Source organism: Ictalurus furcatus, chromosome 20 (assembly GCF_023375685.1).
Source record: "Ictalurus furcatus strain D&B chromosome 20, Billie_1.0, whole genome shotgun sequence".
Classification (NCBI taxonomy): domain Eukaryota; kingdom Metazoa; phylum Chordata; class Actinopteri; order Siluriformes; family Ictaluridae; genus Ictalurus; species Ictalurus furcatus.
The window spans coordinates 15242615-15314703 of NC_071274.1; the positions used below are offsets into that span (position 1 = coordinate 15242615).

At 38.7% G+C, this 72089-nt stretch overlaps 2 protein-coding genes across 2 annotated transcripts; one reads left to right on the forward strand and one right to left on the reverse strand.

Moving 5' to 3' along the window:
- Positions 1–789: 789 nt before the first annotated feature.
- On the reverse strand, positions 790–16106 carry cdc34b (cell division cycle 34 homolog (S. cerevisiae) b). Its single transcript, XM_053651583.1, has 6 exons — positions 16031–16106; positions 15306–15493; positions 8645–8731; positions 6310–6407; positions 4992–5126; positions 790–2510 (listed from the first exon to the last, which is right to left on the reverse strand). The coding sequence occupies exons 1-6, from the start codon at positions 16089–16091 to the stop codon at positions 2297–2299; spliced, it is 783 nt and encodes a 260-aa protein (XP_053507558.1). The 5' UTR covers positions 16092–16106; the 3' UTR covers positions 790–2296.
- A 10157-nt stretch (positions 16107–26263) lies between these two features.
- On the forward strand, positions 26264–39714 carry abhd17aa (abhydrolase domain containing 17A, depalmitoylase a). Its single transcript, XM_053651764.1, has 5 exons — positions 26264–26587; positions 33866–34260; positions 34948–35142; positions 36220–36399; positions 38761–39714. The coding sequence occupies exons 2-5, from the start codon at positions 33902–33904 to the stop codon at positions 38984–38986; spliced, it is 960 nt and encodes a 319-aa protein (XP_053507739.1). The 5' UTR covers positions 26264–26587; positions 33866–33901; the 3' UTR covers positions 38987–39714.
- Positions 39715–72089: the final 32375 nt, after the last annotated feature.

Consider the following 72089-nt stretch of genomic DNA (forward strand, 5'->3'; position numbering starts at 1 on the left):
TAATAAAGACAATTTTCACAGCCTTCTTTGGTCATATTTACCAAGGGTGGCAATATTAGTGGAGGGCACTGTTCATTTATAATGCTGAGTTGCTTTATATGTGGGATTCTTTTATACCTTTCATATTATGACATATCTGTAACTTACATAGATTTAGTCATTTCTACACATCTTTATTTTTCACTGTGTAAAATCAAGGATTTCTCAATTTTCTTGCCAAAAGCTTGATATGAACTATATTTGGAGCAGTGGTGGCTTAGGCTCTGGGTTACTGATCAGAAGGTTGGGGGTTCAAGCCCCAGCACTGCCAAGCTGCCACTGTTGGGCCCGTGAGCAAGTCCCTTAACTCTCTCTGCTCCAGGTGTGCTGTATCATGGCTGACCCTGTGCTCTGACCCCAGCTTCCTGAAAGGCTGGGGTATGCAAAGAAAAGAATTTCACTGTGCTTTAATGTATATGTGATCAATAAAGATTCATTATCATTATCTTCACAAGTACATCATTGAATGCATGTACATCATATGCATTTTTCTTGTGTGCGTGTTGGCTCATGTGTTGTACTTTTTAAGATCACTAAAAATGTATTCTTATATTAAAAAAAACAGTAGCTAGCTTGTAGTCAGCATGTTGTTCGATCTTCAATACAATATGTCTAGTTTGCATTCTAACAAGCAATTGTGATTAAATGGCATGATAGATGATAGAAATGGTGATATGATGATATTGAAGAATGTCCCAAATGAGAGGCTGAGGTTTCTTAAAAGAGCCACTGCAAAAACTAAAAACGCAGTTATTCTAATAAAGATTTTTATTTTTCAGTTTTAAATAGGCCAACAAACCATAAAAATACATACAGGTCAGTAAAATGATCAGCCACATACTCACATGTGCACATCAGCATCAACGTTTAAGATTGTAAACCGCCTTCAAAAACAGAATTGATAGACTGATTAAATTGCTGTTCACAGGAAGGTTGGTGGTGCTGTGGGATTTTTTTATTATTATTTTTTTCCTATTTGTTTTATCCTGAGAGTCAATTAAAACAAGCTCACATTGAATTAATTCAACTGGTCAATGCTGATGTAGTTAAAAGCCCTCTCCAGTCTATAAATGCGCAAAGACATGAAATTAAATTAATGCAGACAGGGCTATCATTTTACTGAACGGAAAATTCAAAAATCAAAACACATGACCATTCATAAGTCCAGGAGAAAAATCAACCCAATAACCCCAAATGAAGGAATTTACATTGTGGCCATGAAAAAAAAATACATTCTCTATGAATAAAAACCTAGTTGTAGATTAAATGTAATTTGTGAGGGTGTGGTACAATATTGGCATCACAAAAACAAATATTTCAACTTGACAGGAAAAAAAAGGAAAAAAAAAAGACCCTCCCACCATTTTAACGTCATGATTCGCATCCTGGTTGAGAGGATGCACACTATCACAGGACATAAGGAAATGTGTGATTACAATTTGAGGTTAAAACGCCACCATCTTAAAATAATGCATGGTATCTGACATAGTGGTAGTAGGGGTTTAGGCCTCTGCAGGGCACACGTCAAGTGTTTGTCCCTCAAACCAAAAGGTTAATCATTCCCTTAACATCGATCTTTCTACAAGCATTCAAACCAGGTGTAGATCATCAATCCACAGCAATACACAGTTCAGTGTTTTTCCTGCTCAAGCACATCAGCGCACAAAATCAGAGGTTTTAGATCAGGAAAACACTCATGTAACACAAACGTCAGGATAAAAGACAATTCAGCTCCTACATCTTGCCTCGGGAGCATGTAAGTATGCAAAATGCATTTTATTGCTGAACTGGTTGCACTTGCAGATGATCCTTGATTAGAGAACTTTCAGGAAAACAAAATGGCGGATGAAGGGAGCAGCACTGTGTAATAAAAATGCCACAACGCCAACATGCACAGTACAGCAAAAAAAAAATTTAAATCCTTTTCACCCCTTCATGGTTGTTCTATTATTTAGCTGTTTGACAAAGCAGAAATGTTTGGATTTCTATAATGCAAGAAAATGAGAGAGAGAAAAAAAACACACAAGGTTAAGATAAATGAAATGAGGGAGCAAATGTAAAACTCAATTCAACAGAGACCAGGAGAAATTTTCATTTTGCTTTCATTTTCCAACTAGAAAAAAAAGAAGACCAAGAAAAGAACCTAAAACATCTTTTATAGCATTTGCAAAAGAAAAGTAAATACAAGGTGCATGCGACAGCTTTTCAACGTTTCAGGGTAAAGGTGATGAAAAGGATAACGGTGGTGATGGCGGCGTCACGATTCCTCGTTTCCTGAGTCATCTTCATCGTAGCAACAGTCCTCATCGTTATTGTCCTCCAAGTCCTCATCGTCATAGTAATCATCGTAAAACAAGTCAGAGCCCTCGTCTGTAGCAGGGGCACGCGTGCGCACACAGTACTCAGCCAGCGTAGTGGGGACTTTAACTCCGTCTCGCTCAGCTTCTGCTTTAGTAGCCAGAACCTGTTTCCTGTAACACACACACACACACACACACACACACACACACACACACACACAGAAGATTCAAAAACCTCAAAGAAAACTCTAGTATCTCTTTCTAATATATTCATCTTCCACCTCCATTTTCAGTGCCTTCTTAAATAAGCATGTTCCCATGGGGTGTGCGAGTGTTTTGGAAAACATTCCGGCTATGACGTGCTATGCCACTGTAGTCGATCTCACCGCACATTATTTAAAGCTACAGTGCATAGCTGTACAAAAAAAATAAATAAATTGATTATGATTATTGACTCAGGGATCATCATCCCCAAGCTGAAAGTAGTCCAGCTACACGATTACTGCCAGGAGTCGCAGCCAATCAGGAAAGAGAATCAAAGCAGGGTGAACAATAGATTATTTCTCGCTGAAGAATTTGTTCTGTAATTTTGTTGACCTGTGAATCATAGCATGCTGATTTATTCTAAGGCAGTATTTGTATTGTTAGGCAGTGGTGGCTAACAGGGTGCTTGTGTATTTTCACATTTCAAACTTGGTTAAACTGGCCCAGGAGCCTACTGTTCTACTGATGGTTTTGTTTGGGTGATGAAAACAACAGCGGATATCTTCTGCGTCACAAATACTTGGGGAACATCCCAAATGACATTCTACACTACTAAATAGCATGGCAAAACACCTTTACTGTCGGTAGTGTGTTATTATTTAGCATATATAAAATGAGGTTTGGGCCCTAACCCTGAATTCTCATTGGATTTAAATTACTTCGTAGTCAACTGATCTCTGATCCACAAGCTGAAGAAGGACGCAGCACCACATTCCAAAAATTCCAAAATCCTACATCCTGCAGCTTGTATTCTGTATTCCAGCAGAAGTATATGAACACTTTGCAATGCACTGTAGAATATGCGGCCTTAAAGGCTTCAAGCGTTCAAGTTTCGCAGTCAGAAATGAATGTTTATCGGAGCAGTCTCTGTAACCCAGACATTCCTGCCTAGAACGCCACTGTAGCCAAATATTTTAAATGAAGTCTACAAATGTATTTGTTGAAATATATAGTGCAGGGTTTTCCCATCTCCATCCTGGTGGGCTGTAGTGATATGTGATAGTGAAACACAGTTGGTGATTTCCCTAGCTCAGTGGTCCTTAAAGTGCACCTATTATGGTTTTTCCAAATATCACCTTTCATGTAGTGTGTTATAGAGCTGTTTGTGAATGTAAAAACATCTGTAAAGTTTCAAAAATCAAAGCGCATAACAAATGGTGTTATTGACTCCCAAAAGAAGGAACCGATTCTGAACAGCTGAAACGAGTCGTCAGTATTTTTTAATTACAAGCACATTAAAGTGTTTTTTGACCTTGGATGCATGTAAATCTATTGTACGAGACCTTTAAAATAAAATTAGGCACGTTTGAAAACCATAATAGGTGCGCTTTAACCTTTTTGTGAGTGTGGCCCACTTAAAAAAAAAAAAAAAAAAAAAAAAAAAAAAAAAAAAAAAAAAAAAAAAAAAAAAGACAATGTTTTGCGATCCCCAGGGAGTCACAACCCCCAGGTTAAGAACCATTGCCCTAGTTAATTACCTGCTTTAATAGCTGTGTTGGGGGGGGGGTGGTAATGTACCAAATGAGAAACTGCCAGTGAGGTGTTCCGTATGCTGACTAACCACAAGAGGGCAGCCTTATTCAAATGCATTGTAGCAGATTTCTGACTGAAACTTGAAATCTCTACAAGATGCCATACACACACCTAAAAAGCTAGTAATATGACTTTGCCTTAGCATGAGACAGATATATATAATTTTTTTTTTAATGTATGAATATGAAGTTTTAAATCCAAAAAGAAAAGTTCAGTGGTGCAAAAATACAACAGTGATGTTGGGGGGAAGAAAAAAAAGTGGTCTAGTCATCCTTCACCACATTCCCAACAAGCAGGCGAGGGTGTATGTGCTGTATGCCAAGAGATCGCTACAGTCCTGCACGCTTGACCCCTACACTGTCAGAGGCATTTTGCTGGCAAGGTTCATGCCCACTTGTCCCCTTAGAGGGGAGGGCTGCAGCAAATCAGTACAAAGTTCATCTGACTGATCACCTTTATCCTATGCCAAACCTTTATAGACTGCTGGGAGTGGTCCTTTCCAGGATAAAGGACAAGCTCTCACTGAATGGTTTCATGCAGATGATAAATGTAAATCATATTCTATGGCCTTTAAGTCACCAGATCTCAACCTAACTGAACACCCATGGGAGATTTTCACCACCATTATCAAAACACCATTTCAGGGAATATCTTTTTGGAAGAATGTTCATCCCACCAGTTCAGTTCAAGAGATTTAGACAGTGTACAGAATCTACGCCATTCTGGCACGTGATGGTTTTCCTTTCATTTGTTACCTGGTGGTATATCAAATCAGAGATGTGTCAATGGCAAAAAACAAATAATAAAAAAAAAATATTTAAGAGAATGGTGGAAATGCTGAGATCAGCATCTTACCGAATGATCTCTGCGTACTCTCTGTCCTTTCCTTTGCTATCTCTCCATTTGCGGTACATCACAGAGGCGTCCACGTTAGCAGGAGAGAAAGTGTTGGGCTCGTTCAACAAGGATATGACACTCAGCAGGATGGTTCTGAAACACACACACACACCATGGTTACCAGAAGGCTTTACAGAATTTTAAAATAGATCTACCCATAACAAGTGTTCAGGATACCACAATCCTAGGCCTAATCCTACTTTTGTTGGACGATATATTGGCCTGGAAATAATTGCGATAAACAATTCATCATTTGAATGAACGTCATTTTAATACCATTTTATGCCACTGATATCTGAAATACAAGAATTATTCTTTCTAGATTTTTCTTCTTCAGTAAACATTGTTAGTGCATTATTATCTCGTGTCAAATTTTAAACAAACAGTGCTTGCTACTCGAAATTCGAACCCACAGTTTTTGCATTCTTAAATACGATGAACATTCGAAGTTGGAACTTTCATTTTTACAGCCCTAGAGCAGACGAGAGGACAGAAGCAGGGCGAATGGCTAAAATGTTGGTGACATTCATTCTTATGTAAACAAACATGCATGTAAACACAATGGGCGATATCGAGGTCAGCAAAAAATGTTCCAGGTCATAGAGCCATATATCGTACGATAAATCGATAATGTAATTATCGTGACAGGCCCACACAATCCTACTGCCCATGTAGCAGAAAACTGAGCGAGTAAAGATGTCTGTGTGATTTGACAGAAGGTAAGGGTTTCTACAAAACAAGAGAAACTAAAATCTGACCCAAAATCTCTGAGAAAAATAAATATGGAGACAATCACGACTTGGCAGTGATTGAAACATGAGCTTCATTGAGGACGGACTGCTGATTTGTCACATATATTAGAAAAACCATTCTGTGTTCAGTGACAGCTGCTCTTGAAAAACATGCACACACATGCTTGGGTGCGCGAACTCACACACACGCACCACTAACTTCCAGGAAGATACGAGGCTTTCCTTTAAAGCTACAGGCATGTGAAACTCGATATTAGAGGTAGTGGCAGACCACAAACATCAAAGAAAAACAAATCTAGGACAGGAAAGGACTGTTAGTCACTTCCTATCACATGACTAAAATACACAAGTACACCATTCTACACCTACACTAACTGCAAAAAGAAAATCCAGGCATAGAGAAATAAGCTTTTAGCTGAAAAAGTGGCATTAAAAAAATAAAAGCTACTATATGACTGACACACACACACACACACACACACACAAAGTAAGGCATGATGAGAGGCGTGTGTGTTTGTGCTCACCTGACGTTCTGTGTTGGGTTCCACCTCTCCGAGGGCAGCTCTCCGCTCTGCGGATCATCTACTGGAGGGTGGAGGATAGAGATACACACGTCCCCGTTCTGAAAGACACACACACACCATTCATTTAAAGGCTGACCATTATGTCCTTCAAGGTATCGCCAAAAGCATACGCAACAAGGCTGCACAATATTTTGTAAATACGATACGCTGCTACTTCTGCTGGGGTCCCCCTCCTAGATTGTCCGTAAACTCGACATACTCGATGGATAGCAAACATTGCATCACTGAGCGTAACTAAACAAAACAAAACAACAATCTATGCTTGACTAAGCAGCACTAGTGTTCTTCTGCAAGGTTTATATTAACGCACTCGTTCTAAGACATTTAATACATGCCTTTATTTTTGTATGGAGATATTTAACATTTTTGGAAAGAGTTGCTACCTTTACATGCACATCAATATTCTGATATTTTAATCGGAATTTGCTGATATTGTAATTAGTACAGAGTCACGTAAACTCTGCAATCTTATTGGCCGATTCAGATTAAGACAATATTCTGATTCACCAAATTCAGATTCCCAGCCCTGGAATATGTCTTTTTAATTAGAAAGTTGTTACATGTAAACACCTTATTCAGAAAATCCACTGAAAGGAGATATATGCGCACGCTCAGTTCGCAAGGAATTGTGGTTGCTAACAGATGCATAGTTGTAGGCCAGGTATTTAGGAATGGCAACTCGGGCATACTTACAACAACCACGTACACAGGAATATTCCGATGCCTATGTACGCATATGTATATCCTATTCGGAATATGGCTGCAACCCGAATATAGACCTTAAACGGAATTTGATGTGCGTGTAAACGTAGTCACTGTCAGTGCATTGTAACAGTCAGAGCTAAAACAGTAACTTTCAGATTTCTAACACAGGAAAAGTCTTCAGGATGGATGGATCTGCAGTTCCTCTGTAACATTCCAATCTGCAGCTTCTGTGTTATTAACTTGAAAAGATAAATTTAACAACGATTAAAACATAAGTGATAACAGGAACTTACTTGTTCCACAAAAATAAAATGTAACTATAAATTAATAAAAACAATTTTAAAAAATTATTATGCCTTGTTTTTTACTAAATAACGTAATCGCTGATGAATTGTATACGCCTTCAAAATGTACAGTCTCCCACTACCACCAATACAGCTCAACAATTTTGATGACATCATTCTGCACTTCAGCTTAATCAGATTTTCTGTCCAATCAAATGGAATCACTCTGGAATCTGAAGTGTCCCGCCCACAATGTTATAAAAATCACCTTGCCGAAGTTGCTGTTGTTGAGTGAGAGAAATCATAGCAGGAGTGGGTAGTAAATGTCAGACAGTTTAAAACACATGCATTCACTCAGTTTCCCAACTGCAAGTTGGTTAAGAAGGAAATGGCTTGAATTAATTCATTTTCAATTTTGTCAAGTACGGCTTAGCCCAGGCTGTGAGGCAACCTAAACGCTAAAGGCTATTTAAAAAGGGGGAGGAGCCACTACATATGCCCCGCAGTGGCTTCCTGTTTCAGTGGAAATTGCATCAGCACACCAAATATCACTGCACATTTCAAGGGACGTCAAGATGCGTTCTACAACAGTAAATTATTGATCTGTCTAATTTAAAAAAAACAAAACTCAAATACTTAATGAAGCAACTCATTGTGGTGCTGTGTTCACTGGAAGCCTTACTGGCTATACTGGCTTTTGTGAACATTCCTGCCTTGATTTATTGTTATGGCTTGAAACCTTGTGTACTGTCCTCTTTCGAGTTGCTCCAAGGCTGGTTTACTTGAGAATTGCCAGGAGAGTGTTGCTGAAGGTTTTGAAAGACTTTGAATGCGTGTGTGTGTGCGCGCGAGAGTGTGCGCCTTGGGCTCTCTTTGTTCAGAACTTTGTTTTGGTTAAACCCATTCTCAGGAGTGAAGGATGGCTTCAGCAGAAATGTACAAACATGCTTTTTTTTTTCTCTGGAAGGCTCATGCACATATTTCAGAGCTTTAGAAATGTTACCATGTTAGCTCACTGCTGTTTGTCTGGTTCATACACTCAGTGCAACGTACCAGTGAACTTCCCTTACCTCATCATTTACAACAGGAAGAGAATTGTCATGTAAACCCAAATAAACAAATGTAGGTTAACACTCAACTGAGCAATCATTTTGTACTATTAAACATGGTGTGTCTGCAAATTGTCCAACCTGGTTATTAATAGGCTGAGAAAAGGGTGAGAACATTTAACTAGTAAGATTTTCCAACACCGATCACATGACAAAATAACAAAGGCATACTCTTACCTCATAAATGTTAGGGTGCCACATTTTTGTGAGGAATCTGAAGGCTGGAGGGGAGTAGGGGTAGTCGATGGGGAACTTGATACGTGCCTAGGGTTAAAAATAAAATAAATAAAATTAAAAATTAGTTCACCAAGCATACTGTAAAGAAAATAAACACACGAAGCAAATGAACAGGCTCAAATTCCCTGCATAGGTCCTCAGCCTCAGACCTAATTAAGTCTGATTTTATGCTTAACACAACAAACAACTTGACTGTACTATGAAGTACAGGACGATTTTGAATCCATTAAAGCCCCATAGTAATCGCACTTGGCCTACCAAAAGAAAGGTCTCCTCAGTCTCCCTCACTAAGCAGGACAATAAGGAGACGCTGGGACTGAGGGCTGCTGATAATTGGATTGGAGATGCATTACGACTCAAGGATACAGCACAGATATGCCAATGGGGAACATACCAAGCAAAAACAAAAATGAGTCAAACATCAGGCACTGCACATTTTATCCACTAAAACAACCAGGATACTGATTACACAAGACGTGTGCCCTCTGAGCACTGAACAAAAATGCAGCCAAGATCAAGTATCTGCCACTGAAACACAACACGAATGTCGTTTCCATGCCAGGGACACACGAGTAGTCCGGGATCAGACAACACCTTGTAAAATATTGAAAATGTTTGCATGGTACCAAAAGGTGAGCGTTACGTAAAACGGCCAGCTGGAATTAAAATCTGAATGAGACTGTGCGCTGCAGAATTTACTGATCAGCTCGATTAGCACCCTAATGAGAAACATTAGCCTTGTGATCAGTCACTGGTAGACATTAGGTAGTCACCAATTATTTATACTTTGCACTACATATCTTGTGTCCACAAGACTGACATTAACCTACTCAAAAAGGCAGTGATTTCAGTTCTGTGAGGCTTAAAAATTACGTGTGCGGTATTTTCCAAAGGATTGTAAAGATCTGAAATTTAACTTATTTTCAGACATTTCTTGAAACATGCCAACGCAATTACATTACTGTCCTTTAACCAAGTGCTCAGGGTGTGCAGAAACAGCCGAGAGAATGTCACAAGCGTGCAAAGCTGTCAAAGCTCAAAGAAAAAGGTGTCATAAACAGCTTTGACATTTCCAATATTCTTATAAAAATTCAAATCGTAAAGATAAATTAAACCTTTCTATGAGCCGTAGCTCTATGCATGCTCAGAAGTGGGTGAAATATCTAAATTTTCCATTTCTAAATTTTTAAATGATAATATACTGTGGCGCTCAACATTCCCAAGCTAATAATGAAGTTATGGCCAACAGCGTACTGTACATCACAGAATAATTTAACATTACCACAATATCAGTGCAATTCACAGAATATCATCTGCATAAAAGGACCATATTTACTGACCAATATTTGGGCATTCTTTCCATGATTGCATGATTCTGTTGAAAAACAAATTAATAATAATTCAAACTGACCTTTCACAATTAATTATTGTGTCCTGTAAAACCGACTATTTTTCAAATGCAAGAAATAGTATGTAAAAATAAAAAAACAAAAAGTCCAGGCAGCTCCACTGCTGCACATTTTCACTACTTCTGAACAAATATGAGCATCTTTCCTAACCACACTGTTTATAATAATATAGTTATAAAAATACAAATGATTGCCTGTTATTTTGTGGCTTTAGACACCAGTAAATATATAAGAACCGAGTGACTATTTATGATCTTTTACTGGCCTTCAGTGCAAACATGGAGCACAGACTACACATTTATTACCCCCCCCCCCAAACAACACAAATACAGTTACAAAATATATTTATTTCTGTAGCACTTCGTGTTGATTACTGCCTGACCAAGCACAGCAGACGAGTGACGGATGATCTTTCGAGAATCAGTAGCACATACGTGGAAAACAGAAACAGGTGTGCTTGTAGCTCCTCGTGGTTTAATATGTACACAGAAATTAAAGACACAAGCCAGATTTAAATCATGGGTTTTATGTGTGATGCAACAAGAGAACACTGCAGCTTGCATACAAAATGGTGACGACCGAGTTTTTGGCCACCCCGCTGCATTACGTAACGTTGCCCACAAGTTGTTTATAACTGGGACAACTTATTTTCCAGACTAGAATTAGCTAGCTGTTACTAAGACAAGTGAGTTATACTACACAGCGATTTTATGGCTGCAAGTCTCCTATTGCAGCACTATGAAGTCACCAGTAAGCTTTCCTGCTACAGGTTGCCATAGTAACATTTATCAGTGGGTGTCGCAACTACTATTCCACCTTTGACGACAAACCAATTTTCTTGCTGCTAATATTAAAAATTCTAAAGAGAGCACGTTTGTAGAACAATAAATAAATAAATAAAATATTCAGTGTGTGTATATTTTATACATACACACATACATACACACATACACACACATATATATACACATACATACATACATACATACATACACACACACACACACACACATATATATGCATCACATTCGACGAGATGAAGGCAAAGCAGCGTGTGATCTATGCCATCTATCTGCGGGGAAAGGGCAAGTACCAATTAGCTTAGCCTCCATGCTTCCTGGGTGAAGTGTCCGTCTTGGCACTGCTCATTCCCGGGCACCAGAGCCGCACGAGTCGGCCTCAGATCCACACGCCTCCTGCTAGCAAGAACGGGAGGTTACAGATCACGTGCGCTCTACTGTTTTCACTCCCATTGGAAGTCGCTGCACCAAGTCACTCCAAATTTGCATAAAGTTAAACTTTTCTCAACTTTGTCGCATCACTGGACACGCCCACATCTAGTCGCCAAAGGTCGCTGTCGCTCATGTAGCTGACAGTCACCAGCTCTCATTGCCACTTTGTCGCTGCACGTGTAAATGTAGTTTTAGTGTTAAGCTAGCCAGGTCATTTTTTTAACTATTACTGAGATGCTCTTGCTCATTCCTTTTCAGAGTATATAGCCAATCATACCCAACAATTAGGAACCGCCCACACAATTGTGTTGTTGCTGGGGAGGGGGGGTTGGGGAGAAGCCATAACTGATTGCACCTGCATTTATCAAACTGAATATTAACCGGTAAATTTGTGAAATCATTCACAGGAGCATTTCCACAAAAAGTGTGGTAAAAATCCAGTTCGTTTGTATCCTATCAGAGCTCTAGAGTGTGTGCAAATTTACATATAGGGAGATTTATGTGAACCAAATAACTGGCCCAAGTTACTTTAGTGTAAATCCCTTACATATTTCAATTGCTAAACAACATCAATTGTTTGCCATCAGTTGTTTGATGGCTCAGCAACAAGGCTCATACACTACATAAACTTCTACCTGGAGAGCACATTGGATCCCCAAATCCCACGTTCTCGTGAAAATAGACATGAAAGCAGTCTACCATGTGACAGTCAGTTGTTTTTTTGGAAACAAGAAAAAGAGAAAGATGCTGAGGAAATATTGGTTGGGGAGATGCAAGCAATCTTTACAGTCTGTTTTGCAAAGAGAACTAAAGCGAACAGCCATTTCGATATGATGTCAAACTTTCTTACAGAAGCAATATTATTGTGCTCACTGTCCAACACAAATGGATGGATGAACAATCTGGACTGATTGCTCTGCTGCACAGGAGAGCAGATGAATTCGATTTCCTCTGGGAGTCTCATTGGCTGATTCTCATTGCTGTATTTTTAACCAGTCGCAGAGAGTCTCACAGCAAGTGAGACATCATGACAACATTAAACATGCTTGAAAGCACACCATGTGGCCAAAAGTATGTGGACACCTGATCATCACATCCACATGTGCTTTTTGAACAAACAATTCCAGATTTAGTCCACTTTGAGGCCGTAATAACCTTCTACTCTTTTGGGAAGGCTTTCTACTAGATTTTGGAGCATGGCTGTGGGGATTTGTGCTCAATTCTGCCAAAAGAGCATTAGTGAGGTCAGGCACTGATGTCGGGTGAGGAGGACTAGAGTGCAGTCAGCTTTCCAGTTCATCCCAAAAGGTGTTCAGTGGGGTTGAGGTCAGGGCTCTGTGCAGGCCACATCAAGCTTGGCAAATCATGTCTTCATGGATCTTGTTTCATGCACAGAGGTATTGTCATGCACATACCTATTGTCAGGTACATGTTTGAGCCCTTTAGCTCCAGTGAAGTGAAATTGTAAAGCTACATCATATAAAGATATCCTATACATTTGCATGCTTCAAATTTTTGTTGCAACAGTTTGGGGAAGACCCACATACAAGTGTGATGGTCAGGTGTGCACAAACCTTAAATATCTTACCCATTATGGGGGGGGGTCACAATGAATTGTGAAATCTCATGCTTGTCAAACAGATTTGGCTTATTTTTGGCTTATTAATAAATGCTGAGACGTGCATAATGTAATATAATGTAGAGTACATGAAATGTGCATAAAGGTTTTTTTATTGTGGAAATGGATTTTTCTGTCTTCAGCCACATCTTTTAGCTTTTCTTGTGCTCCAGGTCAGAATACTGTCAACAAAGCTTGTTCATTTTTAAATACTGAAGAAGAAAAAAATCTAAATAATGCATGTTTAAGTACTACTAATTCACCAACACTGTATCAAAATGGAACAAAATCAGCAAATACAAATCAAATAGTGAGACCCTGGTAGTCAGTCTGCTTTCTATATTTTATTCGCAATAAAAGGATGCAGAAATACTCCAAAACAGACTATTACAAAGATCATTTTGAATACCCTTCATCGGTGTAAATTTGGTTTAATAATTTGGCGTATGTTACAAATGCGTCTCCACTGGTCGTAGTAGTGAATCTACAGTTTGCTGGAGAAGCATAAACAGTCGCACATGCCTATAGACCGGAAATGCGATACGCGTGAGCATGAAGTCATCGTTTCACAAATTCTCGGTGTTGTACGTTCACATGGAGAGATGACAACAGTGTTGTTTTCAAAAACTTGCGCAGTGAAACCCGCTTTCAAAAGTTTGCGGTTTCAGTCCCCAAAACGCTGTTGTCGTGTAAACGAACAGCCAAAACCGCATAATTTTTTTTCCGTTTTTAGTTGAGAGCATTGTCGTGTAAATGGCTGCTGAGATAATTGCACCGTTTAACAGTACATGAGCAGTCACTGCGGGAGGTAGTGCATGGAGAGTAGCCACCATGGGGGGGGGGGGGGGGGGGGGTTGGGGGTTGCGGGGGAGCCCCAAAATCAGGGCTAAAATCATGTAGCATGGACAAGGTCATCTAATCTTTTTTTTGTTGTTGTTGTTGTTTTCAGCTCTGCGTGAGCTTTGCCCTGTCTGGGAGTTTTATGGGCATTACTGAATGTAACTCACTGTGCCGTAAACACGTTTGGTAATTTACAGCTACTCTGTGACACACAACTTTACTTGTTATCTTGTCTTGTTAAACGATCAAATGATTTGATTACGCAGAACTTGATAACGGATCTTGTCAGTTTGATTCCTTCTCTGTTCTTTGGTTGAAGCATGGCCTGTGGTGAACAGTTGTGAAGCTGCACTGCACACCAGGAGCCCTGCAGGTTCTCACACACGCACACAGAGAGGTGGGGGGGGAGCAGCTCACACTCCCAGCTCTGGCACTGCTCAAGTCTGAACACAGCCGCAGAAGGTAATGACGCCAGAGTATCGGCCAAACCCACAGAGCTTCAGCAGTGTAAACAAAGACAATAGATCGCCGTGTGTCAATGTGTCCCAGTTTAAAAACTGCATCAGAAGACATATTACTCACTTCTCTTGAAACTAACCCATTGCATCGAACTGTGTTTTGACATCCGTTAGCCAGACAATGAAACGTACTCGGTAGGATCCTTATTGTGTGACAGATCAGGAACTGAAACTTGGGTCATTTCCTATTTGTGCAAAGTTAATCTGAAGCATTACTTCTTACACAGTGCTTGACTACGATAAAACAAATAAAACCTGCGTTATCATCAACTTTCTGTTCAATACCTATACAGTAACACAGTGTTAATACTGAAATGACTTGATAAGGCAGATCTTCCTCAGAAACGAACACTCTGCTCTTCTTTAATCCTCACATTATCAAAACGTGCCAAAAATATAGGGACAGCATGAGCAGACATTTTGACTAAAATACTTGTAGACTTTTCTGGTGTGACAAAGCTCGTTCATGTGTTGCCTACTTTAGAAGGGATTAAAAAAAAGTGATTGAAAAGCAATAATAATTTTATCTTCATTGTTACAAATGAAACTGTAAATGTTAAATTTCTTAGGTGTAAGACATTTAGTAACACACAATGTTCCAGACTGAAACTAGGATCAAACTGAGCTCGAGTCGCGCTGTTCACAAAAGCGGAACAAAAGAAGGAAATCCATTATACTACCCTTCTGACTGAAATATATTACTATCTCCCAAAATATACATCATACAGCTTCTCTCTAACCAGGAAAACGAGCCTCGCTTTTAGATAAGCTGGTGAATGTTCTTCAGAAATGTCAATTCCGGTATATAAACTATAAGAGCGCGCTGGAGCTAAATAAACACAAAGCTAGCATTAGCGAACTAGCAATGATGGCTTCATGAAGATAAATTTAGAGCTCGGACATTGCTATATATAGCCAGAGAAACGCGCACCGACTGAAACATTACAACACACACATAATATAGAAATATTCAACTAATCTTACCTTAAAGTAACCCCCTTCATAGAGTGTATTTGGTGGTCCAAAAATGGCCACTTCCCAGTTATAGAGGTCTGCCTCGTCCACCAGGGTGATCTTAAAGCCCTCCACTGGCTCCTCTTGGAGGCTTTTCATTTCGAGCATTAACGCTTTCTGTGAGCTTGCTACGTGAGAAGTGCTGTTCTGAGCCATTTCTGAGAGGGGGAGGAAAAAGTCACGAATTGAACGGATTTACAGACAACGCCTGGGTAGTGTTTCCTCTCGGGCTAACCCAAACTAAGCTAAGCTAGCAGGTTATGCTAGCTGGCTTTGTGTGGTAGCTCGCGAGCTCTGCCAGCTACACAAAAACGCCTATTGTTTGTTGGAGTTGCCGAACGAGTCGCTCAGTGTGACACATACAAGTTAATTCCCTACTCAAAAACGACCCTCCTTCCACAAAACGAACTAACCGAATACGTTTATTTAACCGTCTAACATTATAAATGGTTTACTTTGTAAATATCACGCCATCCAAATGTAGACTAGCACACTTATTTTCCTAGCCACAAAGCTAAACTATCCAAATGGCAACGACTTATCTTTCGAAACGCGCTACTCTATCATGTCTTTGTCTATTTTTGTACAAAAGTTGTCAAATTCTTCTTTTAAAACACAATAATAACTCTACGCGGTGTTTAAAGCGACTTGCTCAACAGAGAAAATGGAGTAAACAACTGAGATAGTTGACTGACTGTTTGTCGCAGCTGGTGGAATCTCCAGTATGGCTCTGATGTTTCCATCAGTTCCACTCATCAATAAGTTCGCAATGCATTGTGGGTGTTGGAGTTTACAAGGGCAGCCCCTTAACGCTACCTTTAACTTCACAGTTAAGGATTATCAAATGTTTTCTGCCTTGAACCGACCTCCTTATGATCGCAGCTCAATTATACAAATGTTCAAATGCTATTTTGTATATAATAATAATTCAACAAAAACTCCCAGAGCTATAACAACGAAAAAACAACAACGTCCGGGGCAGTTAAAATGTGGAGTCGTTGGGCATTTATGAACATCATTACTGCGCAGTTATTGCGCAAAGCAGTTATGTTACATATGTATATAATCATATGAGCTGTCTGTGTAAGCTAACCACCACAAATGAGCATTTTGGAACTGAAATAAAGTATTTCAGGAGACCTTCAAACTGAGAATTTTGATTTTGTATATTTTTAAAAAGCTGATTTTTTTTTTAAAAACCAGTTTAAAAATACAATGTGGTTTAATGTGTTTCCACTCTAGTTAGTGTATACGGTTTATAAAGGAATAAACGTGTGTCGCAATGCCACTGTCTGTATCAGATTAGTGCTCCAGATATTCCTATTTGTATCTGTATACGGATTTAAACAATAGAGGAAATAAAATAAACCTGAGGTAGAAATGTCAGCATGCACCGCTGAACCCCCAGACCCCCCAACAAACAAACAAACAAACAAAAACAATAGAAACCATGAAATAATTATTTATGGTTTCCACTATACATACCATTACAAAGAATCAGCTGTTAACCATTAAAACCATTACATTTATTAGTCCTTGATGGTGTCCATTAGACATAACATGCTACAAATAGAATTCAACAAATTACCAGTAGAGACCCACAGCGATCATCACAGTTTCCATTAAAACCAATACAATTCCCATTATAACCCTTAAAACCATTACAAATTCTATGATGGTTTCTATTGTTTTTTTCAGCAGGGTGGTCTGTGAATTAATTTGCTCAACAGTTCCTCAACCTCAGATACATCACTTGCGTTTATAATTAGTTTCAACTGGATGTGCACAGGCTTGCATTATTTTCCTCAACTTTTTCCAACAAATTGATCTGGTTCTATTTTTCCGAAATATAAACAAACTAGTAGCCTTATTATTTCCACCATAGTGCAGCCTCCTGCTCATATGACCAGATGCCCTGCGAACCTTTCTGGCAAAAAAATAATAATACTTCATTAAAAATAAATTTAAGAAATAAAAAATTATAGTGTGCCTCCTATTTGTGTTTGTATTTGTATCTGTTTAGAACCCTTTCTCCCTTCATTCTGAGTAATGTATTTGGTTCCATCCCGCATAATGCAAATCGACATGTACTGTATATCATGATAAAATAAACTGACACATTTATCAGAAAATAAGACTTTCAGGGATATACGACACACTTAACACTCTTAGCACACTGTTTACCCATCTACCAGTTTGCAAATGAATGTGGAACAGTGTTATAGTTTAAGAGAAGACATGTTATAGATGCAAGGGGACACGGAGGCTTAGTGGTTAGCATGTTTGCCTCACACGTTGGGTGTGTGCACGGAGTTTGCATGTTCTCCTTGTGTTATGGGGGTTTCCTCCGGTTATTCTGTTTTCCTCCTCCAGACCAAAAACACGTTTCCAAATTGTCGTAGTGTATGAACGGGTGTGTGAATGTGTATGATTGTGCCCTGTGATGGGTTGTCACCCCTTCCAGGGTGTTCGCCGCCTTGTGCCCTGAGTCCCCTGGGATAGGCTCCAGACTCCCTGTGTAAGATAAGAGGTACAGTGAGGGAAAAAAGTATTTGATCCCCTGCTGATTTTGTATGTTTGCCCACTGACAAAGAAATGATCAGTCTATAATTATAATGGTAGTTGTATTTGAACAGTGAGAGACAGAATAACAACAAAAAAATCCAGAAAAACGCATGTCAAAAATTTTATAAATTAATTTGCATTTTAATGAGGGAAAAAAGTATTTGACCCCCTCTCAATCAGAAAGATTTCTGGCTCCCAGGTGTCTTTTATACAGGTAACGAGCTGAGATTAGGAGCACACTCTTAAAGGGAGTGCTCCTAATATCAGTTTGTTACCTGTATAAAAGACACCTGTCCACAGAAGCAATCAATCAGTCATATTCCAAACTCTCCACCATGGCCAAGACCAAAGAGCTCTCCAAGGATGTCAGGGACAAGATTGTAGACCTACACAAGTCTGGAATGGGCTACAAGACCATTGCCAAGCAGCTTGGTGAGAAGGGGACAACAGTTGGTGCGATTATTCGCAAATGGAAGAAGCACAAAAGAACTGTCAATCTCCCTCGGCCTGGGGCTCCATGCAAGATCTCACCTCGTGGAGTTGCATTGATCATGAGAACAGTGAGGAATCAGCCCAGAACTACATGGGAGGATCTTGTCAATGATCTCAAGGCAGCTGGGACCATAGTCACCAAGAAAACAATTGGTAACACACTACGCCGTGAAGGACTGAAATCCTGCAGCGCGCGCAAGGTCCGCTGCTCAAGAAAGCACATATACATGCCCGTCTGAAGTTTGCCAATGAACATCTGAATGATTCTGAGGACAACTGGGTGAAAGCGTTGAGGTCAGATGAGACCAAAATGGAGCTCTCTGGCATCAACTCAACTCGCCGTGTTTGGAGGAGGAGGAATGCTGCCTATGACCCCTGGAACACCATCCCCACCGTCAAACATGGAGGTGGAAACATTATGCTTTGGGGTTTTTTTTCTGCTAAGGGGACAGGACAACTTCACCGCATCAAAGGGACGATGGACGGGGCCATGTACCGTCAAATCTTGGGTGAAAACCTCCTTCCCTCAGACGGGGCATTGAAAATGGGTCGTGGATGGATATTCCAGCATGACAATGACCCAAAACACATGGCCAAGGCAACAAAGGAGTGGCTCAAGAAGAAGCACATTAAGGTCCTGGAGTGACCTAGGCAGTCTCCAGACCTTAATCCCACAGAAAATCTGTGGAGAGAGCTGAAGGTTCGAGTTGCCAAATGTCAGCCTCGAAACCTTAATGATTTGGAGAAGATCTGCAAAGAGGAGTGGGACAAAATCCCTCCTGAGATGTGTGCAAACCTGGTGGCCAACTACAAGAAACGTCTGACCTCTGTGATTGCCAACAAGGGTTTTTAAACCAAGTACTAAGTCATGTTTTGCAGAGGGGTCAAATACTTATTTCCCTCATTAAAATGCAAATCAATTTATAACATTTTTGATGTGCGTTTTTCTGGATTTTTTTGTTGTTATTCTGTCTCTCACTGTTCAAATAAATCTACCATTAAAGTTATAGACTGATCATTTCTTTGTCAGTGGGTAAACATACAAAATCAGCAGGGGATCAAATACTTTTTTCCCCTCACTGTACCAAAAATTGGTGGATGAATGTTATGGATGCAATTTATATAAAAATCTGACATGACAAAAAAATTTTCTACCTGTAGTGTCTTAAATTTAAGTCTTTTACCTTAAACATCTAAACATTAACCTATCCATTTTTATGGGTAAAAGTACCAACCTATCATTATGACATTATGGTAATTATGGCATGTGGCCATATCATTAGCCTTCATTACTTGCTGTGCATGAGCAAACCACAGTTGTGTAAGGCAAAAAAAGCGAAAATTGTTATGAATGTGTCTCTGGGAAATTACAACAGTGTAGCCAGAAAAAAAACTTTAAGGGTGCCTATAGAGAAATACAATTCCAGAAGTGCAACTTTACGTTTTCACTGAAACCTAAGAGAGATTTCACTTAATCCATAATAAAACAGGTGATAAACTGTTAACATAGTTGTTCTACTGCTTGTTTTGATCAGATGTAATATTGTACATATGGTGGATCATTCGTACATTAATCTTCTGTAATTGCTGTACCCTGGTTGTAATGGTGGATGATCCAGAGCCTCAGGAACTCAAGAACACTGGGTGTGATGCAGGAATACACCCTGTCTGGAACACTAATCCATCACACACATTCACAGGAACAATTTACTATTAGACTCATGGAATCATGGACAGGCCTTGTGTTTTAGCTTAGCAGGATAGCTTGGTACTACTGGCTTTGTGCTGTTTTCCTGTGCTTATAATGTTGAATTTACAAAGGTATGCTAGGCACCATTCAATGATTCACAAACACAACACTGTAGGATCACCATATAGCACAATATGGTGCCAATTCTAACAAGCTAACAGACAATGTTAACATGCTAACCTGCTGATGTTAACTTGCAACTTAAAAAGCGAGTTCTTGTTTACAGGTTTTTCTCTTTCACCTGTTACTCAACTGTTTTATTGAGATTAATCCATAGAGGAGAAGGACCCATTTTACAAAATGTTCCTATGGAAGTAGCTCACAATAGTATTCTTCTACAGAAGGGGGTAAAATTCCAAAATCTTACATCCTATAGCTTTACTATTGTCTGAGGCTGTGCTTCATCCAGTTGTGTTGTGTAAATTAAAGGTACTGCTTGCAATCTTTAAGTATTTAATATAAATGGAAATTGAGAAAAAAATAAACCTTAGAACAACTGTGATTTGCAATGTCATCATCCAATGAATGTGGAGAATCTGGATTGATTCTTCATTTAATAATTTTGTTAATGTTTTTTCCCAACTCAGAAATTAGCCAGAACACAGCTGCTCAATTTCTTAAAAGGCAACAATAACAAAAAAATTAAAGCTGCAAGCAGCATTTTTGAAGGCTAAGCACCCAAACTCGGTGAGCCACACATTCACAGACGCGGTACAATTGTTGTCTAAGCAATCACAGGAAAACAGAGCCATAACTTGAGGTAAAGGGATGCGAGAGTTATTTGTAGTTTCACTCATGATGTGTATGTTTTGACCATGGACAGTGGTGGAGTTCTGTAAGTGTAGAAGGAACGGCCTAGATGAACAAATGGGCAGCAGGGTGGCATTGCTTTTGCAGCTGCCATTACTGCTGTGATCTTTGGTGTTGTCTGTTGCTACTTTGATCTGTGGTTGTGATTGCTACTGCTCTGATCTGAATTTGTTTCTTTTGGATTTAAAAAAGATCTAAGCTATTTATGTTTTCTCATCAGTCTAAGCCTTTTCCCCACTTTGTGCAAGTTTAAACAGGTCTCAATATGATGTGAGGGGGAGGAGTAAAAATGACAGTTAGATGGAAGCATTTTGAGCATGTTATTGTAACTTTTGACGAGTCAGTGGTGCTGTCAAGAAATTTGTTGCATAGCCTCAGGGCATGGTCGTGAAAATGCCTCCCAAGATTTGTGTCAGTGTGCTAGGTCATTACCAACGTATTTGCCAGCATGTTACAGGAGAATGGTTTGAATATCAAAATTCCTTTGATAGCTTTTGTTCAGACATTCAAAATCTTTGGACAAAATTTGGAGGAATAACAAAAATGGCAGTTAGATGTAAGCATTTTTTAACATGTTGTTACTTTTGACCAGTAGGTGGCGCTAGGATAAAATTTGTGGCATAGCCCCAAGTCATGGTCCTGAGAATGTCTACCAAGTTTTGTTGATACATAGATGCATTGCTGAGATACAACCTCACATCCTGTTTTTTTGCATTTGCCAGTGCGGTACAGGAGAACAGTTTTGAATATCAAAATTCCTTTGATAAGTTTGTTCAGACAGGTTTCAATATTAAGTCAGCCAAATTCGGTGAAGATTGGACAAAAGTTGGAGGATGTGTAGTAAAAATGGCAGTTCGACGTAAGCATTTTAGGCATGTTATTGTAACTTTTGACCAGTAGGTGGTGCTGTCACGAAATTTGTTGCATAGAGTCTATGCCATCTACGCCATAGACTCAGGTCATGGTCCTGAAGAGGCCACCAAGTTTTGTGTCAGTGTGCAAAGTCTTTGCTGAGATATATCCTCAATTCCTCTTTTTATTTTTTTTAAATGGCTTCGCTGGCAGGTTCATTGGCCCATTACTGACAAGCCGTTTGGAATATTCAAAATTATTTTGATATCTTTTGTGAGGCTTACTCTGATAATGACGTGCCAAATTTGGTGATGATTGAACACATTTTGTAGGAGGAGTAGCAAAAAACAGGTTTTAACAAAATCAAAGATGGACGACAGGAAGTACACTTGAATTTCAGCTCTTGGTGTGTGTTCATTTCAGTATGCTCCAGGGAATTATAAGAAAAATTAATAAGGAAACAAATTAAAGTTATTAAGGAAACAAATTAAAAATTAATAAGGAAACAAATTAAAGTTATATATATAAAGTTTATGAAAGTTGAAAATAATATTAATAGTAATAAAACAAAAATAACAATAGGGTGCCTATGCACCTTTGGTGCTTGGCCCCCTAATAAGCAGAATCCGTAGAAAAACAATAGGTGCCTTGCACCTTCGGTGCTTGGCCAATAATAAGAACAGGTAGAACAACAATAGGGTGCCTGTGCACTTTCCGTGCACTTTCTATGCACCCCTAAAAAACTAACAAAATATATATTTCAATACCAGCTGTACATCTATCCCTGCTAGGTCAAGTTTGATTTGTATCCACTAATCCTCTTCTTCAGAGCAGTTGCCTACATTTGGTGGATGTCATCATTTAGAAAACTACTCAGATTCAAGTTGGTCGTTGGTGATTTTCTCTTCTACAGATTTCTAAATTTTTTATGTCATGTCCTCTTCACATTCTGGTAGATGACAAGAAAATATCTGCTACAATAAAGGGGGGGACTGGTCTCTGTGGATACCTCAGTTTTGGTAAATAAAGGCAAAACAAATCATTTGGACCACAATCATCCACACATTCAGGATAAGGCTGCGTCTCTACTTGCCTGTCAGAAAGCTCTCCTTCTTGTGCTAGCATTTAGGTGTTCTAGTCTGGGCATGCTTTGGGTTTGATGGAGGGATCACAGTAGACAGGGGCTGGAGGAATTTTGCTCTTTGGTATCCAAATTGGCTGCAATTTGGGCAAACATTAGTTGGGTAATTGCCGTTCTTTCACCTCATGTTGCATTAATACACATAATAAATTGCCTTATACCACAGTGTTTATGAATTCTCAAATCTGTTTGGTCAGAAAGTGTTGATTAATGTTCTATAACAACACAGCCACAAGATTTGAATGAATGAATGAATGTAACTACAAACTAATAGAAAATGTATGGGCCTTATCACACCAGCTGTTAGAATTCGAAGACTCAAATGATAAGATTTCTTGATAGTCAATATTTTTCAAGCTCAATGCAGATCTCGGAATAGACACTAACTGAAGGTTAGGATCAAACCACAGACCTTTGGAGCTGTGAGGCACTGACTCTACCTGCTGCTACCTGCTGCTCCATAATTAAGAAAGCCCAGCAGTGCCTCTACTTTCTGTGAAGGCTGAAAAAAAGCCCATCTCCCACCCACCCCCCTATCCTCCTCACATTCTACAGAGAGACTATCGAGAGTATCCTGAGCAGCTGCATCATTGCCTGGTATGGAAATTGCATCGTCTCGGATTGCAACACCCTGCAGCGGATAGTGAGGACAGCTGAGAAGATCATCGTGGTCTCTCTTCCCGCCATCGTAGACATTTACACAACAAGCTGCATCTGCAAAGCCACCTGCGTTGTGGATGACCCCACACACCCCTCACACAAACTCTTCACCCTCCTGCCGTCAGGCAAATGGTACTGAAGCATTCAGGCCCTCACAGGCAGACTGTGTCACAACTTCTTCCCCCAAGCCATCAGACTCCTCAACACTCAGAGCCTTGACTGACAACACACACACACACACACACACACACACACACATACTCAACTGAACACCTTCCCACTTCTCTTGCACTTTTTGCACATTTTTGTGTTGACTATCTGCCTTTTTGCTGCAACTCTATTTTATAAAATTATTTAAGTATTTAAATTCATGTCACTACTACACTCTTTACCTGGTTGCTACCACAATAAATGCTTATCTGCTGAATACTACGTCATAGTATTTTATGTTTACATTCACAGCATTTTTATTATATTGTTATTCTTTTGAACTGTTATATCCGACACTTCCACACTAAAACTGTGTACTGGTCGGCGCTATGCTGTCTCTTACTGTGCCTGTTGTCGTGTTTTAGTAGTTACTGTACTGTCTTGTGCTGTTTACACAAATGTAGAAATGTGTTAACTTTTGTAGTCCTGTGTTTTATGCCGTACCCTGGCCCTGGAGGAATATTGTTTAGTTTTACTATGTACTGTACCAGCTGTATATGTGTGAAATGACAAGAAAGTCACTTGACTTGACTATAGTGTCTGAACAGTTTTAGTCAATGAAAAATCTAAATATTTTAGTCTATGTAACTTCAATATGACCTTAGTCATATTACCATTCCTTTAGGAGAGCATACGATAACGTTTCTCTAGCATTTTTAATCATGTTGCTCCAGCTTTGTATAACCTTGCTAAATGTAAATAAGCATGCCTACTTGAGTGACTCTAATGAGTAGGGATGTCACGAGAACAGATACTTCGGTACCAAGTCGGTACCGACATTCTTAAAATGTGACGGTACTTGTTTTTCTGCACTAGAATTGGATTCTAGTGCAGGTACCGAGGTTGCAATTCTTGCGGACCTGATGGGGCAGCAAATACGCGCAAGTGTTTTAGTCGGTCCACAAGTGGTGAAGAAGAAGAAGAATGCCTACAAGCACACAGGTGAGAAAAACTACAGAAGTTTAGCTCTGCCCCGACTGAGAGGAAAGCTAGTATCGGTTTCCGGTGTGCAACGATGCTATCGTTCATTTCAAACAAAGTGAGGAAACACCTGGAATTTGGAGAAGCACCTGAAAGACGGTCCTATATTATGTTTGGTTGAGGAAGCTGGCACTGTGGCCGTGAAACCAGCTAACGTTATGCTCCATGTAATGTTAGCGATAGCCTGTTATTTGTTAACGACGCTAACTCATTGCAGTGTTATAAACTACCTCCGAATGGGCCACCATGCATCGCCATTCAGCCTGTGTCCTGTCAGCTAAATGTAGCCTCATGTCACTAATAATTATTCAAATGTTCATGCTTTTAATAAATCATTTTGGCCTGCCACCATATCAGTGAATTTAAACTAATGCTTGCATTCAGAGTATACGGTGTGTGTGTGCGTGCGTTTAGGAATGCACCTCCACTCATTGACTACGTTTACATGGACAGCATTAATCTAATTATTAACCTTACTCAGATTAAGATAATAATGTGATTAAGGTGTTTACATGAGTCGCTTTTAGAATACTCCTGTCATGTTCCCGTTTTACATGTTATAGAACATAATTAGATTAACAGCCGCGTCATTACGTCACCGCGCCACGCCGTCCACCGTCCCTCCTGAATTTCACGTATCAACATACAGTTCGTCTTCGTTATGGTACCGTATACAGTTTTGGGTGTTTTTATTCAAATTTTTCACGAACGCTTTAAGTGCAGTTAATTATTTGTCGTGCTATACGTGAAAATAGACAACTGCCTGAAGCCATGGGGTGTGTCCCAAATCGCGTAATTACCGTCTATTTAGTAGCCGAGATACATGTATTTTTCCCCACTACAGGCATATAGTAGGCAAGTATGCGATTTGGAACGCGGCCGAACTCTCTTGTTCGCCGTAAAATGTAAAACTGCCATGTGTGATCGTGTCCTGTCGCAAAATGCGGTGAAAACTCTCACACGACGTTCAAAATGTGATTAAGGTGTTTACATGTCTTTAATACACGTCCATAATGTGACTAAAACAGGAGTACTCCACCTGTCTTAATTAGATTATTGCTTACTTCGATTATGACCTTAATTAGATTAAGGTAAGTAAAAATTGCTGTTTACATGGTAGTTTCTTAATCAAAGTATGGTCTTAATCGGATTAAGAGTGGATTATTGTTGTCCATGTAAACGCAGCTATTGTCACAGTGTTTGATAACTAAAATACCCTCTCTCATCCCCCACCCCCCACCCCCCTTCTCTGCCAGTATCAGCCAGAGGAGGATGCCCTCCAGGAGAGTTTTTAATTAAATGTTTTTAATTTTATTTTTATACCACACCGTGGTATCGACTTTGGTATCGAGTATCGTGTACTTCTGGTGGTATCGGTACCAACTACTAGATTTTTGGTATCGTGACATCCCTACTAATGAGATACTGTCAGGTATGGACAAGAATAAAAGTTAATATTTCAAATCATTCTTTATCGGCCATTGTTTTGGTTAGAAAGGGAATGAGCTACTGTAGAAGATGAAATTAGTTGAGTAATTGCATACAAAATGGCACACGGCTCTTATTTTGGAGGAAAGGCGAGTCGTAAACTCCTTATACACGAAATCTCAGCCTTCACACTATGTGTTGCTTGTCGTTACGGTTAGCAAAACAGCTACTCAGACCGGATGACTCTCTGCACTTAATCCCTAATGATGATTTTAGTTATACGGGGAAAAGATTGGGAACCGAGTTTAATGTCTTGGCATGTATAGATACATAAAAACCTCTCGGAGATTCTGCTAGTTTTCGGTAAGTTTTTCGGATGTATATCTCTCACTATCGCACCCGACGCCGAACTAGCCAAGTTTTAGCCAAACTCTTTTTGGTTGAATCTCAAACGGCTCTCTAGTGGTCATCTAGTGCAAAACAATAGTGTGTAGCCGCCATCATTACACGACCTGTGTAGTGCACTTGTATAAGAAGTGTCGCGCTATTTGGGATTCAGTCTGTAGCTTGCCGAGATAGGCAGATAGCAGCATTTGTGAACATTATGTATTTTAATAGTTTCATAGCTAGACAGCGAGGGAACACTTTTAAGACTACTTAAATAACCACCAATTATTGTAAAAAAAAATGATTGTAATACATTTAATTATCTTTTTATATCGAATTACATCGAGAGAAAAGGGTTACGCCGTGCCGCTCGGAGCAGGAAGCTCGCTAATTCAGCTAGCTAATTACACTACTGTCTTGTTAAAGATAAGAACTCTTACATGTAACGCTTGCACTATATACTTTGTCGTTCAGTTGTATACAACGCTTACGTCTACAAATGTGTATTTTTTTTATGGATGTATAAAAAGATAAACATTCGACGGTTAACACCAGAATTATTGGCACCCTTTAAGATAAGAGCATAAATGCTCATATAAAATGAACTGTGACCACAGTGATTAAGATTTTCCGTTCAAAACAGTTGGGAGCCCTGTGGAGGGAAATGTGTTCGTGCTCATTATTTTATTTTTTTCGAATTAGTAACAAATTATTTCAAGGTATTTTGTCGTTATTAACATTTAATAACTCGTATGTTTGATATTATGTTGACGCCACAGTCTGTGAATCAGACTAATTCATGGAAAATCAGCGTGTAATTCTTATAGTAAGACCTAAATCTGGTTTACATAATATTCTCAAAGTAAGAATTAAGTCGGGTTTATTTCCTAATACATGATTATATAAAAAAGCAAAAGTATTTTAAGTCACTGAAACCCGTTTGGAAAACGGGCTTCCGGTCTGGAATGGTTGTTTGGATGGGCTTCCTGTGTCAGTCATTTTGTAGACATGCTACTCTACGGGCCACGGTAGATTTTGGGGGCGAAGCTTCGTGAACATGTATTCAAATCATTCAAATATCTAATGTACCTTTTAATTCTTATAGTAAGTAAGCGAGATGTTGTTTTCATGATTGGTAAATCACCGACATGAGTTTAGGTGTGGTCAAGGTTCTGACTCCTTGCTCCTAATCACGCCTGGTCCTGCAGGAAGTTTGACCAATCCTGCCTCCTCACGCAGTTCATTATCAGTACGTTTACATGGACAACAATAATCTGATATTAAGACGATGCTATGATTAAGAAACTACCATGTAAACAGCGATTATTGATTACCTTAATCTGACTAAAGTCATACTCGAAGTAAACACAAATCGAATTAAGACGTGGAGTATTCCTGTTTTAGTCGCATTATCAACGTGCATTACTGACTACGTTTACATGGACCGTAAAAATCTAATTATTGACCTTATTCTGAATAAGACAATATTGTGATTAAGGTGTTTACATGAGTCGCTTTTAGAATATTCCTTTCATGTTCTCGTTTTACATGTTATAGAACATAGATCGATTAACAGCACACGTCATTACGTCACCTCGCCGTCCGACGTTCCCTCCCGAATTTCATGTATCAACATACAGTTCGTCTTCGTTATGGTACCGTATACAGCTTTGGGTGTTTTTATTAAATTTTTAAGAAATCTTCAAGTGCAGTTAATTATTTGTCATGCTATACGTGTAAATAGACGACTGCTTGAAGCCATGAGTTGTGTCTGAAACCGCGTAATTACCTGCTATTTAGTAGCTGAGATACATGTATCTCGCCTACTATATAGCAGGTAAGTACATGGTTTCGGACGCAGATGTGCTCTCTTACCGTCAAATGGTTGAGCCCTGCCGTGTGTGTACGTGTCCTGTCGTACAAAGTGGTGAAAACTCTCACACGACCTTATTAGTGTGATTAAGGTGTTTACATGTCTCTCAGTACGTTTACATGGACAACAATAATCCAATATTAACCCGATTAAGACAATACTCTGATTAAGAAACTACCATGTACACAGCAGTTTTTATTACCTTAATCGAAGTAAACACAAATCGAATTAAGACGTGTAGTATTCCTGTTTTAGTCGCATTATCGACATGCATTACAGACATGTAAACACCTTAATCACACTATTAACGTTGTGTGGGAGTTTTCACCGCATTTTGCGACAGGACACGTACACACACGGCAGGGCTCAACCGTTTTACGGCAAACAAGAGCACGGCTGCGTCCCAAATCGCGTACTTACCTGCTATATAGTAGGCGAAATACATGCATCTCAGCTACTAAATAGTAGGTAAGTACGCGGTTTCAAACCCAGCTCATGGCTTCAAGCAGTCGTCTGTTTGCACGTTTAGCATGACAAATAATTAACTGTACTCGAAGCTTTCTTAAAATGTAAAATAAAAACACCCAAAACTGTATGTTGATACGTGAAATTCTGGAGGGACATCAGACGGCATGGCATGGGGACGTAATGATGTGTGCTGTTAATCAGTCTGTGTGCTATAACATGTAAAACGGGAACATGAAAGGAGTATTCTAAAAGCGACTCATGTAAACACCTTAATCACAATATTGTCTTATTCAGAATAAGGTCAATAATTAGATTACTGCTGTCCATGTAAACTTAGACTTTGTTTGCACCTTCCTGCGAGTTTCTGACAAATTTAGTTGGGTACTCAAAATATGCGTAGATTAATAACCACTGTGACCCTGACCAGAGTAAACCATCACTGCACCTATGGCTGCACGATTATGGCCAAAATGATAATCCCAATTATTTTGATCAATATTGAGATCATGATTATTTTTCACGATTATTAATTGACTTTAGTGACAACATATTTTTATTGCACTTTCATATTTAAATAAACAGACGGCTGCTTTCACCTCCATGTTGTGCTACATTCCTGCTAATGTACAAATCTTTGCATCAAATTAGACTGATCCTTAAAGTGCATCATCTCGTAGAAGCAAATTATAAATAAAATTGTACCCAGAATATAGGATAAGTAAAAATAAAAATGCCATCAACCAAATGAAAATATGCAATCCAATAAAACAAAATGCAACCGAATGAAAACAATTCAGGCATATACAGAAAAGGCAATAACAGTGTTTACAGGAGGAAAGTTGTAGCCAAATCACCCAATAGAGCGGTGCAGCGATGACGTCATTTTGTAGCAGAACCCGGAAGTTAGCATCACACCGGTTCCCTCGACAAAAACACAATGGATTTTCACATAGACTTTTGAAATATTTAAAAAAAAAAAAAAAAAAAAAAAAAAAAAGCTTTGTGATTAACAAAAGTTTCCAATGCTAACACGTTTTGTGTATCAAGATAATTTTCGCAAATGAACACAACTTTGAAGTTTGAAGCCTAAATACAATCTCCAGAAATAAAAAGCTAACTGTAACAAACTACACCATGGTCGTTCGACTTCAACGTCACCACCACCAAGCTTCCCACAACTTTTCCAAACATAATTTATACATTTTCCATAATACGGATTTACTCTGTGGATGAATCTTTATCCACCTTTTTTGGGGGGAATTGTGAGAACCAGTTTCAGGGCTCTAAGGTAACAATTTCTTTCTAACAATTACAAAAATTTAGGGGCACAGTCAAAAATTTTGGAGCACGGTTGAAGTTTAGATTTTTTTTTTATTTTTTTAGGCACATTAATGTGCCACAATATAACACAGAAGTAGGCATGTGAAAACTTGAGCTGGTCAATTATGACAGAATTTAGGAATATAGTGTGAGCCAAGACTAATTAATTTACCTTCTGATAAACTAAATTTAATATTTTCAGTCAATTTTACAGACTGTATGCAAAATACAACCGTTAACCTGTTCCACCTTGTAAACAAATACAATAAACCTCAATGTTCAGTGTTTGAAGTCTGCTCCTCTTAAATATATTTAAAGCTACACTATTAGACATTTTCCACTGTCATGGTTCTGGGCTGGAGTGAGTTCTCGAACCGCTCTGTGTATATTGTGTATATATCTGAATAATCTCATATAGGATGTGATTGGGTGAGTTCATTTACCCGTCAGATGCATAGCGCTTTAGATTATTGGTGTTCATTAGGGATGCTCCGATCAGGATTTTTACGTCCGATACCGAACCAGATACCAATCTTTTTTTGTTTAAACTTTAATCAGGAGGTCTGTCATAAACAGTTAAATGTAAGCTCTCTGCTCATGGTCACTGTTAATTAAATTAAAATAATAGCAATGAGAAATACTGTTGGTTAATTGATAAATAAACAAGCATAAAATATTTGTTTTTAAATATCTTAAACAATAAAGAGTCCTAATTAAAAGTAGACTAACACAAGCATGATCCATATTAGGAAAAAGGCTAATAGCTTTCTAAGGAAATAGCGAACTAAGCTTAATGTCAAATTGATATTAAATGCAACCCATAGTAATTAAACATTATTTCATTTCTCATTTTATTTATATTTTATGAAGTTATTATATCTATTTTTTATATTAAATGATTTATTTATAATTAACCACATTTTCTGTCTTTACATTTTAGTGGTTTTATTTTTGTTTGTTTATCAGTTTTAGATCGGTTCCCCCAGTACAGTGTCCATGTCTGCTGATAATATTATGTTTTTTGGGGGATTAAATCAGAACAAGCACGGTGTAGATGCATTTTGGACTTCCTGTAGTTTTTATTCCGATTGTATTATACAACTCCGAACAGGTCACTCACACCGGTGTGAATAAATATTTAGTCACAGTCGCACAAACAACTTTTCAGTGACAAACGCGAGTGAAATGGTCGCACTGTAGAGCCCTGAGTTTATCTGCAAAGTGTTTTCCTGTTCAGCGTGATGAGGTTTAATGTCCCTGACAACCTCTGTAGTGCCATTTAGCCACATGTTAGTGTCATGATTTCCCCTCGCGCAAGCACTGGAGCTCGCAGCGAAACTGGCAGATCAAGCGCTAAAATGCTCTCATTTCCGGGTTTTGGCATTACAAAATGAGGTCATCCCTGCGCCGCTCTATCGTGATTGACTGTAAGTTTAGGAAGCCCTTGATTTGATCTGCAGCGGACTTTTCTATGAGTGGAGGACGAACTTTAAACATCAATATCGCAGTTGATATTGACGTCATGTTCATGTAATCGTGGGCAGTCAAAATCATAATCGCGATCGATATTCAATTAATTGTGCAGCCCTAACAGAAGAGGTGACGATGACTTAGGTTCTGTGAGATCCCAGTCCTGATGCACACCTCTAACTGATAGTTTGGGTCTGGTTTATGGCCAGCAGTTCAGAGGAGCTTTTAAATATGATAAGAAGTCTGCTAATTACCAGGCTGCTGAGACCAGAACCTGGTTGCATCTGCCAGGAGGTTAAGGCTGTGCCATAGATAGTGACCCCAAATCATACACCTAAATAATTAAAGATATATGAATGCAAAAATTGTTTTGCAATGCTTGTTGGTGGAGTTGGGGTACTTGGTTCTGGACTCGGACTCGAGTCCAATTCTGAACGAACTCGGACTTGTCACACTCTCGGGTAAATTTGTACTCGAACTTGACGCGGACTCGGAAATTTTTCCGAGCACAGTCGAGACCGCGTCATGTGTAACGCGAAAAGAAAGATAAAAAATAAATAACAACATAAAATTAAGATAAGAAGAAATTAATGAATGTCTTCCTGCCTGACCAGGGGGCTTTCTGTGCATACACACCTGAAACACGCGCACTGGAAGACGCCTCATCATGCGAGTGCTGAATTGAGGTCTCTTTAACGTTTTTTTACGCTTGGATGGTCAAATAAATAAATACAAATGCATCATGTCAAAATGCAGGTCTGGCCGAGTATTCATGTAAACACAGTCGGTTATGTCTTAAGTGAATGTAAACAGTTGGTGGGAAAAATCGGAGGTGTCAGTACAGTGTATTAGATCTGTGCATTAGGTCTTAAAGTGACAGCAGTCTAATAAACCTGCTGTTGTCCGTGTCATTAATGTTAATCAAACAACAAAAGAGAGAGAAAATCACTCTCTCACTCATTTCACTGAATAACTTCAGTAAATGTAATAAGAATCACTGTATATGTCACACAGTGAAGTCTTTTATTTTACATTTAATTGCTGTATTCAATTTCCATAGTATTTCTTACTTGAATACTACTGACAGACCTACCTGAGAAAATGCATTGTTATCGTGAAATAAGATTGTAGTCATATCGCCCACCCCTAAACATTAACATTTGGTGATTCCAGTCTTGAATTTCACGTAAAATGGGAAATGTACTTCTTAATGTAGTAAATATCATAAACCCTGCTGATAGGGATTTCTTTTTTCATTTTAGGAATGAAAAAGAACAGAGCTGTGTTCAGAAATGAGTTTGTTGTCATTCATAGACGGATTAAAAGCAGTAATATAGCATGAAGCTTGTTGTTATGGCGTGCTGCTAAATGTAACTCGACTCTGTACTCTCTGTCTCTCTCTCGGCCTATATAACTGTGGGAGACGCATCAAATCATTGAAATGTCAGCTCGAACTGGGGGAAATAATATAGTGTAATACAATAACAACACAGCTTCATTTGTATTTTCATACACTTAAAAGTTCTACATATACCTCTATATCCTTTTTTTATTTCTTCGAAACCATTTTTTTTTTATAGGAAACTAGTTGAGATGCGATGACATGAAATAAAAATATTAAATGGCAATAGCAAGATGTAATAGTGTTATTTTGTTTAAATTTATGTTGCCATTGGTTTGTGAAGGTTAAAATATTAATTTAACAGCTCAGTGTTGAGTTTACAATTACAATTGCAATTTCAAATCTTTTTTTCCAATTTAATTACTTTCTGGACTCTGCTAGACTCGATTTGGACTCGGACTTGATTGGTTAAGGACTAGGTCTCGACTCGAATTCAACCCAACACTTCTTACTGGCATTGAATCCTGTTGAAAACCTGTGATCTGAATTGAATATAGCTCTACAATTGTTCTGAAACACTGATAGATGCTAACAAGATATTTAACAGTATATTCATTACAGTGAATGTCCCCCATATGTTTAATCTCAAAATTGGATTAATTGTGTGCGGTGTTTATATATTAACATTGAGTCATTTTCATGGAAGCTTCAGATAGATCTTGTTTTGTCTGGTCAGCCGAACTTTGTCTAATGTTATTGGATCTGTTTGTCTTGTTCTCAGGTTCTTCCAGCTTTTCTGTAACTTGGTGCTGGAAAGATGAACGGATTGTCGGTCAGCGAGCTGTGCGGCCTTTTCTGCTGCCCTCCTTGCCCGAGTCGGATTGCAGCAAAACTGGCCTTCCTACCCCCAGAGCCCACTTACACTTTACTGCCTGAAATAGACTCGCCCCCGACCATAACCTCAAACCAGAGCGCCTCGGGCCTGCGTTCTCGGCTGAGTCGGAGAGGTGGAGGAGGAGACCGAGGTGGAGAGGGCAGGTGGAAGCTCCATCTCTCAGAGCGAGCCGAGTTCCAGTACTCCCAAAGAGAGCTGGACAGGACAGAAGTCTTCCTGACTCGCTCTAGTCGTGGGAACAAAGTGGGATGCATGTACATCCGCTGTGCCCCCACAGCCAGGTAGAACTTCTACAATCGTTAGTATTAATATTATATGTGCAGGCTACCGTTTCCATCCCACAAAGCAAATAACATACTCTCCTTTATTTATATGGGCTTTCCATGACGACAAGCATGGACCTTCTTACATAAACTAACACATTACCGGCACATTAGTACTATTTTTTTATTTATTTATATATCGATCTATCTGTCTATCTATTTATTTATTTATAATGTTGCGGGGGTCAATAGAGTAATCCATTTTTGCAGTAATTTATTCATTTTCGTGAATGAATGTGCTGCTGTTTGTCTAATTGTAGTGCTGCGTGATAATGATTGCAATCATTATTATAATTGTTTTGGTCTTTTTTTCTACTTTTTTTAAAAATTCATGATCATTTATCTCGTATACCACTATAATTATTGATACTAATTATCGCTATAATTATTCATCCAATTTAAGAACAATTATTTTATTTGAGCTTCATCATCTTATTTTAATTGGACAAAAACAGCATTTAATGTCAGCCTTTTGTAGTAGAAGCCTTTATTTCATAGCATGTATAAATCTTTTAAAGGTGAACATGTTCACAAGAAGTCTCGTACTTATTAAAGGATGTTACGTTTATTTTAGTCTTGATATATTTTTTATGAGTACTAAAGGAGTTGTGTGCCTGTAAGGATTGCTCATGTTTGTCTCTGCAGGTACACGGTGCTGTTCTCCCATGGTAATGCTGTGGATCTGGGTCAGATGAGTAGCTTCTACATTGGCCTGGGCACACGCATCAACTGCAACATCTTCTCCTATGACTACTCGGGTTATGGAGCCAGTACGGGGAAGCCGTCTGAGAAGAACCTCTATGCTGACATAGATGCCGCCTGGCATGCGCTGCGCACCAGGTGAGCAAAAGGCATCCAGTGTGGGAAGATTTGCAGCTAAGTGTACTGTTTTACTACATTACAGACTTGACCTAAACATTGCTCTAAATTATGTGAAGTGCTAATACTTAAACCTTGATAGTGGGAACGTTATAGAATAGAGTCAAGTGTCCTCCTCTAGAGCCAAACCATTGATAAACCTTCAGCAACATGTGACACGAGATATCAAGGAGCTACATAAGCATATTGTGCAAAAATGGCATGCAAAAGTTTGCATACCCTTAGGGGAAAAAAAAATTCAACAAAGCAATTTTATGTATGATAACTATTCTAGCCCCAAGCCATAAAAATATATTTAAAAAAATAAATAAATCCTGGCCGAGCATGTGTCTGTTTATTTACTTAACTCCCAGGGACATGTGAAGACTTCAGCAGACGATGTTAAAATGCAACACCACGCATGCAGTCTCTCAGTTTCTATTGCTAAATTATGGTACCTTTTGTTATAAATTATACCACAGTGCTGTTGAATCAAATCGGTCCAAAGGTGTTGATTTAATTCTCTGTAGCAGCAGCTGTTTACAAGGTACCTGCTTTACTTAAAATGTTAATGCACTCATTCTAATACATTATTGTTTCTATAGTAACGACTCATTAACAAGGACTTGTACACAAAATAAACCACTAAAGTAAGAAGCGTCTAATCATTGATATGGTGAAGCTTGATATACGGACACATTTATTTCATATTTGTGGAGTCTGCAGGTCTAGTCTAGTCTAGGCAAGTTTCCCAGGTTAAAGGTTTGCATCACCAGTTGTGATAGCGATAACTATTGTCTAATAACTTGTATGCTCACCTTTTGCCTTTGTAACTGCATTTAAACTCTTCATCCTGATCTGCTTGTTCTAATTGTGCCAGATGTTGCTCTTCACTCTGCCAGATGTCATACACTGCCATTTTGTTGCCTTTCATGGTGAAACATTTAAAAAAGGTGTAAAATAGAAGTTTTTTTTCTAGAAATATCAAACAGGGAAATAATTATCCGCCAGTTGGTTTTGTGATTATTATTATTAACTTGTCCATTAATTTTTCTCCAGATATGGGATCAGTCCCGAGAACATCATCCTTTATGGCCAGAGTATTGGCACGGTGCCCACGGTGGACCTGGCGTCGCGGTATGAGTGTGCTGCCGTGGTCCTCCACTCCCCCCTCACCTCGGGTATGAGAGTGGCCTTCCCTGACACCAAGAAGACCTACTGCTTTGACGCCTTTCCAAAGTAGGTGTTCCGCCTACCCAGTCAGCTGCAGTGATTTGAAACCAGTGAACACAGATATTCATAATTAGTACAAAGTTCACAACAGTGCAACGTGCTTCCTGTGCCAAATTCACCATTATCTGTTACTGAGACACTTTACGGCTCTTAGACCATGACTATTACTAGTGTTCGAATCGCAGGTTTGGTATATAATTTGCTTAGTCAGAATGATATGAAATGAGCAAAATTGTCTTTTTATTAAGATACCTTACTAGCCCCGAAACCCCATTTATAATATATAGAGGTTAGTACACTTTTCTTGAGATATGGCATGTTTCAACTGGAACTGTGCAAGCAAAAAACACACAGTTGTTGAAGGATCCTTTTTCCGTAAGAAAACTTTGGTACTATGCTATAATATTTCATCATAAGTCATTCTATCTATTTATTGATGCATACATACAGTACTGTGCAAAAGTCATAGGCATGCTATTTTTTTAATACAAAGTTTATTATAGATTTTTATTTTCTGACCTCTGCATTATTGAGTCAATAACAAAAAAAAAACATTTCAACATATTACTTTACTAACTAAAAAAACTGCATAACTGCAAAAAAAAAAAAAAAAAAACCCAAGTGTGACTGTCAAAGTCTCAAGAAGAACTGTAGCAGGTTCTCCAAGATGCTGAGTGATACATCAGTATAATTTCCTTATAAAACTGCACAATTTGTACCTCAGACTGCTGATGTTTGGGTTTGTTTGTTTGTCTTTTAAGCAAAGGGATGTCACACCAAATATTGAATTTGTTTAGTGTATTGCTGTTTAATAGTCTTTACAGAATTCTTTTTTTTAATGCAGAAACGTTCCTTTTTTTAAATTATTATTTTTGAAGGCACCTTTGCTTTACAGCATATTTTCCCCCTAATCTTGAACTGTCCAGATTAGGTGAGTCTGTGCCCATGATATCTTCTGATTCTTGTTCTTGGCTGACAGAAGTGGAACCTGATTTGTCCTTCTGCTGATGTAGCCCATCCACTTCTAGGCTCAATGTTTTGTGCATGCTGAGATGCTTTTATGATCACCAAGGTTGTAAAGACTGAATGTTGGTTACTATAATCTTCCTGGTAGCTTGAACCAATCTGGCCATTTTCCTCCGACCTCGCATATCAACAATGCGTTTCGGCCCACAGGATTGTCGCTCACTCTGTTTTTTGTTTTCCGCACAATTCTGTGTAAACTGTAGAGACTGTAGTGTGTGAAAATCCCAGGAGATCAGAATGAGATCCTCAGTGAGCAAACCAGAGATGACACGAGGAGGAAACTTTAGAAGAGCCTAACTCGAAAGGGCCCTTTCTGTGTGCAACCTGACAGTGGTTCATGTTCAATATCAGCATATTGTGAGTAAATGTTCTGGGTTGAGCACTTATAGCAGCAGGTCTTATGTACTACATATGTTAAGTCTAGAGTGTCCAGGTGAGATTATCCACTTAAGTGTAAACTACTTGCAAGCAACATGACAAAGCCTGTGGATTGAAGCACTCAACCAAAACTAGAGGTTATTCAAGCTTGTTGCGTATGCCAGAGTTTATTCAAGCTTGTCGGGTATGCCGGAGGGTATTCAAGCTTGTCGGGTATGCCGGAGGGTATTCAAGCTTGTCGGGTATGCCGGAGGGTATTCAAGCTTGTCGGGTATGCCGGAGGTTATTCAAGCTTGTCGGGTATGCCGGAGGGTATTCAAGCTTGTCGGGTATGCCGGAGGGTATTCAAGCTTGTCGGGTATGCCGGAGGGTATTCAAGCTTGTCGGGTATGCCGGAGGGTATTCAAGCTTGTCGGGTATGCCGGAGGGTATTCAAGCTTGTCGGGTATGCCGGAGGGTATTCAAGCTTGTCGGGTATGCCGGAGGGTATTCAAGCTTGTCGGGTATGCCGGAGGTTATTCAAGCTTGTCGGGTATGCCGGAGGGTATTCAAGCTTGTCGGGTATGCCGGAGGGTATTCAAGCTTGTCGGGTATGCCGGAGGGTATTCAAGCTTGTCGGGTATGCCGGAGGGTATTCAAGCTTGTCGGGTATGCCGGAGGGTATTCAAGCTTGTCGGGTATGCCGGAGGGTATTCAAGCTTGTCGGGTATGCCGGAGGTTATTCAAGCTTGTCGGGTATGCCGGAGGGTATTCAAGCTTGTCGGGTATGCCGGAGGGTATTCAAGCTTGTCGGGTATGCCGGAGGTTATTCAAGCTTGTCGGGTATGCCGGAGGTTATTCAAGCTTGTCGGCTTGTGAAAGTGGTTTCACAACCCATGCAAACATCATTTTGTGACGTAACCTCCATGATATTGATCAGTCTCTCTGTACTATATTAACCAATGCCTCCACCTTTTCTTTTAGCATCGAGAAGGTGTCAAAGATCACATCTCCAGTGCTAATCATCCATGGCACCGAGGATGAGGTGATTGATTTCTCGCACGGCCTTGCCCTGTTCGAGCGCTGCCCCAAGGCTGTGGAGCCGCTGTGGGTGGAGGGAGCCGGCCACAACGATATCGAGCTCTACAGCCAGTACCTGGAGCGCCTGCGCCGCTTCATCAGCCAGGAACTGACCGCCCAGTATGCCTGAAAATCCAGCAGCTCAAAGCTCAGTCCAGGTGAAACGAACACTCCAGTGTCAATTTGAGGGCCTGCTTCAACATTTTCTACTCTGTAGGCTGGTAAATATTAACATGCAGACCTGGATGACTCAACATCTTGAAGCAGGACCTTGTGGGTCCAGTATAGCAGGGCAAAAATCACCACAAACTGTATTTGTCATAATTTTCTTCTTATTATTGTATTATTATAATGTTATTATTTCTTTTGCTCAAGGCATCTACACAGAGACTGCCATAAGTGCAATTTCTTAGATTAATTCTTGTTTGGTTCAATATTTTGGGCTGGTGGATTTAATGGTAATTTAATGGAGGATTTAATTTTCTGCTCCTTCCTGTATGTATGTGCTCTCTGCTGGACAGATCGGGTGTTTTGTCTGACCTTGTGGAGACCATTATATGGGCCAAGTGTGTATGTACTGATTTATTACAGACTCTTTAAAATGCTTTTTGATCTCAAGCACCTCTTTTGCCCTTTTGTTCCGTTTAATTTGTCCCTTTTTAAACGCATTTGGATTGCCACCCAGCTAGCAGCATCTTGTGTCTGGTGTGTGTTTAACAGGGCATGAACTGAGTGTTAAATTTAGGCAGCAAGCAATATACTTTGGGTTACTGTGAATACAACTATAAGGCAACCTTGATACAAAAAAAAAAAAAGTAAACACCCCCGCCCCCGGAACAAATGAACTGAAAAAAATAACGTCAATTTTCCTTTAATGCAATTAAAGTTCACATGAATGTAGCTTTCATCTTTCATTCTCCACAATGATGATTAGATTACGAGTAAACTAGGGGTTTCTCTGTTATCTTTTAATCTGAACTGCTTTGTTGGTGTGCTTTCCTCTGAATCTCATTCATGTCTCTCTTGAGCTCTTTAAATCTTGTATATACTTCCCTAAAATCTCTGTCTTACACACATTCTCACTCTGTCTCACTGTGACATTATACACACTAACTATTCGTACATCGTCCCAGTGCCTCACCTTTTTAATTCGCAAGTTTTCTTGTGAATTAAGAATCCGTACTTCTGTTCTCTCTTTCGATCTCTGACATTGTTGCACTATTTCCTCTTTCTCACAGCAGCAGTGTCTGTAAAGCTTAAGAGATGTTGAGAGGTTTTGAATATAAATGCATTAAACAAAAACACATTGCTAATTTGTAAGATATCCTTCCTCTTTTTTGGTATTTCCTATTGCTGACAGTTTTTTTTGTTTTGTTTTTTTTAGTAATCTATTTATGACATTTACCATTTCTCGCAGTTTAGCTATACTTAACGCATTTTAAGAACATTACGAAGAACTTGCAAATCTATTTTTCTAAGAGTAAATTTTTGCTCTAGTGCTCTAGTTTTGTCTAAATCAGAGCTATTCTTAAGGGACTGGAGAATAGTTTTATTGCTATTTGGTTGAAGTGAAAAGAGGATAATTCAGCCCACTCCCTAAGATAATTAGATTTGCCTTTGTCATCAATCTAAAGTCACTTTTGAACATGATCACCTGGACAAAATCTATTTAAATTCCAAAAAATACCTTGGGTTTTGGTCTCAAAGTGCAATAACATCAAAATGATACGAGTTATAAGTGTAAGCTGCAGCCTCAGTGTGGGTACGCTCACCCTCTACACTCCAAATGGCAATAAACCTAAGCTTTATGATGCAGATGTTTGGAAAAACATTTTAGAAACCCTCATATTTAAAATGATTAATGTATTATTCTTTTTTTCCAGCTGCATCCATGTATAAGTGTGTAGGCATGTTTCCGTTGGTGAAAGAAGCATAATGAACTTTTTTTCTTTTCTTTGTGTATCCTTTTCTTAGCTGAAGAATGTATGTGTTGTAATGTAACTGATTTAATAAAAGTGATGATGACTGCGTAAGAAGTGTTCTTAATTGCCTTAAATCTGGTTCATTAGAAGGTACTGATGAATTTTCAGCTCTGACTTTAGTTCCAGCTGTAATTCAATTCACAGATTTACACCAATCAGCCATAGCATTAAAACCTCTGAGAGGAGAAGTGAATAACACTGATTATCTTGTTACAGTGGCACCTGTCAAGGAGTGGGATATATTAGGCAGCAAGTGAACAGTCCGTTCTCGAAGTTGATGTGTTGGAAGAAGGAAAAATGGGGAAGCGTAAGGATCTGAATGACTTTGACAAGGGCCAAATTGTGATGGCTAGACGACTGGGTCAGAGCATCTCCAAAATAACAGATCTTGTGGGGTGTTCCCGGTATGCAGTGGTTAATACCTACCAAAAGTGGTCCATGGAAGGACAACTGACAAGAGGGTCATGGGTGCCCAAGGTTCACTGATGCGCGGTGGGAGCGAAGGCTAGCCCATTTGGTCTGATCCCAGCGAAGATCTATTGTAGCACAAATTACTGGAAAAGTTCATGCTGGCTCTGATAGAAAGGTGTCGGAACAGACAATGCACCACAGCTTGCTGCGTAGCTGCAGACAGGTCAGAGTGCCCTCTTTTACATCACGTGGACAGCCGGGTGCCTGTGCATCGTCTACCTGGGGAAGAGATGGCACCAGGATACACTGTGGGAAGAAAACAAGCCAACAGAGGAAGTGTGATGCTCTGGACAATGTTCTGCTGGGAAAATTTGGACACTGGCATTCATGTGGATGTTACTTTGACACGTACCACCTACCTAAACATTACTGCAGACCAAGTACACTCCTTCATCGCAATGCTACTCCCTAATGGCAGTGGTCTCTTTCAGCAGGATAATGCGCTCTGATACACTGCAAAAATTGTTCGGAATGGTTTGAGGAACATGACTAAGTTAAAGGTGTTGACTCAGCCTCCAAATTCCCCAGATCTCAATCCGATCGAGTGTTTGTGGGACGTTTTTATTAATTTTATTAATGCCCTTCTTTAAATAAGTTCATCGGCATAGTCTAAACCTAATAATGAATGACACCACATTGTTATATAACAGAATGTATAACATAAATATAATAATAATAAATGTATAATTATTGATTTGGTTAAGCTTTCATAACCTTTATTGAAGGAGTATCCAGTGTCAATGCTTTGTAACAATGTTACAAAGTGTTCTGACATGGGGAAGTCTTAAGGACAGAGGACTTGGAGTTTTTGGGTTCTCTGTTTACAGGATGAGCGAAACCTTTTTTTTTTGTCTTATTAACTTCAAAAGAGAGAAAAAGATAATATAAGTAGGAACAGGAACATTACACATTGTTAAATTCCACTATAATCAATTAAATGTGTGTGTTCATTACTAAATGCAAATTCTAATTATTGACAAATTTGCCCTTGTACACGAGGAGTAAAGCATTCCAGGATGTGCTGTTATTGGAAAATAATCATGTTTTGGGTGGTAACAGTAACGCCGATTTTTCTATAACAGCACGCCTTGTATTTTATTTCTTGGAGAAGTTCTTTAGGTTTAACTACATATGTAAGGAATAAAACAGTTATGGTGTGCTGATAAATGAAAACTATATTATGTAGACTGCCTGGCATATAAGATGTTACCATATAACATGAAACGTTATATGTGAAACAATAACATGTTTATATAAACCTGTCATTTGTATTAAAGCCTTCGCTACTCTCCGAGCTGCTGACCAGCACACATGAAATGAAACCTTCTGACAAGAGATTAGATATAGTATAAACACTGCTTTCACTGTTACACTGTTCAGTATAACCACCAGATGGCAACATGCTTCCTTCTTTCCATTCTGCAAAACCACCATGTATGAATATGAGAAGCTGCATATAGTAAGTAGCTGTTAATCCTGCTCTCCTGCATTGCATTCTTAAAGCTGTGTTTCATGCAAATAGGCTTCTTGGTTAGAAAGTAGGGTTTGATTTAGTATGACACGAAGCATAAAATATCTACTTGCAGCTTTGCGTTTTATAGAGAGTGACTAATCACATAAACTCTGCAGTGGCAGTGCAAGAAGTAAATGATTTGCTTGTTTAGCTGCTGAAATGTTCTTTAAAACAACCTGTTAAGAGAGTGTGATTGCTGAAGTTTATAAAAGCACTAAAACTACACAGTATGTTTCTAATTTCATTAAAAATGTCAATCAGAAGGTTAAACTTCAGTGATTAAAACACTTGTACACACCTACCCCCTACCCTTATCATGGTCTTAAATTTCAGATTTATTCTCACAGTATTCTGTTGAAACCCAAAAAAATAATGGCACCATGTAACACACTGCAAGCAAGACCCACTTAAATCTAGTTAAAGTGTACTAAAATCAAGCAAAAAATAATAATAATCTGCCACTGGGGTATGGAAAACAGAATTCATGAAAATAGCATAAATATCTAGTCATTAAAATATGCTATTGGATCTTAAAACTAGACAAAAATGCCAAAATTGAAGCAAGTTGTGCTTATTAATAGCAATGAAAACACCGTTATTCAGGATTGACTTACTTAAAATGAGTAGTTTGGTCTCTTGATTGAACGGACTAAGAGTTTATCCCTTAATCTAAGATTAATAATTAACAAAAAGCTTACAATAAGACACAATTTTTTTCAAGCAGCATAATAAAAATAAGTGACTATGTCTTAAATTTAGGCACTAGAAGCATTGTTATTTTTAGCGTTTTTATAGCATTTTTATTGAAACAGGGAAAATCTCTGCAACATAGTGTCAGGGATTGTAGAAGGTGGTGGATGCAAGTGCAGATTTTTGATTGAATAAAGTACAAAACAAACAACCAAAACTGTGAAAACAAGAACCAGAAATGTCACAACAGACACAAGGTTATGACACATGCAGATTATGAGCGAGGCTGTAACACACATGACAACAACAGCTTGACAATTATATGCTGAAAAACTAGAACTTCTTTAGGGGAGCTTATTAGCGGTAACACAGAACAGGTGTGAGTGATCAGTGGGACATGTGATATGATGAACCATGAAAACCCCCACAAGACGGGAAGAACATGCAAACTCCGTGCACACACAGGGCCATGGTGGGAATCGAACCCCCGACCCTGGAGGTGTGAGGTGAATGTGCTAACCACTAAGCCACTGTGCGCCATAATACATAGCTATTTTATTGGAAAAAAAAGAGTCTTAAAATAAGGAAAACAATCGTGTTCATCTGCTGCTATATATTATTGTTGTAGCTAAAACATTGTTGTAGCTTGTTACTGGTTAAATCTTGCTGGTCAATATTAGCTGGAATATCTTATTAAGACAAAGTTAGATATATTTTCTTAAAATGAGATTACGAGATTATGAGAGTTTACATTTTACATAAAAAAACTAAGACTCATTTCCCCAGAAACAAGGCTTTTTTTTTTTTTTTACTTTCTTGAGGCATTTTTTTGGGAGGAAACCCACATACACACAGGGAGAACATGTGAGCACTCCACACAGAGAGTAACCCAAGCTTTAGAATCGAACCCGGATTGTTCCTGGAGATACGACGTGGCAACGCACACCAGTTAAACGAAAATACATTTCTGAAGATATTTGAACGCAGCCGGTGTCTACTCGTCTTCTGCTTTTATTGAAGATACAAAACCACACATAATGTTATGAGTGAAATTCCACTCAGTGCTTAGATACCTACTAAGACGCAAAACCACTTGATTGTGATTGTTAGCTTTCACTTCTCATTAGCCGTCTTACTGCATTTAGCTTGTTCTAAAGTGGGCTTTCAATCCCAGCAGTTGCCCTCAGTTACAGTAGTGGGAACGGCATGCCCTACAAATCTCACTGCTCTAACACACTCAACCCATTTTACGAAAGACTTGATAATTGCTTGATGAGTTGTATCGAGTGTGTTAGAAGCAGGGGAAAAACAATAAACATGCTATGTATGTGGTTCCCACCCCTGGGAGTGAGAATCCCATTTAATCAATCTCTCTACTGCAGACTCTTTTCATTTGTGGCTGTGTAATGACGGAATTTATTGCCTAGCTTGTTGCAGATTCCTTCATAACCTCCAAGAAATGCCTGAAGATGCAGCTCTTCCACAAGCACTGGATGTCCATGCAGAAACATCCCGCGGTGTCTCTGTGAGTGCATGTGTCGATGTAAATGTGTTCTCTTTCATTGTGCTTCTCTTTTATTGTGAGAAACATGACACAGTGTTTTGACTGAAAGAGTAAAAATGTTCCACCTGAGGACTTTTCCACTGCAGGCTTGAGACATCACCTGAAAGCACAACATTCTGGTCCATTTGTAGACCATGTGTATTAGTGTTACAGTTTCTATTATTTGCTGTACTTATTGTCAGTTTGGTTTTGTGGAGTAATGATGTAATGAATGATTTTCAATTTTCAGAAGCCAAAAAGTTCTGTGCACCAATGTCCAATGCTAATTAATAATAATTGTAATCTAAAATAAATAAATAAATAAAAACCACCACGGCTTTAGGTGTTTGGTTTCAGATTTCAGTGCAGAATATATTTATTTATTTCATTTGGCCAAGAATTCTCATTTTGACACATCATCTCTAATTATCCCAATTATTTTGTTTCTCCTCAGTATTAGCACTTTGTGTGTGTGTGTGCGCTAAGCTGCATTTTTCACAGTCAGCCATTTAACAAATCTTTAACAGATGTTTTTTTTTTTTTAGTTTTGTTTTGTTTCGTGACCAGTATTTGTAGCACTCCTCAGTAGTATTAGCACTTATCAGTCCCTCCAGGATTTTGTGAATTTGCGGTTGCAGAAAATAACACAAAATCGAGGCAACTCTGCAATATTCAGTGGAGATTGCAATTTAAAAAAAAAAATTACCACAGATTTGGGCCAAGATGCATCATGTGACTTCATCACAACATGCATTCAGGCAAAGCCGTCTTCGATTCATGTGCATTGAACATGAGTACAGCTAAAAGATCTCATTTACCAGCAGACATCACTGTGAAAGAGTGAACAAAATGATTTCGTTCAATTGCAATTTCGGCAATTCAGGTAGTTTTCCACAAAAAAACTCAAACACAATTTGAAAAAAGTCGCAGCAAAATCAAGCATATTTGTCCGTAACAATCAGAAAAAAAACTCCACAAAATCCTGACTTACTCTAAACTCTGTGTGTTTGTGTTAAACTGTATTTTTCACGTTCCGCTCTGCTACAAATCTTTGCTTAGAATGTATTCTGCCTCATTTTTGAGACAATATCCTATAAATAAATAAGTAACTTTAGGGTAGTAACCCGAGTTCACATCAGGCCGCATCACACCACCCTGCCGTTTTCTTCTAATGGCACGTCATGTTTTTTAACCGTTTTTTTTTTTTTACACTTAATGTTTTGGAAACGTGATGGCACACTTAATGACACTGGAGACTTTATACTCCGGTTATATTTTAGTTTGTTAAATAACAACATGTGTTTTTTTTAAAAATCAGTTTATACCACAGCACTGCTCTGACAGTAGTCCTGGCTGTAACATAAACGATAGGTCTATCGTTTCTATAGTAACAGCTCCTACGTAAGAGCTTGAATGATGGACGCTTATAACCATGGTCTGCTGTGTGTTATTTCTTACTTATTATTAGCCAGTGTGAATTAGCTGTTACTATGGAAACAATAAAGTATTGGAACGAGCACTTGAATATAAACCTGTTTTGAATTATGGCCAGAACTATTGTCAGAGCTGCTGCTGTAGAAAATTAATCGCCACCGACAAATCAGATTTGAGGATTCAATAGCGCTGTGGTATGACTGCAAATGTAAAATGTACCCAAGCGTAGAGTATATACAGTCCACTCTGAAAGTATTGAAACTGCAAGGCCAGTTCTGTTGTTTTTCACTATACATTGAAGACATGTTGGTTTGAGATCAAAAAGATGGACATGACGTGACAGATCAGAATTACATCTTTCATTTCCTCATATTTACGTCTAGATGTGTTAAACAACTTAGAACATGGCACCTTCTGCTGCAACCCTTTTTCAAGTGATCCAAAATATTGGAACACATGACTGATGGGTGTTTCTTGTTGTCCAGGTGTGTGATGTTAAATTGACTGTTTAAAGTATTAATAGCTCTGAATGCCTACTCATGGTTTGATCCCTTAGTTTCACATGTGGACTGCATTTTTTGTTAAAAATGATAAATCAACCTGTAGACCAGCGAGATGGCTACGGGAGAAAAGCAAGCCATTTTGAAGCTGAGAAAAGAGGGACAATCTATTAGAGCCATTGCACAAGCATTGGGCATAGCCAATTAAACAATTTGGAATGTCCAGAAAGAGAAAGATACCACTAGACGAATGTCCGTTTGTGCAACCTCGTATTTCATTTCAGTGTTTTTCTAACAAATAACATGGCTTACAAAGTCATGTGAACTGAACGTCTTTATGAAACTGTATTCTGTTGCATCAGCTGGATTGTACAATTTCTGCTCACATTAGCCTTGGGTGATTTTATAATTTGATAATGTCCTTGGTCACATTCATAGATGTCACTTGAGTGTGCCACTTTTTCCCGGCTTTAAATCCGAACACTGCTGCTAAACCTCTCAGCAGATAATATCAGCCGTTGCATATACAGGAACATTAAAGTATTTACAAGGAGGACCATTTGCATTTTCTTTCTCTGTCCTCTGATCACGCTCTCTTTCTCTATTTCTCTGGAGATTCAATGCTCCAAATTTTCTTCTTTGATCCTGCCAGACTAGTTTTTAAATTTAATATTCTTTCAAGAATGTTCTCAAATTTCTTAAACGGTTACGATATGCCTGGTACGGGAAATCATATTATATATGAATACAATGCCTTTTCGAATCTTTCTCACGGCCTTGCCGATTCATTTGCTTCAAGTGTCCCTTGGGGTGAGTTTGACTTGGACCATATGCAGGCTACGTTTTACAAGATTGTGTATCAGTTTTGACTGAGAATTTCACGCTACGCAGCTTGAAACCGAATCACAAGGCCATCCATCTGTAGGATCTGTGTTGAATTAACCCTGAATTCAGCATGCTGTGTGTGTGTGAGAGGGGGGGCAAAAGAGAGACAGTGAGGTTAATCAGAAAAAGCCTGATCATAAATCATATGAGGTGCAATTTCAATGAAAAAAATACCCACAACAAAAATTCAACATAACACCATTTGAACAGTATAAGTAATGGCTTGTGCACTTATTTATCATATACCACCAAGACAATGATTTTTCACAACACCTACAGTACGTCCTTAGAGGAGAAAAGCTGCTGCTGTGTGCTTTTAATAGACAACCTATTAGAGCATGAACTCCAGCCAGGTTCATTTGAAAAATCAGAATATGGAGAAGTTGCTAGGAAAACATAGCATTTCTTTCATGTCTCATAAGCTGACCTATTTTCAGTATGAATATCTGTGTCTAGACTTGTGGCACGGTACATTATACCACCTTGCTATGGTTTGCTTTTCCTTTTTTCATTTATTTCAGTAAGAATTTGTTATCCAGCAACTACATGGAAAACAACACAAATATGGTTGATACGTATGTCTTAAAACATAAGATGTAGTTGTAGTTGTAAAATAATCATCACCTGGGTGATGTGATGCGTACTGTTACCATGTTACCAAGTCCATCCATTCATCCTTTTTCCATACCGCTTACCCTACATGGAGCGAGGGACATCTTGGATGGGGTGGCAATGCATAGCAGGGCCCAATCACATACTATGGACAATTTGGAAATGCCAATCAGAATACAATGCATGTCTTTGGACTGGGGGAGGAAACTGGAGTAAACCCCCAAATTCGCGTGGGGAGAACATGCACATTCTGTAAGCGGAGGTAGAATTTGAACCCCCAACTCTGGATGTGTGAGGCAAGGGTGCTAACCACTAAGCCACAACATAAAAGACATACTTTTTAATCCATTTATAGTTACTGTTAATGCTATGAAATGTCTGTGAAAAGGAAAAAAGTAAGGTCTTGTTAACACTTATGTTAAAACAACGATAAACACTCATTGTCTTAGCTCCAGCTTTACCTATGAGTGTTACAAAGCATTGACACTGGAGGCTCCTTCCATAAAATATCACCATATGAACACATTTACAGTATGTGGATACCCTGTGAATGCACTGTTACTATAGAAACGATACCATATTTGAATGAGTGCATTAGTGCATTAGTATAAACCTGTGATTGGCCTTGGATTCAGGAACTACCGTTTGGGCCTTACTGTTCTAGAAAAGCAATCACCCCCTTCTGACTAATCACATTTGAGAATTCAGTAGTGCTGTGGTATTATATAAGATTTTAACACGTATGGAATGGAATATAGCACCATCCTGCATTTCCATGTAGGTAAGAAGACTAAAATTTGGTTTAGAAGATGAGGAACAGCTCGACTTATATGAGTTATGATGGATAAGACAGGGTTTTGGGGTGGGGTTGTGTGGTCATACATTTTTTTTATCACTACATTTATGATCAAAATTCGATCTCAAAGGAATTGTATTCTTATGAGCTCTCCAGTGGTGAGTTGTAATATACACCTGTAGTGTTTGTGTGTAGGCCCTATAGTAAATTAATCTCTGAAGGGAATTAATTCCACTGAGCATTGTGTTGTATAATTGATCATGCTCATGGACTTTTGAATCTCCTGAGCTTCCAGGCTCATGCTCCACTCATTCACATTCTTGGAAATCACTGGCCTGATCATTTCTGCATTGTTATCATTGTAGATAATGAGTTTGGAAATGTGAATCAGCACAAGAAGCTAGAGCTGCCCAGGTATTTTGCAGATAATTAGCTTCTAGATTTTATCCTGGATATGTGCGTGTGTGTGCGTGTGTGTGCGTGTGTGTGCGCGCGCGTTCCAGTATGTGTGTGTGTGTGTGTGTGTGTGTGAGTGAGTGTGTGAAAGAAAGACCCAGTGAAAGAAAGCTTTATTCTCGTCGTTCCAGCAACAAACCATCTCGTTCTCGTGTGTGTGTGTGTGTGTGAGGGTGAGTGTGTGTGTAGGTGTGCATGACGGACACGAACTCTTGCTGATGCACTGCCTGCACGGTGGTATGTTTTAAAGCTAAAATACGCACGCATTCGGAAATGCGCTTAAGGGAGCGAGCGGACTGACGCGCTGATCTGGAGAGGAGCCAAAGCACACGCCGCATCGATCCGCTTTCTGTGACGCCCGCTGTTCAGAACCGGCTCGTGAGGCTGCACAACAGCTCCCTAAACACAGAAAGAACGCAAACAAGGTGTGTGTTTCTTTTTTGTTGTTGTTGTTATTCTCGTGCACAATGTCGGCGTGCGTTTTAACCGATTTTGCGCAATTGCGCCGCGGCTCCACAGCGCCGTATTTCTGACTGCTCCGGTTCTCCGCCACACCTACCGTTCTGTCTCTCCTCCGATCTGTCCGTACAGCACGTGCAGCAGCAGCGAAGGTCTCGCGCTCACATACTGTGCAAAAGAGAGAGAGAGAGAAGAGAAGAGAGGAGGAGAGAACTGCTTGTGTGGTGTGGTGTGTGCAGGACAAGAAAGAGAAGGATGTCGCCACATCGGCTTGTGTGATCTGAAGACGACGCAGGTGTCAAAAGGGAGAAACCGGACTAATCGCATTGAATCCAGTCAGTTTTTCTCTCGCGCGCGCTAGAGCCTCGGGGTTTATCCCCGCGCCGCATCCTGTAGCAGAAGATCTAATCGGCGACGTAGAAGTTAGCAGGTGAGCAAAGGGGAGATGATTTGTGCACACGGTGCAAAATAATAATAATAATAATAATAATAATAAAGTGATTATTTGTTTACGAATATGCGCAATATGGACGGGTAAAGATGTGCGCATTTTGAGTGTCCGATTGTTTGCATGACTAATGTTTAAGATCTTCAGTTCACTCTGTCCTGCAGTGGTGTGGTGCACTGTTTCTCACTTGAATTCTCAATAGGCCTATAGCTATATTTTTCCGGTTTTGTGGTCCTGTTGGATGTAATATCCAAGCCTCAGTTCCTGGGGGTGTTTAACACAGATAGGTGAAACATGCGCCCCTGTTAAATGATCTGAGCATTACACCAAGGGGTCTCTTAGCAGATAAGTGAAAGATTCATCACATCTCTTTCGATCTAACAGATCACTTTTTGACCTGGAACTAGGAATCAGACATTGCTCCAAAAAGCACTGTAGTGCCTAAATGCCTAATCAGTCTTTCAGTACACTGCCTGTTAAGTATAATGTGTAATCAGATCCTCACATGTACCCTTCACGTTTCACATTTTCACAGAACCCTGTTCTGCAGCAGAGAGTACTCCGTTTATGTTGACGGCACATTCGCTGCTTCAAGCATACCTATGGTGTTTTGTCAACTCGCGCAGGCCTGTAACGTTGCCTTTTTACGCTGACGCCCTGTCTTCAGTTCTCTTTTCATCAGCACTCAGTCTCTTTGTTCTCTCTCTCTCTCTGGCACTCTGTCGCTCCTTCTCTGGCTTGTAGGATTCATGGGCATAAAGCTGTAAGTCAGCAAAGTTAAAAAAGAGTCCACAGTCTGAAGGCTGAATGAGAGAAATACGTATGGATAGAAATCCTTTTCCTCAATAGAGAGCCACTGATCTAGTGTAAAGTACGGGAGAAAAAAAAAACACATCCTGACTTATTGATGCTGTCCATCAGGCTCATTAGTCTGGAGCTGAAGCTAAGGATAACACTGTCACCTTACAGCTTATAGCAGCCTTCTGCCATTTAAACTCTTCACATTCTGCCTTGCAACAGTACGTATTCATGACTGCGTTCCCAATTAGCCTGGCAGTTTACAGTTCATTGCATACAGATACAGACTTTGTGATATCAACTGATATCTGCTCATTTTGATGCTGTTGTGAATGGTAATTACACCATAAAAAAAAAAAAAGAATTATCTTTACACTCTCTTTCCCGAAGAGAGGTGAAGGCCTGCTTGCTGTTATTCTCTGATTGAAAGGAGTTTGGAGTGCTGTCAGGTAGAGCAGGTGAAAACCATGTTTAATAATAGATCGGAGAGAAAAGCTGAACGCTTAAAGGTTAGTTTGGAAAAAAAAATCACTTCATTGGGAAATAGCATGCTTCGTCATTAAGCCTCTGAATGGAACTGCTATTAACTTTAGAGAGGAGTTCAATGGATGAGCTGTGTGTCTTATTTTGAAGATTGCGACTAACCAATTTTAAATGCAGACCACATCCATGCAGCGTAGCGCCTGGTGTGTAATAGGTTTATTGCTAAGTGAATATGTTGTCTTACTTTAACTCCTTAAATTCCCAGTGTATTTTTTTATTATTTGGTGACTACTAAAAATGATTCAGTAAAATAAATAAATAAATAAATAAAAACCTGTGAAGCATAACCAGCGCTCAGTGATCAGATATTTTGTTACTGTAGTGGGAATCACAGCCCAACATCATTAAAAGTTACTTATAAAGTACTTTTAGTAGTAAAAGTACTTATAGTTATTAGCTTGTTTGACTGGTAGAATGAATTGGACAGGTTTTGTCCAAATCTATCAACAACTCAAAAACAAGCAGCTTATAAATAACGTCTAATGAACGTTCTGGAGTAGAAAGCCCTATGACACTAATAAATAGCAAAAAATATCAAATATATTGGTATACATGTGAATAATGTGTCTAATATTTGAATAGTTCGATTATGTAGATAAAATAAATCTGGACTGAATTTATTTCCCAGTTTAATGCATCTCTGGCTTGAAATAATTCCTAGAAGCCCTACTCAACCAGCTCCTGGAAGTTTATAGAGTTACTACACTCCTGAGCTTTTCATTTCAAACTATAAAAACAATCTATGTAACTAAGTGATTTTATAGGATTGCAAAAGAAAAGTACTAAAATGGCCGAGGAACATCATTCTCCCATGTCAAGAGCCATGAACCAGCTGCTGCTGCTATTAAATTAATGCAAGTAATCATTTGAGAGCTACAACAACAAAAAGCTACTTACATTTCTAGACGAAGTTGGCTGAGAGTCCGTCCACCTTTTTTAAAAAAAATTATTATTATTTTTTTTAGAGGTGAGAGGCTTCAGAAAACATGACGTCTTTTCCAGTAAGGGAACATAGTGAGCATCGATGCGCCCTGGTTTTTGCGGTGCATTGTGGGATATTTTAAGGGTGTGAACATTCCAGTGCACTGGAAGTATTTTGCACTTGAGACAGCACTTAAAATGGCCGACTACCTGATCAGTGCACTATTGATCTAGGGAGCTGCTTGAGACATACCCTAAATGTTTTCAGGTCCTATAATTTCGACATAATGTTCACAGTCATTTTTTTTCTGAAAGTTCTGAGACAAACTAAGTTTTAACCAGAAAATATTAATTTAGTGCAATGTCAATAAATATGAGCCGAACACCAGTCTGTATAATCAGAATTATCCATCCAAGAAGAGTTAAATTTTTAATAAAGTCACGTTTTTAAAATCATGTCAGAGACACTTTTTATTCAGTTTCCATGATTGATCTGAATGTTGTAGTGCACTTCAAACACAACTGAACCCATGTGTATGTGTATTAGAAGATGTAGAGGAATGAGGAAAGTTAACGTGGTGTGTTTTCAAGATGATATATCTGTGTGTCTGAGATTGAGGGAGAGTAAAACTGGGTGTGTGCGTGTGTCTTAACCTGAGAGATCGAAAGAGCATGAGTAGTGTGTGTTTTGAGGGTGAGGAAGTCCTGTGTGTATATGTGTGAGGTTGAGAATACACTGTTTGGCATGTGTGTGTGAGAGATGGAGTGTAGTGTGTGTGTGTGTGTGTGTGTGTGTGTGTTAGTGAGAGAAGGAGAAAGAGAAGGGCTGGCTCAGAGGCGCTGCTCATGAATGGCCTCCCTGTTATCGCCGCTCTGCACACGGGCATCAGCACAACAGGCCGCTCATGCAGGTGCTGCCTCTACCGCACAAAAATAGCAGGTGTCTCACTGGGATAATACACACACATACACACACGCACACTTCTCCTTCAGCAGTCACTCTCCACCCTTTACCTCCTCCCCAGGCTCTGGCGACCATGTGTGACGTCTCGGCTGTTGTCTGCTGTTTGTTGTGTGCGGCGGCGCTTCTTGTTGTTTTCATGGGCTGCCGAATGAGGGATTGCCCCCTGCTTTTGTCCACAGGGTGAGAACCGTGTGAGGATTTCATGTTCAGTAATATGAAGGATATGAGTGTTACTGAGTTGCAGCTGACAGTGTGTAAGTGTGTTTTAATACCACACTGTGTGTTATGAGTGTGTGTCGCATGGACCAAGATAGTGGTTGGACAATTTTTTTTTTTTTTTTGCCATAACAAGTTACATCCCTGGTTATGGTTGGATCTCTTTAAAGCTGAATTTGACAGTGGTTAAGGTTGTTTTATTCAACACCTATGTCACTGGTTATAGATGTTACTGTTAATAATCTGTAATAGGGTCTGTAATCTGTAATAGGGTCACTCGCTGGGGTTGTTTGTCTTTATAAATTATGTCACTGGTTATAGTTGGTAGTCTTTATAACAGGTTATGTCACTGGTTATAGCTGATGTAGTCACTAATAGTTGTTTATCTTTCTAACCTACGCCACTGGTTATAGCTTTTACTCTATTACTTGTAGTGTCACTGCTTATAGTTGTTGTAGTTACTGATAGTGTTATAGTTGGTAGTATTTATAACTGCTTATGTCACTGGTTATGGTTGCTGTAGTTACTGCTTATGGCGGTTTGTCTTTATCACTAGTTTTGTCATTCTTATGAAAGAGATTAGCTTGCATCGTGCACATATTTAGAGGTTAATGATATGACAAACAGAATGTTACAAAGATGAATACTGAATAGTGACAGAAGCAGGAACACTGTTAGAAAGGAAACCCTGTATCTCCTTTATGGGGACCAAAGGACTATTCATTCTTATAAAATTCTTAAAAACTTGTAACATTCTTAAAAACTTATAAAATCTGTATGTCATACTTACTACATCTGAAGACAAGATGATTATAAGAAAGGTGATTATATCTTTAGAAAATGTTATGAATGATACACAGAAAAGAGAAAAAAAATAATTGAATTGCTTATTGCATACTTGTCTATTTTTTCATCCTGATCGTGGTAATTATTTCTTTGTTTTCATTAACAGCGCATTAATGACATTTTGAGAAAGTTGTCACAGTGGGCATTCATTCATCTTCAGTAATCACTTTATCCTGGTCGGTGGATCTGAAGTCTAACCTGGGAATTCTGAATGGTCCATCACAGGGCACCATGCACAAACATATTCACACTCTCATTCACACCTAGAGGCAATTTAGCGTAGCCAGTCCATCTAGTGGTATATTATGGGAGGTGGCAGGAAACCCGAGAGCTCTGCAGACACCCATATGGGCACGGTGAAGAACATTAACAGAAACTCCATGCAGATAGTAACTCAATCTCAGGATAGAACCAGGGACTGTGAGGATTGGAAATTTGCAATCATAACGGAGTTATCAATGCAAATTTTAGAAGTTTAGTTTGAGTGTATTAAAATCTTTCATTTGGCTGACATAAGCACTTTGTAAACAAGTAAACTGTATTGGAGTGGTGCTTCATAGTAGTTCATAAATGCTAACGGACCACTAGTATGCCAGTTGAACAACATATATGTACTTGTATGCTCCTTTTAGAATTAGATATAGTAATTAGACCTCCCAGAAGGTAAAATCAATCTTGGGTCCTTCATAGAAGATTTATTTTGACATAAACTTTACATACAGCATTAGTATTGCTTCGTAAGATATTTATTATCCAATCAATGTTGTTAGTTATTTATAGTTTCTGATGGTGATCTTTATCAATCAATGTTTTTGGTGTCAGTAGCTTGTATCAGTTTCAGTATCAGTATCAGTAACTGGATCAGTGGACTGTCGTCTAAGGTAATTCGATGCTTTTAGAGAACATGAGGGTGTGCTCATGATGTTTTACCAGCGTGCCTGATTGTCCGGTCCATCTCTACACATACGTATAACATGATATTACTCTAAATGCTGTGCAGGCTGTATGGTTTGTTGTAGTCAACCGCATTACATTAATGTATACCACTTTGTTTCCTGTGTAGTGCACTGTTCAGTTTGATAGCAGCTTCACATTCAGCACGCACGCTGGAAGAAATACACTCGTACATTGCATAGCTTGATTCTCCTTGTTGGTAATAAAAATCCAAATTTAGGCACTGAAATCTAAATGTAGCTACATGTTTGCTTTGTACTTCCTTAATTACACAACATGCAGATTTTCTGTAATACAATTACAAACTCATTATTTCTCAGTAATGAGATTAAGACAGTAAAAAAAATCTAATGAAGTTTCATTCTTAGATACTTTAGTACATACTTTACTACTTAAGGATTAATTAATATAAAGCAAGGACATATATAAACATCTTTAAAATATGAATAGTGCTTTAAAAAAATCCAAGCTTTCAGATGTGAACCACTTTTTTTTTGCTTCTTATATAAAATTAACATTTCTGAGATAAGAGGTGGGGTTTTTTTTTTAATGACAGTGCCAAAAATAATTAAGATTTTCAGTCATGTTTTATCAAGCAATCTTTATAGCATGTGCTTTACACAACCCAGAGTTATCAGTGCCACACAGCTTTCACCTACTCTAAGAAAATCTACTGTTCTGCAGTCTCACCTGTAAATAAAACCTCTTGACAATCCACTGTTTACTATTCAGTCTCACAGCTCAAGGCTAAAGAAGATTGTAAGTGTAGATTAGACAAATGATAGAATGGCAAGATCCTTGTGTTGTATTTCTAAATTCATATGTTTGCCAAGGTAGTACTTTTCAAAGAAGACCCCTAGGCTGTGTATTGGTCATGTCTCACATCCTTCAGATCCACATCCATTTATACGTGGCAGCTGGAAGCAGCCAGTTTCTACCTGCTCTTTGTCGGAAGCCGGGTCTTCCTGAGAAATTTTTGTAAAAGGTCATATTCCAACTGAAGTCCTGTGAATTTTAGATAACAGCTCTGCTATGAACTGGAATGGAGCGAATTATCCGTTCAGTTCTATGGAAGGTGGAATATGATTGAAAGGTTTGATTATTTCTTCTAATGAATCATAATCATATCAAGATCCAGTTTTTTTTTCTAATGATCATAATGAATATCAATGCTAGATTCCATCCAAATGTTTCAGTGGAACTACATTTTTTTTTAAAAAATAGGCTAAATCTAGGGTTCTTTAGTTTGTTCCTCTGGGGAATCCCTTTTAAGTTCTGTGTGGCTTTTCTCTTTTAGAAAAGGTTCCAAGTAGAGAGCTAGAACTGTTCCAAAGAAAGCATGAGAAATCCTTTTAGAGTGTGTATCATATTCAGACATCTGTGCAAAACTCATGCTCAGAGGTATTGAGGCTAACCATCGGCTGGAAAGGACATCAGTGGCATTACATTTTGGGCTGAAAGTAGTCCAACGGTATAACTTCCTGGTCCAACAGCTATAACTTCTTGGTTGAAAACCCATCCTAAAAGCTAAACTGATTTAACACATGGTATACCGTTGTATCACGCAATAATATGTAAGAACTCACAAACCAGCTTCAGGGAAACAAACTGACATTTAAGATGGTAACTAGCAAATCAGACGCTTCACCACAGGGACACAGTTGGCCACCCTGGCACAACCAGTCTGCATGTGTGGGTGTATGTGTGGATATAATGAAGCTAATTCTATCTCAGCAGACGTTGCCCTGTAGATGTTTGCTTCTTGCCCGCAGCTATGCTGCACACTACAGATCAGGTCATTCCTCAATGTGACAACATCATAAATTTGCCCCCCTCCTGGGGTAGATTGTGTCACTCTTAATACCCTGTCAACTTGTGTCCTCAGGCTCTCTCTTCACTTGTTGTCCTTATCCGAACATTTCTTTATATCATCAAAAAACTTTCAGACTGCAGTGCAGCAAAATATTTCACTGGACCGAACTGACCATTTGAAAAAAATATTATCGCAGAACAGATTGGTGTATAAAAAAAAACTGGCCTGAAGTTCAACGACTCCACTTTTCACTTCTGTAGCAAATCCTCTGTTGCAGCTAATCAATCACGTACATTTCTGTAAATTATTCAGGTTAAAGCAGCTCATCAGACTAGAGATTAGCTACTAACAATGCTACAGAGATCAGAAAAGGACATTTAAACACTTTTATAGATTTTAACAACATTTTATTTACCCTCTCTGGCCTGACAAGTGATGACATGACTTGTTAGAGACGTTACTCTTTATTCTAGAGATGCAACAATGCCACTTTTTTCCAATACTGATATTCACACCCATCCTGTATTTTTTTTTACTTTAAAAACTTCTAAGATTGATGTGCATGGTGGCTTCGTGGTTAGCACATTTGCCTCGCACCTCTGGGGTTGGGGGTTTAATTCCCTCCTCCGCCTTGTGTGTGTGGAGTTTACATGTTCTCCTCGTGCTTCGGGGGTTGGTGTCATGTCCAAATTGTCCGTAGCGTGTCGGTTTGTGTGTGTGTGTGACTGTGCGCTGTGATGGGTTGGGACCCATCACAGGGTGTTCCTTGCCTTGTGCCCCAAGTCCCCTGGGAGAGGCTCCAGGCTCCCTGCGACCCTGTGTAGGATAAGTGGTACAGAAAATGGATGGAACTACTAATATTTTTTAAACCGACACATTTACAGTGTGATTCATCCTGATTTCTTCTGTTTTTGTGTATATCTCATACTAAATTGTTTCAGAAGTCTAAAAAAAAAAACTAAGATAACAAAAGCAACCTGAGTAAACACAAAATATAGTTTTTAAATGATAATGTTTTTATTGAAGCAAAAAAGTTATCCAATACCAATACCGGGCCTGTCTTAAAATGTATTTTCCTTCGTAGTTACTAATTACACAAATCTGCATTCATAATGGGGTTCAGCTGGACTAGATACAATCAGGCCTGATTACTACAAACCCTGTTCAATCAAATCAACACTTAAAGAGAACTTTTTCAAACAGCATGAAGTTGGTTAAAAGGTCTTACTCGGTAACAAACTATACCAAAGTTGAAAGAAATTCCAGAAATGATGAAGAAGATGGTGATTGAAATACATCAGTCTGGTAAGGGTTTCAAAACTATTTCAAAGGCTCTGGGACTCCAAAGAACTACAGTGAGAGCCACTATCTCCAAATGGAAAAACTCGGCACAGTAGTGAACCTTCCCAGAAGAATCCAACTTTCCAAAATTCCTCGAAGAGCACAGCAACTATTCATCCAGGAAGTGACAAAAGAGCCAAGGACAATATCAAAGGACCTACAGGCCTCTCTTGCATCATAAATTGCACTGTTCATGACTCCACTATCAGAAAGACACTGGGCAAAAATGGTATCCATTGAAGAGTGGAGAGGTAAAAACCACTGCTATCCCAGAAGAACATTAAGGCTCATCTGAATTTTTCCAAAACACACCTGGATGATCCTGAAACCTTTTGGGAGAATGTTCTGTGGACTCATGAGTCGAAAGTTTAACTGTTTGGAAGGACCCTGTTACATCTGGCGTAAACCAAACACCAATCTCCACAAAAAGATCATCATACCTACGGTCAAGCATGGTGGTGGAAGTGTGATGGTGTGGGGATGCTTTGCTGCTTCAGAGCCTGGGCAACATGCAATAATTGAGGGAAACACAAATTTTGCTCTCGACCAGAAAATCCTAAAGGAGAATGTCCGGTCTTCAGTCCGTAAGTTGAAACTCCACAGACCCACTATTTTCTGCTGATATCGCTCCTGGATATTGGATCGGTGGCACCTCTAGTTTATTTGTTCCTAGGACAAAAAAGTACAGCAGTCAGATATCCTGCATCGTTCATTCATCCATCCTTATTAACTGCTTTATCCTGGTAGGTGTCATGGTGGTTTAAATGACTAATTTCTTTATATTTTGCGAACCATGTAATTTGTTTTTCCAGTTAGCAGATGCTTTTATCCAAAGCGACATGCAAATGAGGAAATACAAGCAAAGCGATAGTAGTGCTACCATACAAGATTTTTTAATTGAGTGCTAGAGGAGCAAAGTGCACAGAGTAGAGGTGTAAGAGCCAGTGTAAGTGCAGATTTTTTAATTAATTAAAAACAAATTGGGGTGGGGGGGGGGAGTTATGGGTCAGTTAAGTGTTCGAAGAAGAAATGGGTCTTTAACTGTTTTTTGAAGATAGTGACAGATTCTGCTGTCCGGATTGAGGTTGGAAGTTCATTCCACCAGTCAGTTTGTAGGTTCTGGAAAGGGACCTCATACCTCGCTGAGTAGGTGCCAGGTGTCAGTCGTTGTGGGAACCGTGCAGTTGTAGAAATATTGTCTGTAAAGTTCAAGAGGTCATTGAAAGTCACCCCAATATTAGAAAATATCTCGGGCAGGTAGAATCATATACTATAGTTGCAGGAGCGAGGGGGATTGGTTAAATTTTCTTTGGGAGTAGGCTTGTTTGTCATACATAAACCTCTGTTTTAATCCATGGTGAAAGTCAAAAGAAGCAATGTGAAATGCCAGTGCGAAAAACAAAAAAGAATCATTTTGTATCTAATGATAATCATCATATTTATAACAATAAACTAAACTTGAAACTAAAATGCAGTTTTGTTTTGTTTTTTAAATATAGCTTTCCATGTTATTAAAGCTGATTACAGTGCACTGGGAAATATAACCATCATCTGATTAATTTGATCAGATCCAGATACACAGGTAATCATTACTTAATTGATTAAATTAACTACATCTTGATTCATTATGTTAACCTCTGTTTGTTGCGGATGCAATTACTGGTCAATACATGACCACTAAAATGCTCTCCTCTACATGTGTTTGTTTTTATTTATTACAAATGCTTATGCAATGTAATTAGTTTTTCTGTGAAGCTGGGGTTTTTTTCCATCTGCTTGTTAAGTGTTAAAAGCGTACTAAAAATATGGTGGCTGTAGAGAGGGCACTGTGACCCTATTACATTACGCTGGAAACAGAACATCACTGCTTGCTTCGCGTTCACCTTCCTCTTATCGATTTGCAAACACACGGCGTGTGGCTGCCGGCGACTAGGCAGAATGATGATGTGCTGTGGAATGGAACCAAGTGATATCATCAGCGGGAGACGAGATATCCCCCTTCTCGACACCGCTAACGTCGCTATATTTATGAAAAACAGGAGAGATGACAGTTGGTTTTACATTAATAGATAAAAAAATATACAGACAGTCTTAAAGAAAACATAAACCACAACTGAAAAATGAGATTCCTAAAGACATTAAAGCTGTTGCACATCAGCCATCGTGGTGTTTCCCTAAAACCTCTGTAACAATCTGTAATCATTTTGTAGATACTAAGTGCTTTGTTGAGAGGACATTTCTTTGCTTAACTGTGTGGGAAAGAAAGCTGTCACACCATTTTACATCTATGCACATGGTTCTTTCAGGAGAACGCGGCATGCACAATATGCACGGGAGATGAGGAAATGGTGTTGGCACAAGGATCACCTATTAATAAGCTGGCTATGGCTATTTTCATTTCTATTTTTGCCTCATTTTCTTTCAATTTATTTGTTATCAACTCCACGCCGCTTGTTAGGTTTCCTCAGTTGCACAACCCAGAGGTTAATTCAACGGCTAATTTGAATTTAGTTTAACTTAGCCTTTTGACCAAAGTACATAATAGTGAGGCATGTTTAGTTTAGTTTAGTCATTTAATTATTGTTAGTTTTATTGTAGATGAAACTCCAGATCATTTTACAATGCAAAGTCTTTCTCCTTTTTTGATGTTTGTTGCCTAAATAATAGTTCTGCTGTGCCTGAAATTACCAAGCTACGAGAAAGAAATATTACTCTAATGAGCAGACTTAATACACTGCGTACACTTCATAAAAGTAAATCAATTTCAGTGACTGAATGAAGGTGTCACAAATTTCTCCTCTTTTGTTAATAGTTTTCCAGATGCTTTTCTCCTCCCCTCTTACTCCATTGGTTATGTATGCTATATAGCCAAAAGTACATGGACACCTGAAGATCACACACATCTGTGGTTCTTCCCCAAACTGTTGCCAGAAAGTTTGAAGCACCCAAATGTACTGAATGTGTTTGAATGCTGTAGAATTATGATTTCCCTTCACAGGAATTTGGGTATAGCCCAAACCTCTTCCAGCATGACAATGCCCCTGTGCACAAAGCAAGGTCCATGAAGACATGGTTTGTCAAGATTGGAGTGGAAGAACTTTAGTGGCCTGCACAGAGCCCTGACCTCAACCCCGCTGAACATCGTTTGGATCACTAATGCCCTTGTGACTGAATGGGTAAATCCCCACAGCCATGCTCCAAAATCTAGTGGAAAACCTTTCCGGAAGAGTATAGGTTATTACACCAACAAAGGGGGAACTAAATCTGGAATAGGATGTTCAACAACCACATAGGGTTGTGATTGTTCAATCGTCCACATATGTTTGGCCATATAATGTATGTCGCCGGTGTTTTGCATTTAAAGTTATTAAGTTAATATGACTGTTTATATATTTCATGTCTCTGTTCCTGGTCTTGATTCTTGTTTTTCACCCTCCCAGTTACCAGCTACTTGCGTGTGATTTCCCAGCATTCTAGGTCTTATAATACTTGTGTATATATAGTACATATAATTCTAGTTATAATTAACTTTGTATCCAAGTTTCTTGTACTTCATTGTTTTAAGTCACGGCCGGTTATGGATCGCTAGTATTAGCTTATCATCAATCTAATGAGACATTGTTATTCAACACGTAAAGGATAGGACAGCCTCTTTCTCAAACTCAATTCAATTCAATTCAGTTTTATTTGTATAGCGCTTTTAACAATGGACCTAGTCCCAAAGCAGCTTTACAGAAATATATAAATCAGGATATAGATTTTAAATGTATGAATTTATCCCTAATGAGCAAGCCAGAGGCGACAGTGGCAAAGAAAAACTCCCTGAGATGATATGAGGAAGAAACCTTGAGAGGAACCAGACTCGAAACGGATAGTGCAATTATAAATAAGTAACTGTCTTCTACAAATGTGCTAATACTGCATGGTCAAATAGTGCATTTGTGTAACCAGGAAAATTCATTACTGTTTTTACATGCAGTCTGTTTTGTTGAACTTGTCCTTTGTTCACTGATGGAGACGTGAGTGCAAAACTGTGTGTGAATTGTAGTCCTAGCCATCATAGAATAACTGTTCATATGAAGTGAGGTCCAAAGCGATCTTATGGTTTTTAAGTGATACCATCCTCAGCAATCTCAATAACCTTTTGGCTGCACCCTATGGGGCCATCTTCAGCAGCAGCATGTGGCTTCCAATTGATGAGAACTCCAACCAATAGTAGGGCATCAGGATGCATCAGGCAAGTCCGGAGAGCAGAAGGGGTCAGGATCCCTAATATCTCAGGAGTATCATGTGTAGCTCAATAGAAAGAGAGAGAGACAAAAAAAAAAAAAAAAAGAGAGGGAGAGATTATTAGGTATGCTTATTGTCCCGTAATGGTTAAAGACAATGTATTTTGTGTGAGTGCAAGCAGGGACTTGACAGCATAAGTAAAAGGGAGAGCCAGAAGGTAACACAGACATGAGGGTTCCCTGGGACATAAGGCGGCCTGCCACTCCACCATCACAAACCTGGGTGAATGCGCGAAAGTCGGGGGGGGGGGGGACAGCATCCAAACATCCCAGTTCACCACAAAACTCTATGCCTGGGAGCACTCTAGATCTGCTCCTTTACCTAAGGAAAAAAAACCAAACTTTTTTCACTAAAATCTTGACTTAACAAATATGTATTCAGCCTGGACTTAAACACTGAGTCCCAAACACTAATTGGAAGGCTGTTCCATAACTGTGGGACTTTGTAAGAGAAAGCTCTTCTCCCTGATGTAGCCTTCAGTATTCGAGGTACCAACAAATACCCTACACATTTTGATCAAAGTTGGTGTGGTGGATCATAAAAGACCAAAAGTTAGCTTGGGTATTGTGAAGCGGGACTATTCAGTGCTTTATAGGTCAATAGTAGTATTTTATATTCAAGGCGCAATTTTATGTGGATAAGATCGGGGTGATGTGGTCGTATCTTCTGGTTCTAGTAAGGACTCTTGCAGCTGCATTCTGGACTAACTGGAGTTTGTTTATGCTCCTATTGGAACATCCGGACAGTAAGGTATTACAATAAATCCAACCTAGAGGTGACAAAAACGAATTTTTCTGCATCATGTAGCGACATTATATTTCTTATCTTAGTAATATTTCTGAGGTGAAAGAAGGCTAGTAATATTATCTACATGAGCATCAAATGAAAGACTGGAATCAATAATCACACCAAGGTCTTTTACTGCTGCACATGATGAAACAGAAAGACCATCCAGAGTTACTATGTGATCAGAAAGCTTACTTTCTGTCTTGTCAGAATTACGTAAGAGGAAGTTAATAAGCACCCAGTGTCTAATTCTAATGTCCTTTACACATTCCTCTTTATTAAGCTGGTGCCTGTCATCTGGCTTTGCTGAAACATTCGACTGTGTATCATCAACATAACAGTGAAAGCTAATTCCATGGTTATGAATAATTTGACCCAGAGGTAGCATATATAGAAAAAGGCAGTGGGTCTAAAACAGAACCTTGCAGAACACCAAACTTTACCTCAGTATGCATAGAGAAGTCACCATTTACGTCTACAAACTGATAGATCAGAGCTGGCAGGCATCCATTCACTTGATCTTTTATTGCGTGTGTCTGAGCACATTTTAATTAATTCCTTCTTATCCAGTATGCCAAGATGAGGGGGAATGGTTTCACTTTAGTCTAATAAACTTTTTTTTTAATTTGTTGAAGAAAATGGCATTAATTTTTGTGATATATTTTGAGTAGAAGCCTGTTGGCAAACATTTCTCAACAACAAGGCAGTGCATCTTTTTTATCTACTTCTCATACGAAATCTTGGGCCAAGGCTGGACGAGACAGCTAACACCTTCACTCTGTATAAATGGACTATCAGACAGCTGCCATACCTGTAGTGACAATGCCAATTACTCCCTGCTGAAAAAGCAACAACAATTGTAACCATCACAGAAATTCTAATGGTTTCCACTACAAATACCATTACAAACCATCAGCTCTTATCCATTAAAACCATTACCAAATGTTTTCCATTACATTATAGGATATAATGGACATAGGTCTTTAATGGTATCCACTAGACATAACAGGCCACCAATTGAAGGCAACAAATTACCAGTAGAGACCCACAGGGACTATTACAGTTTAGATCAAAACCAATTCCCATTATAACCATTAAAACCACTACAAATTCTGTGAGGGTTTCTATTGTTTTTACCATCAGGGCTGTATGTTTGCTTGGACGTCCATTCATGGAGCCCATGATCTCTCTCCAAGAGGAGGAACACTTAGACCATTTGTTAAACTCAGGCTGGCTGTTGAGATTTAAGGGAAATGCAGTAATTCCTGTTGTGTGGTGCACCAACCTATGAGTCAAGAGGTTATGGCTACAATTCTAGCTGATGTCCATTGCTACACTGCTCTTTAAGCAAGATCCACCAAGGAAGCAGAGGAGGGTTAATGTTAGTTGACCTCGGTAGAAGTGGTGATGAATAAAAAGAATATGAATGTAGGGAAATGGTGTAGGTCATTGATTCTGGAGGAGGATAAGTCTTTCACTGTGAGCAGGGTCTGTTCAAAACCTATACAGAGACCAGACTGACTAATTATAGAAAAGGCAGAATACAGAGATGAACAGGTACAGTTGAATTATGAAGCATGGATAAGCTTACATAAAATATTCATACTATATACAGTATTTATTCTCTTTTGCTATGTTAAAAAACACCTTTAATTATTTGTTTCCCCCAATATCAAATGATTCAAAAGAAACAGAGTTCATAACAGGAGTAGTATAAATTTATCAAGATAAAATATAACGTTCCATCTGTTTTTATCTTTAGTTTTTTGACCATTCAATTAAAAAAAAAAAAACATATTGAAACAGATTGCTGTTTTTATAGTAGGTGGGCTTTATTTGTACCAGTTATGTACTTAAATGAAGATACATGACATTTTCATCTCCCACTGAACATCATTTTGAACCACCTTCATAACAGCTCTGCAAAATTCATCTGCATATCTTTGATTCATGCAAAAATACGTACTAATTCTTTGCTATTTGAAGAACCTTTTGGCATTGTTAACATTTCATTTTTGAAAAAAAAGTGAGGTCCACAGAAAAATCTGCAGTTCATTTGCATGAAGATGATATGACCACTAACCCTTTTACAATTTTTGTAAAGCATAAATTAATTAGTCAATTTTTTTTAGCTTGTGCGGATTTCATAGTTATGTTTTATACATATTGTAATATGTTGAAATCTTCTATTATTATGGTAAGAAGAGGATTTAATTTCCTATTTCTGTAGATGATAGTGAGGGCAACTTAGACCATAGACGCGAGTGAAAAAATAATGCAGGACGTTTTATCACAGGAACAGAAACCAGACACAGGTATATGCTTTGAAGAATGTTTAGATGTTATTAGACGGTTAGCAGTCATATCTCTAAAATATACTAACATTCCATGAAATTAAATTTGTGCCAAAAGTATTGAACGTAACTTTTTAAGAAACAAACAATAATATACAATGAGAAAGAAGGAAAACAGTCTGAAACTGAAAACAGTGAACTCTGTGGCAAAAATTTTACATGGTCTTCAAATAAACAGCGTTCTTTATTAACAATGTTAATAAAGAACGTTCTAAGCTTCCTTTTCGCTAATCATGGTTTATGATGTTATGATGGTATGTTATATTTTCGTTTATGCTTTCAAACTTTTTGTTTACGTTTTGCAAGTTTCTGGCACAAACCTCTCATGGAGGCGGGGCTTAAGAGAGATTTACTCTTATTGGCTAGTGAGACTTCAGGGGCATAAATTTTGGATTTTCTCTGTATAGTTATAGTATTTGTACTTTGTAGTGGAAATCACTTACTCACTTAGTCAGTAAATTAGTTAATTAATATTTAAGGTTTGGGTAGTCTCATACGACAGTTTTTTCAGGATGAGCTCGCAGGAGAGGCACAGAGTGTCGTCATTGTCATCATTCTCCTCCTCATCCTCCTCAGCTGGACACTCGAGCTGTCGATCCAAATCTCACTAGCCAATGAGAGTAAATCATTGTTAAGCCCCACCCACATGAGAAGTTTTTTTTTCTTGAGCGTAACCTTGCGGAGCATAAATGGAAACTCTGGCATTGCATTCATAAACCATGATTAGTGAAAAGCAAGCTTTTAATAAAACTGTTAATAAAGAATACTGTTTATTTGAAGACTGTTTTCAGTTTTTGAAAGTGAAATTGTATATGTTTATTAGTTTCTTGAAAAATTACATTTAATACTTTTGTCACAAGTTTTGATTCCATAACATTCCTACCTCTAATTAAAATACGTCTGTCATGTTTCAGTCAGCGGGATGGATTGATATTGAAAGTCAGAATAAACCAGCTTGAAAGCTGGAAAACTCTGTTTAACAAAAGAAACATGCACAAACCCTGGCTGCAAGAAGATTAGCAGAGTTCAAAGCTCCAGATGGGATGTGTACCTCTGCTTCAGCAGTCTCAAAAATAAATATTTAATAGGCCTGCTTCCATTGTTGTACAGTGCTGCCATATGGCAACATGCCCCCCCCCCAATACTTCATAAAATAACAGGATAAACATTTTAAACTGATAAAATGCAATATATATTTTTTAATGAGACTATCATAATATGTGCAATAGAGGGTTAAGTTATAACAATAAATCCCAGTAACAAAATGAGTGTACGTAATAACTTTATAGTTGAGTGGATAAAAACATGCTAAATAAATGATAATTAAATGATCTGTAAAATTCATTAGATTTCTTGGAGGCTTTCAAGCTGCTGATATTTAAAAAAAAAAAAAAGAAGTAATTTAATGTAAGAGTTTTGATAAATTCAAATTCACACCATCATTTTTCACGAGTATAAGTTGAAAAAGTTTGTCTTTAGTTCCTGGAAGAAGTAGTGGCACTTCTTAAGGAAACACTGCAAAACTCCTACTGTTTAACAAGATTAACACCTACAGCTTTGAATAACATTAAAAAAAAGTTGTCCTGGTTTTTTATAAATGATGCAAAATGATGTAAAAAGTTATACAGGGGCCTAGGATATTTCAGTAAAGCATTTATGTTTGCACTCATGCATAAATATAGTCAGTTTAATTAAAAGAGTTGTAATAAATTTGAATGTTGCCTAAAAATAATGTTAATATCAAAGCTGGGGATTTGCAGTTCAGTAGAAAAATAGGTTTTGTGTGTGTGTGTATTTAAAAAATAAATAAATAAATAAATCAGACTTGACATTATGTTAATATTTAGGCCTACATTAAAATTCTAATATAGAAAACATGAAGTAAATTGTATTATAATTATACGGCTTGATTTTTGGTTATTTTTTTGGGAAACTTTTTTTATTAGCTACATAAAACACATTTGTTTGCCTTTATTATTTAGATTTTCTGTTACATTAAAAAAAATGAATGTATTTGGTATTGCACAAATAAAACCATTAAATGTACTTAGTCATTTTGCTTGTAATAATGTTTATTGAGTAAATCAAATAAATTTTTTTGAATGGAAAAAAACATGAATAGGTTTGTATTCTTAGGTAATAAATATGAACTACTTTAGTTCTGGTAACTGATAAAGGGACTGTGACTCGGGTGTATGGACATTGTTTTCTGTTAGAAAGGTCTTCGAGATGTTCTGACAGAGATGGCATAAGTGCCCAGGACCCTACTGTGCCATTGTTGCTTCTTTAGAAATCATTAATAATCCTCCACAGAGCTGCTTTTTGTCCATGGAGAGCTGGAGCACAAGGTCCTGGCTGGACAGAGCTGTCCGCAGGCTGTCTCTCTCTCTCTCAGGGGCATCAGACACACACACACACACACCACAGGGGAGAGGTTTCAAAAAAGAGGGCCGTCTCTGCCACTTTTGATTCCGATGTCAGTCCCTGGGCCATAACTTGATTAATGAGAATGGAAGCTGAATGGGCTTTTGATGTGCACCTCCTCCTTCAGCTGCCGCTTTATCAGGTTCCCCCGAAGTGTTTATACTTTGAAGTGTTGCTCTCTCAAGGCAGGAGGAAAGAAGGAAGTGAGACATGCATTAGGATTAAGAATTTCTGACATGTGTGATCCTGCTCCAATTATCAAGTACAGAAGAGGGATGTGTAAAAAGTCATTTGAATATCGGAAAATCTTTTGGGAGCTTTGTTTTTTCCCCCTTCTTCTTTCACTCTATTACTTATGTACTCACACACACACACACACACACACACACACACACACACAGACTTTCCTTTCACAATGATCTATCTCCAAAATGTTTCACTTTTTTCTTTTTGCCACCTTGAAATCTCTCTCTCTCACACACACACACGCACACCTTTCGCACATTTGTTTTAGCATCTCTCACAGGTTTTAAAACCTTTTTTTTTTCCTCCTCACAATTTAATACCCTAGTCAGGGTAACCAGACACTCCTATGTCATTTTTTTTGTCTCCATCATTCACTCAACATTTATGAACAATTCTTTTAAAAACTAGTATAAGCAGTTGAATATAAAATACTGTATCGGTTGCACTTTCCTCATCAATCTTAAGTCTTCGCTCTCGCTCTCTGGTGATTGATGGGAAAACTGTCAGTGCTACGGATAAACCACAAGTTTTAGGCTCCATTTTGTAGACGTTGTTGCAGTGATACATGAACGCTGCAATGTTTTGACCTTATGATTATAAGGGTTTATCTGAGAGCAGATCTGAGACATTGGGCATAAAACATTTAACATAATAAACGGCAAAGGAATAATATAATAATGAATTCTACATTAATAGTTCACTATAAAGTTTAGTTCTTTAAGTAATAATTCACTCGTTCCTTCATTCATCTTCAGTAAACACTTTATCCTGGTCAGGATTCCCGTGGATACGGAGTCAATCCCAGGAACATGTGAGCCAGGAATACACACTGAATGGAATGCCAGTCCAACACCGGATACCATGCAAACACATGGTGCATTTTGGAGACACCAATCCACCAACTGGCATGTTTTTGGGAGGAAATTGAAGAACTCTGAGAAAAACCATGTGGAATATGTGAAACTCTGCACAGACATTAACCCAAGTTTAATTAAAAATACAGTGTATTCCAAAAGTCTCCATGTATGGGCGACTATGTTTGGCAGCACCACGTCGGTTGTGCCTTCGTCAGTGGATGTTCGTGGACACCGACTTCTCGGTCGGTCCACAGCACTTCCAGTCTTTTTGAATTAGTTAATAAGTTTGGCAGCAATGTCATGTGTGATGTGCTCAGCATGTTTCCTGTTAAAGTCCATTGCAACCTTAATTACGACAGCTTCCCGATTAGATGTAACGATATGAAAATTTCATATCACGATTGTCGTGACCAAAACGATCACGGGTATCAGTATTATCACGGTATTGTTAAATGTGCTGAAAATGTTCAAAATGTACTGATACACACACTGAAATCATTTAAACAGGTTTTATATTTGACTATAAAGTGATGGATGGTTGTCACTAGACTTGCTGCGATCATTTAGTTCAGTTAGAGAACATGGCGTATTTTGGATTTTGTAAAAATGCTGAGGGAAACTTAATAGAAGATGGTAAGAAGAAAGTTGCTGCGAATGGGGGCTTTTCCCTTTTTCCCGCCTTGATTTTAAATCGCTTATGAATGCCCGTGCGGCTACGCGCATTTCACTTTTGTTTTCGAATTAGTGGCAATTCGGGGGCGGCAACTGCTCGAATGGTGGGTGCATTATTATTCTTAATGAAAAACACAACAACAACAAAACAGTACAATGACAAACTCACTTATATTAAACCAAATCTTCTGCCATTGCCTTGTTAGTCAGCTCGCCTCACTCTTCCTGTCAGTCAGCTCACCTCACTTTCGTCACGTGATGAATGAAATCTGACTCCTGCTGAACTGTGACTCATTCGGCTTGTGTTGAATTGAGCAGACACATTCAGTTTTTAATTGTAGTGTCCGTTTCTACGCTCAAAAAACAATGTTGCATGCTGCACCTGTGTCACACTCATGCTGGGTGTGTGGACAACTTTTACCGCGAGTTTTACAAATCACAATAATCACACATGGTTTGAATAATTATTTAATGTGACATGGTAATATTAACCGTCGGGGAATTTTATCGTGGTTTATCGTGAAACCGATAACCATTTCATCCCTATTCCCGATCCAGTCATGAGAATTCTTTTGTCAAAGGCATTCTTTAAGGCTATCTGAAAAAATATATATAATATAAACTAAGTATGAACATTTTTGGAAAACATTTTGCTAAAAAGTGTTAACTTCCCCTGTGTATGGAGACATTTGCACAGGTGTAAGTCAGGCAGTAACATGAAAAAAAAAAAAAAAAGGATTGCTAAAGCAGAATTGTTTGCTTTATGAATTTCCTTTTATAAGTATGGATACTCAGAAGGTGACCAAGAAAAAAAGAAAAGAACAAACCAATCATAACAAGAAAAAGAAACAACAAGAAACAAATATACACTTATCAATAAATAGTAGAAAAAACTATTAAACTGTGTTAGTATTGTTTTCCTTCTTATCACTATTCAAACGTTGTTGTTTTTGTTGTTGTTATGGTTTTTATTTTTTTATTTTTACATTTTCTTTACGAGTGGGTGTGTACTATAAATGTTTTATATACAGTGATAGTCAAATGAACTAAATCCAAAAAGGGCAAGGCACAAACAAGATTATGGACAGGCAGAGAGTCCTATTTTACCACTAGCAAAGTCTACATTGTAAGACTTATTCAATTATGAATAAGTTCATGTTTGTAAATAATGTATCAATAATACCCAAGTTTCTTCAGTCAAGCAACCCACTTGGGGGAATCAGTGATGTTACATGTCATGAACTACAACCAATGTGTAAAATAATCCATCATCGCAGTACCAATAAAATGAACAAACTGCACAGGACAGAGATTATCTGCTCTGGTGGTCAGCTGGCAGCTCATCAGCTAGTCGTGTTCAGGAGGAGAAGGAGAAAAGGCGAGATGCATAGCTTTTGCAGCTATTATTGGCTCTTCTGT

Coding starts and splice junctions, on each gene's coding strand:
- cdc34b (XM_053651583.1), bottom strand. CDS start 16,091: ATGAGTGGAACTGATGGAAACATCAGAGCCATACTGGAGATTCCACCA. Junction 15,494..16,030: donor TCCACCAGCTGCGACAAACA/GTCAGTCAACTA, acceptor TCCCCCTCTCAG/AAATGGCTCAGAACAGCACT. Junction 2,511..4,991: donor GAGTACGCAGAGATCATTCG/GTAAGATGCTGA, acceptor TGTGTGTTACAG/GAAACAGGTTCTGGCTACTA.
- abhd17aa (XM_053651764.1), top strand. CDS start 33,902: ATGAACGGATTGTCGGTCAGCGAGCTGTGCGGCCTTTTCTGCTGCCCT. Junction 35,143..36,219: donor TGGCATGCGCTGCGCACCAG/GTGAGCAAAAGG, acceptor ATTTTTCTCCAG/ATATGGGATCAGTCCCGAGA. Junction 36,400..38,760: donor TGCTTTGACGCCTTTCCAAA/GTAGGTGTTCCG, acceptor CTTTTCTTTTAG/CATCGAGAAGGTGTCAAAGA.